The following is a 72,089-nucleotide window of genomic DNA, read 5'->3' as shown; positions in this document are numbered from 1 at the left end:
AGCCAGAATGAAAGGAAAGGTGTACAAGACAGTGGTGAGTCCAGCAATGCTGTATGGACTAGAAACAGTTACAATGACTAAAAGGCAGAAGGCAGAGCTAGAAGTCACAGACATGAAGATGTTGAGGTTCTCTTTAGGAGTGACCTGGATGGATAGAATCAGGAATTAGTCTATCAGAGGAACAGCACATGTTAGATGTTTTGGAGAAGGTCAGAGAAGCCAGACTTAGATGTTTTGGTCATGTACAGAGGAGGGATAATGCATACACACAAAACTTATATGTGATTAAAGAAAGAAGGATGCAAAACTGAAGTTGCTGCTGTCTGGTCCATTCTCAACAAAGACCATTCTCAACATTACAGCAGCACTGGATGGAAACCCGACATCTGGTTTGAAAAATCAAGTATGTCACTTTAAATGTTCTTCATTGGCTGATTTTAATGTCAGCCAATGAACATTTCGCCCTGTTACGTACCCACGTAAGCCCAACCTAGCTGTCTTCACTATGGTGGGGAGCTGCTAGTAGTGGAATGAAGTGCATGACCAGTGCAGATCAGTGAGGAAGGGCTGTTTTTGGGCCATTAGTTTGAGCTGCACCGACCAGCTGCTTCGATTGGAGGAATCATGGCCAACGATCTCTAGTGACAGTTAATGTATGAGAAGGAAAAATATTTAGGCACCATTTGAAGTAGCTGCTTCGCTGATAGAGTTGCATGTCCAGACGCCCTGCATCTTCCTCCAAAATTACCTTCATGTCTGACCACATGATCTCATCACATCAGAAGGTTTATTGATTTTGAAGACCGGATTGTGGCAACATTCTTTGTAGATAAAGTTTAAGTTCTTTCAGCAAAATGACCCCGTGGATTTTATTGACCGAATATCTTTCTCAATTAATTAATATTTCAGTTTCTGCATCAAAAGTATTTCATCACAGAATCTTGTTGCAGGATCTAACAACATCAGGAAGAAATTAGACCATTGCCTCTCAAAAAGTGGGTGGGTTGCTAGGGGTGGCATGTGTAACCCTGGGGAACATGTTTATGGTGTAGTATTAGCTTTATGGTGTAAGATTTTTTTGCACTGAGCATGCGCACACACAGCACAGAGCAAGAAATATGTGCAGTGAACAAAGAGACACCATGGTAAAATATATAACAGGGATGATAAGCAATGCTGTGAGAAACGGAGATAATGAGACAAACGAAGTCACCCGAAGGCCAGGAAATATGACGAAGCATATGTAACGCTTGGCTTCACTGACTATGGTGGGAGATGAGGAAAGACAGGTGTGTTTACTCTGTCTAAAAATGTTGGCAGAGAACAGCATAAAGCCAAATTAATTAAGGTATTACCTAAAGACATCCCAGTTATGCTGATAAGCCGCTTGGGTTTTTTCAGCAAAAACATGCAGAATATTGCCAACTTCAGTAAACCAGCAAGCACTGTAATGTCAATAGATGTTAAAGTTATTCTTTGTTGCAAGTTGATCTATATTTATTTCTTTTTTCTTTTCTTTAATGTTAATAAGGATACAATGATGTGCAGACATGTACATATAACAATTTTATAGACAAATAATACGATGTATAGTTGCAGTGGAGAATATGGGGAGGCATGAAATGTTTTCTTCTTCCAAGGGGGTGTATGGCAGAAAATAATTGAGAACCCCTGCATTAGACAGATGTTACACTTCAGCTGAAAATAAAAATTAGATTTGAACATTTGAATGATGCAATTATAACTAGGAAAATCACAAGGTTGCACTATGCAAGACTTGATAACAAGCTTTCCTTTGTGTTTTTTGCAAACTTTACCAAACTGCTTTGATATGACTAACATTTATTCTTTTCTTGCCTTCTAGTAATGAAGGATTTAATCTGAAAAGCAACAGTGAGCCAATCGACATAGAGCAGTGTTGATTGGCTCTCTCATGAGGTAGTTGACACTGTCATGATGAGGTTGCGAACCAAAGTCTGGCCTTCTGCTGCCCTTAGGGATTCAGTAAATACAATCCTACAATATATTTACATTTGTAGGATTCATCTTTTTCTGTCCTGCTGTACTAAAATCAGTGCGACCTGATAGAGCACTTCACCTACATCTACCCTTCTCTAATGTCTCTAAAACCCCTGTCATATGCGCCCCCTACCTCAAAAAGATTAAAATGAAATAAATGGCAGAAAATCAAAGCAAATCTCGGGCTTTCAACAAAGATTGGACTATGTCTAGGTCAAAACTGTGTGTCTTACTAAATAAGCAACAAATCACAAGTGGTCCTTTGTACAGTTTCCCACGCAAGTGAAGGTGAAAGAAGCCTGTCAGCATGAGAATCCAGTAACATGGCAGGAGCAGCAGCATCTGGGATTCTCCGGTCAATTCTGTGATAGCTAAGGGTACTGTCAGGGATTAATTCGCAATCGGCGCCAGCTGCTGCTAATCAAGAGCCCTATAAAGGGCAGCGGCACGCTCTGCCTGGGGCCGGGGGATTGTGGATGTCCCAGACCACTGCGGATCCCTGTCACAACCGGACCCCTACCCTGCCTGAGATCCAGCCTTGACACCCTGCCCAGGGGCCCGTCCTGCCTTCACCCCGCCTGGGGCCCGTCCTGTTGAGACCCAGCCCTGTGCAACTCTGTCTCGGTGCCTGGGGCTTACCAGCGACACCCTACCTGCCGTTCTACACAATAAAGCGTTTCAACCCAGATTCCTCCTCCGAGGTGTGGTTCCCTGCCCGAGTCCGCCCCCGCGTACCGTGACAACCACTCTGAGCATCCATACAAGGTCGCAGCCCTCACTCTTTCCTCTCCCCTGGTGTATGCAAGAGCCTCTCGCCTAGCAGCCCATGACCCAACTGGACCACTCTCGTAAGTGTATGCCAGCATTGTGCATCGTTTTTTAACTTATCTCTCTGTTCTCATGCAGAGTCTTGTGTTGGCACACATATCCAGTCGAGAACCCTAACAGATGAGCAGATGAGCTTCTTTGCCAGCGATGTTCCATTAACAGTAAGTTAGTTGTTTCTGTTTTTTTTTTGTAATTACTGAATATATATATATATATATATATATATAGCAATAATGCTGAGTTTACACCTTAAGACTGCAAAGACTTGTGTAAAACTAATCTCACGTCTAAAGACAAGTTTTTAGATTTTTAGGTCGATCTTACATCAAAAGACTTTGCAAAAAAGAAGAAAAGACTCATTGGAAAACTATAACCACTCACTTAGAAAAACTGAAGTTGTCAGCATTCAAAATGTTTGCCCACACCTGGTGTAAGGTGTGGATGTCATCATGAATGCGACCAGATCATATCTTAATGTTGACTTCATGTACAAATGTAAAAAAAAAGATACACAAAAGCTCTTTACTGCCTGAATCACCAGTAAGGATGACCAGGGAGGATATTATCAGGTAATGTTTTACTAACACCGAGTAAACATTTTGGCTGAAAAAGCCTGGCAGTGTCCCAAGGAGGCTGTTCAGTGAAGTGTCTACTTTCCAATTCCACAAATTATGTTTCTCATCAGATGATTCATCTTAAGGTTAGTTTGATCTGAGTTTTTTTCCAAGACTTAATATTTTTTGATGAATACTTTTATTTTTCATGATTAAATTGAGTTTAAATGGATTTGTCACAGCATATGCAAACTAATTTCTATTTTTTTATTGATGTCTTTTATCAAAGACATCAGAAAAATGACCACCCAACAACATCCATTAACTCCATGTGTTTCCAATGTTACATCTGAGTCTTTCTAAAATCAAATGTCAATCTAGTGTCAAAATATTTTTTTTCTAAATTAAAAACTTTTCTAACACCAGAAATACCTTGATTTAACAGCAGGGTAAGGCCATTATTTATTACCATAAGATGCAGGCACCCTGGAGGTATCATCATGAGTTCCCCTGCTTGGAGTTAATGAGAAATATGTGCTGTCCATCTTTAAGACGAACACTAAACACAGGAGGGTCAAAGGTTAGCTCCAAGCCTGATGATAGACATGAAGGACCAGGACTTACCAGCAGGCAGCTGGTCCTATATGATCTTTGAAGTGGCACTTTATAAATTAGCAGACGTCAAGCTGTATCCTTTGTGTCCCATTGTCCCCTAGCATGGCTGTCAGCCAATGAATATAAAAATTCCACCTCAAATTTTATGACCTGGAGCAAAATGTTGAGACTGAAATAAAGGACAAAAAGAAGGAAGTTGACTGTGACGTCACATCATAAATTGAGATCATTACTCATGCTGATAAACCAGTGGCTTGCCATTTTTAAATCTATTCCAAGACCCAACCGAAACCCTCTCACCCTACTGTACAACCAATAACCAAACTGTGTAAGCACACCGCAGTAACATCACTGACAACACATGGTGAATTATATCTATAACTTCCCTTCATCATTACATGGTAGTAACTTCATGTGTTCTCCTGTGTTCCTTGTCGCTCTCCTTTCACGGATTTCCAGGGGGCATGACTTGATCTACTGCAGCAAATCCCATTAAAGCCAGGCGCCCATGTATTTTGAAGTCATTATTGTATTACACCATCAGAGCCTTGTAGCTGTTGTTACTGGTAAAAGATCACTTGTGCCTAACCCAACCAAACCCTCATACCACCTTTGACTCTATCATATCTTTGCTTTCTAGCACTCTCTCGCTGTCTTGCTCTCTTGTGGCAGCATGGCTCTGGGAGTTAGAGCAGTCATCCATGGAACCTGGTTTGATTTCCACACACCTCCTAGCCTGTTGAAGTGCTGTTGAGCCTGACACTAAACCCCAAACTGTTCTTCTGACACTGATCAGTAGCTGCCTTCTACTCATGGTTCATCCATGATGGGTTAAATGCAGTGGTCGAGCTGTGCTGTATGTATAACTGAATGTTACAATGAAGATCTTTCTTCTTTCTACCCCAACTGGTCGAGACAGAAGGTCACCAGCAATGCATTCGGATTTGTCCAAAGTATCTGCCTGGTAAAGGGCAGTTTTCCTTGCTATTGTCGCAAATTAGTTGCTCATGAGGGAATGTTGGTTTTCTGTAAATCATTTCGAGGAGTGTGGTCCAGTCCTCCTTTTTATGAAAAGTGTCATGAGACAACTTTGGCACGATGTAAATATAATTTGGCTTGACTGGACTTGACTTCACAAGAAAGAAATTTAAAAAAGTCAAAGTTAAGTTAAAGATTGGATTAAAAAATGTAATATAACTGAACATTACTTTAAAACAAGATAAAACATAACATTTTCCTGATAACTGTTATAGTTAAAGACCCTTGGAAAATACAAAGTACAGTTTTTGTATCCATCAAGCTGGTTGTGGGTTATCGATTTAACTTACTTTGTACTTGTTTCACAGAAAAAAGAAGAGGACAACTGGAAAGATGAATGTTTCCAAATGGTTTGGAGAGTGACAGGAAAATTTAATTAACTGAACCTGATCTACTAATTTTACAGATGACCAAAAACATAACAAATAAGGCTAAATATGATCATTATGTGAGTTTTATGCATCCAATTTCTTGACCAAAACAAAAAGGGTAATTGAAAATCTTCAAACTGAAATTAAGAATTTTGAAGAAGTGCTGGGCAGGGGACACAGGTATCACAGCTGAGTCCTTGCTGAAGGAATGGAGACTCGAACTCTGCACGCTCTTCCAGGAGAGGGTAAGGAGAGCTCTGGTCAGATCCTGTTTTCTCTAACTTAAGGATATGGATGCCCTACGCTCCTTTTTTTTTTACCTAAAAAGATCCTCCATTCAGAGAAAGCAAATCATTTGTTTAAAGCTGCCTGAAGGCGCAGTCACCATCGACCCAACAGAAATGAAGGCTCATGCATTAAGTTTCTACATTTATTGGGACCTATTTGGGATCGTGAACAATGGGAGCAGCAAGGATACTAAAGGACCTCCCTAGACTCAGTCTGGAGAGGAAAGAATTACTCTGAACGAGGAACTTGCCATTTAAGAACTCCCCACTGCCATAAACCAAATACCTTTAAGCCGAACACCAGGACTCAATGGGCTCCCGATGGACTTTTTTTAAACATTGTTGGAGCACCACTGGCAACTACCTTCATATGGTACAAACGTCGACTACAGGTTCCCTTGTTGACCATCCTGCCCTCGATCAGGGTGTGGGAGGACAAAGATTGCCTGTTACTGACCCTTAATACCCCAAGCTAAAAGAAGTTTCAAGCTCGAGATAAAAAAACCTCTACTTAACATGTGTGAAGGTTCTTAACTTTCAACTCCTATTGCAAGTGACGGTATCTAAGCGCTTAAGTTTCTTTGGAGCAGACACCTCTCCAAAGGGGAGATGGCCACCACTAGAAAAAAAAAGTCAAGTAACCTCCAGTGAAGGACTGTGCATGGCACCATAGCCACAAATAAATACAGAGCACATTTTGAATCTGGGGTGACAGGAGACTGCTTTGTGCACACCATGAAATGTTGCCTCACTTGTTACTTGAATGCCCCAGGTTGCTGCCACTGTTTAGTTTTATGAAGGGTTTGGTTCTTGGTCTGAGGATTACCATTACTTCCATTCATTTATTTTCGACTGAAGTATTCAAAGGACAACAAGAGGATATCGGTTATGTTAAGCATTTTGTTTGGCTCTGGCAAATTTGGCTGAAATAAGGCTTGGTCACAGTTTTAAAAGCAAGAATTAAGACTTGCTTAAAATTTAATTCTCTTTTCATAAATGGACAACCTGGGGCACTCCATTTCTACTTGGGCAGTATTTTGTGAATTGTTAATAAAAAAGTGAATTGATGTTCTTTTTTTAAGTTGATCGCCCTGCCACTGCCATTAAGTCAAACTGAGTATCTTTACGTTTCCCCCTTTAATGTATTGTCGTTAAATCCCAGCGTTTGAATTAATTATTCTTTTAAACTCAAAACCCCTTTTTTTTTCTTAAAGGAAAAGATCTGCTCCATTAGACAGAAATTTACTGGACAACAAATACAGATAAATATTCGTTTGTGCATGCATAGACACAGAGAGACAACAATGCAGGATCACCAAAGTGAGAGCAGGTGAGGCATATGGCAACCATCCTGTTCTCTCTCTCTCTCTCTCACACACATGCATTCAGTAGTTTTCTTCGGTGTTGGGAAATATTATTGTTAACCTAAAGACCACCTGGTAAAGCTAAACCTAAACTGATGTTAACCTCTACTTTCCTCTAGTGAGGAAAGAAAACATTAAAACAAATGTTCAGTGACTGTCAGAGTGGATGGAACCAGTTTTACAGGTGTTACTGATTTTGAGTTGGCAGAACAAGCAATAAATATGTTTTGTGACTTGCAGAGTGGACAGGATTAAAGAACAAGTGTTTTTTGACTGCTGAATGGACATGGCGTCCCTGCACAGACCCAAAAAAATGATTTCTGACTCTGGGAAAACAAGGTTGAGTAGAAAATTTGATGTCGTGGAGACAGACCAGTAGAACATGTGTTTCATGGTGGGTGCATAGGATGCGACCAACAAAATGTGTTCTTTGACAGGGGGAACTGACTACTTGGAGAATATGTAGTCTGATTAGTGGAGTAGACAGAACCAGCAAAGCAAGTTTCCTTCAACGTAGGGAATGAACAGGACTTGAAGAATACGTGCTCTCTGATTGATGGATTAGACAGAATCATTTGAACCAGAACCATTCTATTTCATACTGTTGAGGTCAACAACATCTTGAGAATGTTCAGTAGTATATGTCCTCTTTGACTCAGGGGATGGAGGGGTAGAACTGTGTTCCCTGAATTTTGGAGTGGAGCGACCAACAGTGGCTGCTGAGGCTTTGGGTGTCATTCAGAAAAAACTCCCAATGACAAAAATTATGCTCTTGACATAGACTGTTCTGGGGATGTTTTTTTTGATAAACTTTGAGTTTGAACCTCACAGTTCTTGACACCATTAACTTAAATTCTGTGATGTGTGGTGAAAAATCAAGAAAACACAACCTGTCAGCCTGGAGTTTCCCAGCAGTGTGTATGAGTGTGGGGAAGAATTGCAGACTGAGCACAAGCAGCATCATGTGCTTTTTCAGACACCCTTTGGTCAATACAGCCCAGCACAAATGTTTGAAGTGTGTGTGTGTGTGTTTGTGTCAATGTGTGTGTTTGTGTCTGTGTGTGTGATAGAATCAGATAAAACTTTATTTGTCAATGGCAAGTGGGGGCTACATGGGGTAGTAGCATCAAATTGGGAACATCAATAAATGTATGGGTGAATATATTTATAATATAGGAGTAATGAATAACTGTACTTCTTTTTCTTCTTTCGGCTTTTCCCGTCAGGGGTCGCCACAGCGAGTCAACTTTCTCCATCTAACCCTATTCTCTGTATCCTCCTCTCTCACACCAACTACCTTCATATCCTCTCTCACTACGTCCATAAATCTTCTCTTTGGTCTTCCTCGAGACCTCTTGCCTGGCAGTTCCAATTCCAGCATCCGTCTACCAATATATTCTCTATCCCTCCTCTGTACATGACCGAACCATCTCAGTCTGGCTTCTCTGACCTTCTCTCCAAAACATCGAACATGTACTGTTCCTCTGATAGAATCAGTCTTGATCCTATCCATCCTGGTCACTCCCAAAGAGAACCTCAACATCCTCATCTCTGCAACCTCTAGTTCTGCCTGCTGTCTTTTGGTCATTGTAACAGTTTCTAGGCCATACATCATCACTGGTCTCACCACTGTCTTGTACACCTTTCCTTTTATTCTGGCTGATAGTCTTCTATCACATAATACCCCTGACACTTTTCTCCACCCATTGCAACCTGCTTGGACCTGTCTCTTCACCTCTTTTCCACACTCTCCGTTGCTCTGGACTGTTGACCCTAAGTACCTGAAATCCTCCAGCTTCCTGATCGCCACTCCCTGTAGCCTCACCGTTCCACCTGACTTCCTCTCATTCACACACATATATTCTGTCTTGCTGCGACTAACTTTAATTCCTCTCCTTTCCAGAGCATACCTCCACCTCTCTAGATTTTCCTCTCCCTGTTGTCTGCTCTCACTACAGATCTCAATGTCATCCGCAAACATCATGGTCCATGGGGATTCCTGTCTAACCTCATCTGTCAGCCTGTCCATCACCATTGCGAACAAGAAGGGGCTCCGAGCTGATCCCTGATGGAGTCCCGGCTCCACCATTGAACTTCTCTGTTACCCCTACAGCCCACCGTACCAGTGTCTCACAGCTAGCATACATGTCCTGCACCAGTCTAACATACTTCTCTGCCACTCCAGACTTCCTCATACAATGCCAGAGCTCCTCTCTTGGCACCCTGTCATATGCCTTTTCTAGGTCTACAAAAACACAATGTAGCTCCCTCTGGCCTTCTCTATACTTTTCTATTAGCATTCTCAACGCAAATACTGCATCTGTAGTACACTTCCTAGGCATGAAGCCATACTGCTGTTCACAAATGCTGACTTCTGCTCTCAGTTTCCACTACTCTTTCCCATAACTTCGTTGTACGGCTCATAGACTTTATCCCTCTGTAGTTGCCACAATTCTGCCCATCCCCTTTATTCTTAAAAATAGGCACCATCACACTTTGTCTCCATTCTTCAGGCATCTTCTCACTCTCTAAGATCCTGTTGAATAATCTAGTCAGAAAATCTACTGCTGCCTCTCCTAGACACTTCCACACCTCCACAGGTATATCATCAGGACCAACTGCTTTTCCACTCTTCATCCTCTTCAATGCCTTCCTTACTTCACTTTTACTAATTTGTGCAACTTTGTGGTCTACAATAGTCACCTCTTCTACCCTTGCCTCTCTTTCATTTTCCACATTCATCAGCTCTTCAAAGTACTCTTTCCATCTTCCCATCACTCTTCTAGCATCTGTCAGTACATTTCCCTCTCTGTCCTTAATCACTCGGACCTGTCCTTAATCACTCGGACCTGTTGTACACCCTAATCCTAAACCCTAACCATTTATCTCTCTGTTTCGCCAACCTCTATAGATCAGTCACACCCTCCTTACTATCCAACCGAGCATACAAGTCATCGTATGCCCTTTGTTTTGCCTTTGCTACCTCTATCTTTACCTTTCGCCGCATCTCCCTGAACTCCTGTCTGTTCTCTTTAGTCCTCTCAGTATCCCACTTCTTCTTCGCTAACCGCTTTCTCTGTATATACTCCTGCACTTCCTCATTTCACCACCAAGTCTCCTTATCTACTTTCCTTCCAGATGACACACCAAGTACTCTTCTACCTGTCTCCCTGATAACACTAGCTGTAGTTGTCCAATCATCTGGCAGCTCACCCTGACCACCCAGACCCTTTCTCAACTCCTCCCTGAAAACCATGCAACACTCCCCCCTTTTCAGTTTCCACCACTTTGTCCTCTCCTCTACCTTTGTCCTCTTCATCTTCCTTGTCACCAGAGTTATCCTACAAACCACCATCCTATGCTGTCTGGCTACACTCTCACCTACAACTACTTTGCAGTCACTGATCTCTTTCAGGTTACCTCGTCTCCACAAGATGTAGTCTACCTGCGTGCTCCTACCTCCACTCTTATAAGTTACCCTATGTTCCTGTTTTTTTCTGGAAAAAGGTGTTCATTACAGCCATTTCCATCCTTTTTGCAAAATTTACCACCGTATGTCCCGCTGCATTCCTATCCTGGATACCGAATCTCCCCATCACTTCTTCATTCCCCCCATTGCCTTCACCAACATGTCCATTGAAGTCTGCACCTATTACCACTTTCTCATTTCTGGGAATATTCTGCATCACTTCATCCAACTCATTCCAGAACTTCTCCTTCTCTTCAGATTCACATCCCACCTGCGGGGCATAGCCACTAACAACATTGAGCATCACACTTTCAATTTCCAGTTTCAGACTCATAAGTCTATCTGAAGTTCTTATCACGTCTAGGACATTCCTAACAAACTCCTCCTTCAAGATAACTCCTACTCCATTTCTCTTCTTGTCAGTACTATAATAGTACAACTTAAAGCCTGCTCCTAAGCTTCTAGCCTTACTACCTTTCCACTTGGTCTCCTGGACACACAGTATATCCACCTTCCTTCTCTGCATCATGTCGACCAACTCTCTACCTTTTCCTGTCATAGTCCCAATATTCAAAGTCCCTACTCTCAATCCCAGGCTCTTTCCTTTCCTCCTCTCTCGCTGCTTCCGAACATGCACTCCTCCTCTTCTTCTTGTTCTTGTTCTTTGACCTACAGTAGCCCAATTTCCATTAGTACCCTGGAGGTCATCAGTACCAATGGCGGTCGTTGATAGCCCCGGTCCGCGACCGATCCAGTATGGTATAGTTTTGGTTGACTCGCATGTTTGGTTTTGGCAAAAGTTTTAAGCCAGATGCCCTTCCTGACGCAACCCTCTGCATTTATCTGGGCTTGGGACCGGCACAGGGAGACACTGCTCCGTGCCCCCCCAAGGCAGGTTTGGAGAGACATGGGCCAGTGCTGCCCTGAGGCTGCATCAAATTGTTGTTAGTGTTTATTGTTTTTTATATTTGGGAAAATAAAGCACCCCGGCTTCAAATATTGGTACCATGAGGGAGGTTTCCTTTATAAAATTCGAAAAAAAAAACAAAAAAACGCAACACTCGGTGGTTGTAGCTTGTAGCTGAGGAACATACTGTGGTGGTGAAAACTGACTTTGCTGCCAATCTGGGGAAGAAGATTGACGGTGGTGGGTGGCACTGGAATCCAGGTGGCTCCCAGGGGGGCTGGTGTGGTGGGCGTCGGGAAACAGACCAGATGATGAGGAATCGGCGCTGGTTAATGGAGAGGACGTCAGTTGGATTTGGTGCCAGAGGAAAGGGACGTCAGGAAGGAGTCTACATCGCCGAGATACATCGGTTGAACAGATCCAGCAACAAATTTTTCCTTTGCTTGAATAATGAGACTGAACTGTGCTTTAAAAGTGTTGAAATATATATATTTTTGAAACATGTCAGTGGAAGATGAACTTAGTGTACTAGATGATGAGAAGGGATGAGAAAAGATCTTAACAGTTCATCTGGTGATGAAGTACCACAAGCAAATCATACAAGTGCAAATCAGCACGTCAGCTAAAAAGCAAGTTATGACCGCAATATTCTTGTTGATTGCTGTACCATCTAGGTCTTATGTTTATGTGCCAAGAGAGCGTCCATTTATTGGAAAGGCAGTGGATGAATTCATTGAAGAGCCAGAAATCAATCTCCCCTTGAACAGTTCGTCTGTTGTCAGATGCTTGTTCCCAATTGTTTGCGGAAACAGATAATGGAGAGTGTACATGACTCCTTGGGCCATCAAGACAATGAAAGGACACTTCAGTTGTTGAGGCAAAGAGCATTCTGGGTAGGAATGCACTATGATGTTGAACAGTGAGTTAAAAACTGGAAGCGCTGTATTTTCACCAAATGCCAAAATCTTAAGTTTCACCCACCTGTGAAGTCATTTCTGGCGTCTAGACCAGAAGAAGTGGTAGCAGTGGACTTTAGTGTCATCAAACCAGCTACAGATGGAAGAGAAAATATTTTTGGTGATCGCTGATGTGCTCACAAAGTTCACTCAAACTTTTCCCACTCAGAACTAAAGTAATAGTGCTGTGGAAGGGATGGTTAATGAAGTAGGGGGTACCTGAACGATTGCATTCTGATCAGGGCCATAACTTAGAATCAAAAGTCATTACTGAGCTCTGTAGATTGTATGAGATAAGAAAGACACACAGACGCACAATGTCGCATCATCCCACTGGCAATGTTCAGTGTGAGCATTTCAATCGCACAATACGAGTTGCTGTGCACACTCCCAGGTGAGAAAAAGAGGTGTTGGCCTGACCATTTACTAGAGCTCGTGTATACTTATGGTGTGACCCCACATGCAACTACTGCCATTCCCCGTATTATCTGATTAATGGGGTTGACGGGGCCAGAAACTTGACTGGCTTGCAGTTCATCAACAGAGGTTGAGAGATGCTAATGCTGAGGCTAGGGAATAGGCAGAGCAGTACTGAGCAACGGATTGCTTTTCAAAGTGACAAGGTGTACTGTGTATTTGAGGCAGAGACCTCCAGGTTGCAACAAGATACAAGATGCTTGGCGTGCAACAGTGTACCTGGTTGTAGACATACTTGGAACCCCTTATACTGTTCAGCCTGCAGAGGGAAGGCCTGTAAAAAGGGTAAACAGGGAGAACATCTGACCATACGGTAATCTGCCTATGCAAATACCCAGAAAGGAGGCAGAACCAGTAAACAGTGACAGTGATCAGGGACACAGAGACTGAGCCACTGACTGAGCCAGTTAGGTCGGATGAAGGGCCTGAAGAAGGCATAATAATAGAGTTGATAACCTTCAGGTTAAACCAGGGCTTCTCAATTACTTTCTGTTACGCCCCCCCTTGCAAGAAGAAAACCATTTGCGCCCCCCCACTCTCCACCACGACTATAAATAATATAATTTGTCCATAAAGCTGTTATAAGTACACCCCTGCATAGAATAATATCCTTATTAACATTAAAGAAAACAAAAAAGAAAGAAATATAATTCAACTTACAGCAAAGAATAACTTTATTAACATAGTTTTTACTCTGTAACAGACACAGTAAACGTCTCCCACTGTAGTCACAGTGAAGCCAAGTGCTACATATGTAGCCCGGTCTAAAATTTCATTACAGACCATACAGGCTAAAATGTGAATATTGTAGCCGAGTTATTGGGGGAAGTGTCCCGATTCACTGAGTCCACAAAACAATTAAAGCGAAGACTCCCGAGCTTTCTGGGGTAACAATCCCGTCTTTTTTATTCTTGTCCGTCCATTTTTTATTACCCACAGCATGCCACACTTCCGCCCTCTCTTAGGGCTTCACAATAAAAGCCCTAATCATCTATTGTGGTTACTGCTTACAATCGGAACAAGAAAAGAAAGATATGTTACATTTCTCCCCCCCATAAAGAGAAACGTCCCCGTCTCAAAATGCCAACTAAACCGAGTGCGAACAACAACAAACAATACCCTCAAACTAACTAAACATGACAAAGTCCTTCCAATGACTTGGGGGTCGCACAGTCCTTCCAGCACGAGAAACAGCGTGCTGTGGCTCACCCGTGTCCGGACCCCGAGTAGTCCTGGAACCTCCCATAGCCTCAAGGCCCCTGTCCGGCGACCCCCCGTCTGGCAGCAAGAGATCATGAATAGGGGAAGATGGGAGGCAGCCTGCTGAACTCACTGGCCCTGGTAGTGTGTAAGGTTTCAGCCTATCATGATGCACAACTTGCCCCTGCCCATCAAGGTCCAGTGGGCCGGCAATATGATAGGTGAGCCCCGGTTCCCCCTGGGACCCAAGCACAGACAGGACCCTGAAGGGTCCCTTCCAATGAGGAGCAAGTTTCATCCGGTCTTCCGTTGGGTTACGCATCCATACCAGGTCCCCCTCTATATATGGTCGGTGGTGGCCCACGCCATCATGATACAGTTTCTGTTTCTCGTGGGCCTCTGTAACACCCCACCTCGCGTCAGCAAAAGCAATCTTCAGTTTAGCTGCAAAGTCAGTTAGGCTGCAAAGTCAGCGTGAGTTAAAGGCAAGTCTGAACGCACCGCTGACGGTGGTAACAGCACATCCAGTGGAACACGGGCTTCCCGTCCGTGTGTCAGGAAGTATGGGGTGTAGTTGGTGGAGGCATGTACAGACGTATTATAGGCGAACGCCACCTGTTTTAGGTAACCGTCCCACTCACCACCACAGGCCAGCAACAATTTAGCTAGCTGGTCGATGAGGGTGCGGTTAAAGCGTTCCACCATTCCGTCAGATTTGGGATTATACGGCGCGGTATGTGTTTTCTTAATTCTCAAGAGCCGACACAGCCTTTGTACAAGTTCTGCTTCAAACTGTCGTCCCTGATCGCTGTGGATCACCTCAGGGACATCATGCACCAACACGTAGTCCTCAAACAGACATTGTGCTACTGATGGGGCGGTCTGGTTAGAGAGAGCATACAGATTTACAAACTTAGTAAAGTGATCTTCTACCACCAGTACATATCTGTTCCCCTTAGATGTTAGTGGGAGTTCAAGAATGTCAGTGGCCACTCTCTGAAACGGCCGGGTGGCCTGAACACTCCCCATCGGTGCGCGATGCTTCGGCACTGGGGCCCTGCGGGTCTGACATGGAATGCATTGTTCGCACCACTGTTGGATATCCTTGAACATGAAGGGCCAGTAGCAAATTTTTCGTGTACTTTCCCAGACTCGTTCCACTGAGAAATGAGCTGAAGCTGCACCCCCATGTAGGTGCTGCAGCACCTCAGGGATAAGCGAGGAGGGTAAGACAATTTGACACAGCACATCTCCTGTGAGGGGGGAGGCTACGGTCCTATGGAGGAGTCCATTGATAACTGAGAGGCGGGGATATTCTGTCCATAATTTACGCAGCCACCGGGCGCTACCTCTCATTAGCCCTTTAGGTGGTCGAGAGCCACTGCCCTCCAGCCAGTCCAATACCTGGGTAATATCTGGATCGACTTGTTGCAATGCTCTCATTTCTGTGTTATCCCGGGAGAGTGCCAGTACGAAGGATGAGTCCGGTGCCTCGCAATCCCCCGCCTCATGGTGTTCCCTGGGGGTGGAGTCCGAGGTAGTAGGGTGCACAGTGAGTGGCGGAATTAGTAGAGAGTCTCTTTGGGGAGTACAGGGTTCTCTGTCACAGTCAGTGGTATATACCGATGCAGCCACTGTGAGTGAGGTAGCCTTTACCACCTCGGTCTCAGGGTCGGATGGACGCCGCGAGAGTGCATCTGCGTTAGTGTGGTGCCGCCCGTCCTGGTGCACTAGAACCCAGTTGAACGGATCTAGCTCCAACACCCATCTTGCTCTGCGTCCTGTGGGGTCCTTGTCGATAGACATGCCACGCAGACCGAGCAGAGGCTTGTGGTCAGTGACAATGGTAAATGCCGCTGACCCAATATAATGCCGGAACTGACGGACAGCCCACACTATCGCCCACAGCTCCCTGTCAAATGTCGACCAACGCTTCTCTGTTGAAGAGAGCGCCTGGCTAGCGTACACCACCACTCTCTCTAGCCCGTCCCTGTCCTGGGCCAACACAGCCCCAACGGCGTCTGTGGAGGCGTCTGTGTCAGGATCTCCTCTTAGAAGCCAAGAGGAGACACCTGATCTCAATTGATAATCAGCGGCAGCGGCCAGCTGCCGCTCATCAAGATCTCTTTAAAGAGCAGTGGCACGCTCCATCTGGTGCCGGAGAATTGTTATTCTCCACCCGACCTTGTCAGACTACCCTGGACCTTGAACCCTGATCCTGTGAAAGCCCCCACTCTGGACCTTTGGACCCTGTGAGACCCCTCCCCCCTGGACCTTGAACCCTGAACCTGTGAAAGCCCCCACTCTGGACCTTTGGACCCCGACCCTGCAAAGTTCCGACCTATCAATAAAGAGACTTAATCAAATTCCAGTTCTGGTGGTGTGGTTCCCTGTCCGAGTCCTCCCGTGCCGTGACAGTCTGTGTATACCTTGAATGGAAGGCTGAAGTCTGGCATGGTGACGACTGGGGCTGACGAGAGCACCCCCTTCAAGTATTCAAAAGCCATGTTGCATTCAGCCGTCCACTTGAAAGGGGTGCCCTTACTGGTGAGGCGGTGTAGAGGAGCCGCACGCAGAGCAAAATCCTTTACAAAACGTCGGTAGTAAGAGCATAGGCCCACAAATGCTCTCACTTCGGTTGGATTCCGTGGTGTGGGCCAAGTTCTAACCTTGTCCGTGTTTCGTGGATCAGGCTGCAATCCGTGGCGTGAGTCCACATGCCCTAGGAAGACAACATGATCCCGCGCCAGGTGGCACTTTTTAGGATTCAGCCTGAGACCCGCTGCTTGAATTCTTGAGAAGACTTCACGCAAGCTGGAGAGATGGTCCTCAAAGGTGGGGCTATATATCAGGACATCATCGAGATATACCATGCACACCTGCCATGGAAGCCCTCTGAGCACGAGTTCCATCATGCGCTGGAACGTCGCCGGTGCATTTGTAAGGCCCATGGGCATCGATCACCACTGATAAAGGCCCCGGCCTGTCGTGAACACCATCTTCTCCCTATCGTCCTCAGCAACCTCAATCTGCCAGTAACCGTTTGAAAAGTCCAACGTGCTGAACCACCTGTAGCCCGCCAGGGCGTCCAAGGTCTCGTCCACCCTGGGGAGGGGGTGACAGTCCTTCACAGTAACGCTGTTCAGACGACGATAGTCCAGGCAGAACCTCCACTCACCATTCTTCTTCTTCACCAGGACAACAGGTGAGGCCCAGGGGCTGCAGCTTTCCTCAATTACCCCGTCCACCAGCAGAGCAGCCACCTTTCTGTCTATTTCCTCCCTCTTTTCAGGCGAGGTCCGGTAGGCACATTGCCGGAGGGGAGGATGTTTCCCAGTGTTGATATGGTGCTGGATAAGGTTATACTTGCCTGGTCTTCCTCCCTCTGTGCTGAATATCTACTGCTGCTCCACCAGCAGTGCAGTCAGTTGTGCTTTCTGCCGCTGACTCGCTGGGGATTCCTCCAGGGACACGACAGGCACAGGACTGGATGGGGAGGCAGAAGCAGAGGCCGTAACAGCAGTGTCTTGCGGGAGCAACACAATGTCAGATTCACCTACCGCAAACACCTCTCCCAGGTGCATGCCTTCTCTTATGATGAGATCTTGGTTGGTGGGGTTCAACACCCGGGCTATGGAAACCCCATCTTCCACTGACGTCACAGTGTGGGCTATAATACAATCCCTTTGGCTTTTGGGGTTCGGTGATAAGTAGCCCACAAAGTTAGGGAGCTGATCGACAAGTCCAGGTGGGGACACCTTCACAGGCACCAGCGCCTCACAGAGTGGACCCAGTTTGTTGAGTGGCAAAGACCTAATACTGGACTGTTGCAAAGCTTCTGTCGCTACAGACACCAGAGGGAGTACAGTGTCCCATAGGTGCAGCTTCCCACGAGCGTAATCTAGTAGGGCACAGTTGGCAACAGGAAATCCAGACCCAGCAAGACTGTTTGTGTGGATCCCCTAATGACGTGGAAGACCTGCTGTTGGGAAGTATCCCCTAGATGCAGTGTAGCTCTTATGGCGCCCAGGGTGTCAAGCATCTGTCCATTTACAGCTCGTGCAGCAATAAAGTCAGCACTAAGGGGTCGCTTGTGTAGTGCTGGAACAGACATGCAAAGATGATCACTAATGAATGACTCCGTTGCTCCAGAGTCGACCAATATGTTCACTTCTGTCCCTTCGATGCATCCCCTCACATACGAGGTTGGCTGTTCTGTCAGGTCCAGAGTCAATGTCTTAGATCCAAGTATCGTTCTCTCCCGGGGGCCCATAGGCTCTCCAGCTGGTGTTTGGGCCGCAACATCAGCTACAGATCTTTTCCCGACTGGTACGCTTAGTCTTCCCTCGTGGGAGAAAGGAAACGCACCCCTCGCCGTCTCTGGGGCTCATCATTGGAAGGTCCGGGACTTTGCCACTTTGGGGAGTGGGCTCGGTGATGGTAAGGGGGACCGCAGTCCTGTTTCTCCCTGGCCCCTCCTTCTGCTCTCCGCTCACACCAGCCACGACCAGGTGAACGTCCTCTCTGCTCACTCCACGGCCAAGACGGACAGCCCTGCTCCCCACAATTACACTGGCACTGACCCCCTCGTACCAGGTGAGAGGGTTTCCGTTCCTCTTTCCAGTGGTTGGCTCTCAGGTGGTGGTTTTCCTCGGCTAATTGTCTAAGGTCCATTTTCATTACCTGCATATCCGCCGCCAGCTGGTCCATAGCTCTGTACAACCTGCTTCCATCGGATATGGTGTGCACCATTGCCGCCGTACCACTTGCCATGGGAGGCTGGCAGCCCTGGGCGCTGACGTAGTCTGTTCTCAAGGTCTCTCGGGCCATCTCACACCGTCCGGCAATGGTCAGAGCCTCCTCCAGATCCGTAGCTCCCTGTTCTTGGCATTTGGCTTTCGGTGCAGGATCTAGTCCAGCCAGGAATCTACGAAATTTCTCCTCACTCTGTGCTAAATCGCCATAGTTCGGGAATGCCTCATGAACTAGCCGGCTTATGTCAGCTGCATAGACCTCGAGGCTCTCCCCTGGAGCACGGGTACGGGCGGAGAGGTTTGTTTTGAATCTCTCATGGAACTGCTTCTGTCCAAAGGCCTCTACCAATTTCTCCTTCACTTGTGCTTAATCTGCCTGGACAAATGCTGGTAAGCTGTCCCAAAAAAGAAAAGCTGCCTCTGTCAGGCGTGTTGGCAAAATCCTTGATAACTCACGGTCAAGGTTATCACCAGTGCCTCCGATCAATGCCTTCACCGCTACCTCATACTGTCGGGCCCAGCAGCGGAAACTTTGTCCCCCCCCCCCCAGAGAATGGCGGCGGGAGTTCAATTCTCACGCCGCTGTAGACTGGCGGCCCTCCTCGTCGCTCCTGAAGTTATAATCCAGTGGGTCCTCGTCGAATTGGTACATGTTGATCCCCGTTGGACAGTAATAGGTCACCTTTTAATCCAACAACAACACGTCCGCGCTGGTTTCCAGCGCTAACCCCGCTAGCCGGTGCGAGCGTTAGCTGGTGTTAACGAGTACGCTAGCTGCCTCGCTAACTTTTCTGTGCGGTCAATAACCGCCTCTCTCTGTCTCTCTGACTGCGGTAAGCATCCCACCGCTGCCACCAATGTAGCCGAGTTATTGGGGGAAGTGTCCTGATTCACTGAGTCCACAAAACAATTAAAGCGAAGACTCCTGAGCTTTCTGGCGTAACGATCCCGTCTTTTTTATTCTTGTCCGTCCATTTTTTATTACCCACAGCATGCCACACTTCCGCCCTCTCTTAGGGCTTCACAATAAAAGCCCTAATCATCTATTGTGGTTACTGCTTACAATCGGAACAAGAAAAGAAAGATATGTTACAATATGTTTTAACATTTAAGTAAAATTAAACAAGACTGAAATGGCAGTAAAACATTTAATATTTTATGTTTAAAATGTGTTCATAAATGGTTAAAAACAAGGTTTAATCTTATCTAAGGTTTTTGTCATTTATTTGGGAATCGTGCTTTTAATCGCCGCAAGCTTGTGTGAAACGTACAGCTCGACATGTGCTTTTGTTTGCATCCAACTGTTAAGTGTCAATATGGTATTTTCTTTAATTGTATTGGTTGATGTACACTTAGTGTCCAATCCCATGCGTGAGGGCGGGATCTGAATGAGGAAGCGCAATAGAACATCGAGGAACGAGGGATTCGACTGCTACGTTTGCCCAAGGGAAGTTTGTGAAGCTAAGCTGAAAGGAGAATGGTCATAAAACATTGTGGATGCAGAGTCTACGTTGTTGTTTTCGACTATTTAACCCTGTAATGAGTGAGTACTCGATGTATATGATTTTTATGCTTAGACGATATGTTTAAGTGCACATATGCGATGCTAATCGATCGTTAGCATTGTTAGCATTTTACCGCGAGTTAATTTCATACTCTGCATGTAAAGTACATGAGCTTGGAATTGGAGACTTTTAATGCTCAGTGGACCGAGAGGAATTCTCTGGACGCTTCTGCTGAGGCTTAACCGATGAATTTCACCGAGTACACTTCATAATGCCACGATGCCAAGTCATTGCCAACCCGTTTGCCGAGAGGGAATCGCATGGTGATGGACAACGTTTTACTATCCATTGCTTCGACACCAAAAGGATTTGTGAGTACATCAAAGCACGTGCATTTTATTTTGGGGCTTGTGAACAAGTGAAATGGCCATTTTCTGTTTTTTCTGTCCAACGAACCGGAGCATCGAATCAGGCCTGCCACGATTGAGCTTTCTGAAAAAAAACAAAAAGGACTTTAAGGTTATGGTTTTTGAACTGAACTGAACTTGAAGGGATTTACATGGTTTTTGAATATGTTTATGTAGTTGCAAAGCGACCAAATCTCAAATGAACGCACTACCAATTTTATTTCATTTTTCTTTCTTTTAATTTTGTGAAACTAAACTTTTACTTTGTACTTCAAGAGGTCTGTGTTTTGTCTTAATTCATATTTTCTCCTTAGAAGATGGAGGCACCGCTATAATTTAAAAGCATAAATAAGTTTAAGTTAAAAAAAAAAAACTATTATTGTTTCTCCTGTTTACCACTAAAAAATTCACCTAAGTGACGTTCCCAGGGCCCCACCCATTGTACTATCGCTGCATTAACTAAGAGGTTAATACCTAGCTACTTGGGTTGGGTGCTCCACATACACCTGTCATATTTCCTCGTCTTAGCTTTCGCGTGACTTTCTTTTGTCGCATTACCTTCGTCTCTCTCTGCCTTTCTTTTCATCCCTGTCAAAAATTTTTTCATGTTGTTTCTAAGGGTTTGTTATCTGCAGTTCATATCACCTGCTCGGTGCCAAAAAAACCCTCTACCATAGTGCTAATACTCCCTGCGCACACTCTGACACTGAGAGCACCACTGCCAACTACTGTAGTGGATGTGCAATTACACTTTATTCTAGTATGGCTTCTTCTTCTTCTTTCGGCTTTTCCCGTTAGGGGTCGCCACAGCGAGTCAACTTTCTCCATCTAACCCCATTCTCTGTATCTTCCTCTCTCACACCAGCTATCTTCATATCCTCTCTCACTACGTCCATAAATCTTCTCTTTGGTCTTCCTCGAGACCTCTTGCCTGGCAGCTCCAATTCCAGCATCCGTCTACCAATATATTCACTATCTCTTCTCTGTACATGACCAAACCATCTCAGTCTGGCTTCTCTGACCTTCTCTCCAAAACATCGAACATGTGCCGTCCCTCTGATTGATTCATTCCTGATCCTATCCATCCTGGTCACTCCCAAAGAGAACCTCAACATCTTCATCTCTGCAACCTCTAGTTCTGCCTGCTGTCTTTTGGTCATTGTAACAGTTTCTAGTCCATTCTAGTATGGCAAAAAAAAAAAAAAACATGTTCCCGAGGGTCAGGGTTGCATCGCAAGGACTGAGAAGGACTATTTGAGAAGGACTGTCACGGATCGGGCGGACTCGGGCAGGGAACCACACCACCAGAACTGGATTTAGATTGAGTCTCTTTATTTCTGACCGGTACTCTGGGTTTCGCAGGGTTGGGGTCCGAAGGTCCAGAGGGGGCTCTCGCGGGATCGGGGTCCGAAGGTCCAGAGGGGGCCCTCGCAGGGTCAGGTGGAGGATCGCAATTCTCCGGCGCCATTGCGAAGCGTGCCACCGCTCTTTATAGAGATCTTGATGAGCGGTAGCTGGCCGCTGCTGCAGCTGGCCACTCATCAAGATCTCTATAATTGTTGCAAATACAGAGGGATAAAGTTGATGAACCATAAAATGAAGTTATGGGAAAGAGTAGTGGAAACTAGACTGAGAGCAGAGGTCAGCATTTGTGAACAGCAGTATGGCTTCATGCCTAGGGAGAGTACTACAGATGCAGTATTTGCGTTGAGAATGCTAATAGAAAAGTACAGAGAAGGTCAGAGGGAGTTGCATTGTGTTTTTGTAGACCTAGAAAAAGCACATGACAGGGTGCCAAGAGAGGAGCTCTGGTATTGTATGAGGAAGTCTGGAGTGGCAGAGAAGTATGTTAGACTGGTGCAGGACATGTATGCTAGCTGTGAGACACTGGTACGGTGCGCTGTAGGGTAACACAGAAGTTCAAGGTGGAGCTGGGACTCCATCAGGGATCAGCTCTGAGCCCCTTCTTGTTCGCAATGGTGATGGACAGGCTGACAGATGAGGTTAGACAGGAATCCCCATGGACCATGATGTTTGCAGATGACATTGTGATCTGTAGTGAGAGCAGACAACAGGTAGAGGAAAATCTAGAGAGGTGGAGGTATGCTCTGGAAAGGAGTGGAATGAAAGTTAGTCGCAGCAAGACAGAATATATGTGTGTGAATGAGAGGAACTCGGGTGGAACGGTGAGGCTACAGGGAGTGGAGATCAAGAAGCTGGAGGATTTCAGGTACTTAGGGTCAACAGTCCAGAGCGGCATAGAGTTTAAAAAGAGGTAAAGAGACGGGTCCAAGCAGGTTGGAATGGGTGGAGAAAAGTGTCAGGGGTACTATGTGATAGAAGACTATCAGCCAGAATAAAAGGAAAGGTGTACAAGACTGGTGAGACCAGCGATGATGTATGGACTAGAAACTGTTACAATGACCAAAAGACAGCTGGCAGAACTAGAGGTTGCAGAGATGAGGATGTTGAGGTTCTCTTTGGGAGTGACCAGGATGGATAGGATCAGGAATGAGTCTATCAGAGGAACAACACATGTAAGATGTTTTGGAGAGAAGGTCAGAGAAGCCAGACTGGGATGGTTCAGTCATGTATAGAGGAGGGATAGTGAATATATTGGTAGACGGATGCTGGAATTGGAGCTGCCAGGCCATAGGTCTCGAGGAAGACCAAAGAGAAGATTTATGGACGTAGTTAGAGAGGATATGAAGGTAGTTGTTGTGAGAGAGGAGGATACAGAGAATAGTGTTAGATGGAGAAAGTTGATTCGCTGTTGCGACCCCTGACGGGAAAAGCCGAAAGAAGAAGAAGAAGAAGAAACACTAACAACAATTTACGATATATGTACAAAGGAAATAAGGAGGAAACAAAAAAGAGAAAAAAAAACATCGAGCGTACGGCGGGGCACTTGACACGAGGACACTTACATTAAAAAACATTCCAATAAAGTTCAAAATGCAGCAGCTGCAACAAATAGGATTTCAAAGACAGTTCAGTGGGCTCTTATGCTAATTTCAACAGCCATCATTTACCACTTAGTTATAAAAGAAAACTTAATAAATAAAAATCATTGAAATTAATTGGCTGAAAATGAAATTGGCGTAGACATTATTTTAAAAATGACATCCAAAGTCAAAAGAAATCAAGACAGTTGATTCTTGATTAATTAAGAAAAATTCAGATATATTAGAGGGAAATGCTTGAACCTTGGCTCAAATGATCTGAAAAGAAGCAGAACATCTTCAAAATCAAGATGAAATATAAGTCACTTGAAAAAGATCTTGTGTTTTATTCAAAGTGGCAGAAATTAGCATGAACATTTCTATCAAAATTACATGTAACTTTTTTGTTTTTCATGTCATTTTAACAGACTATGTTTTCAATGGATCATTCAAGTATTCTCCTCATGGATTTCAAAGTTTTCTAGTTTTTGACTTTTGTGCCTATTTTGGGGGAATCGTTATTTTTGTCCACTTTATCACACTTTTTGTATTTATCATAATAAATACAGAAAATGAAACCAAATGTCAGCCAGTTGTTGACTTTATTAATGACTCAATTAATGTAGCATTTAGTGGCCGCTTATGCCTCAAACCTTGACAGACTTAATTCAATTCTACTCTCACCAAATTTGACTGCTGCTGCAGATTAATAGAGAAATAAAAGTTATCCTTATCTAGTGTTCTTGAACATTTTGTAAAATTCCCTCCAGTAATTCTTGCCTTCTTCCAATGTTCATATTTTCTGGTTGTTACTCCCTCTCAAATTACCTGGCCAACCACTATTAGTTATACATTTTTAGATTTATTCTTTTAAAAATGAAATTTAGAAAATATTCTTGTTGATTTGATTGCTATTCTCTTCATTTGAGTATTTTTCCTTTTGATTTAATTCCTAATTTTCTGAGTTGAATTTCAGATAACCTCTTGGATATATTTTGAAGTTGCTCCAGTTTAGGGATTTATTTATTTGTTGTTGTTTTTTTAATTTTCCAGGTAATTTCTATTCAACTTTGTGGTTGTTTTGAAATTTCCATTTTTCCTTCTTCAAAATTTTAACAGTAAATTCTTGTTAATTTTCATCTTATTCCTTGATGATTTTCAGGCAAAACTCTTGATCATTCTCATGTTATCTGAACACATTTTTAGGTGACGGAGTCAAAATTAAAACCAGTTTTACCCCTGGAGTTCAGATGCAGGGAGGATGTGAATATCTGGGGAACAACTTCTGCTGCATGTTGATCAGAGTGACAAGGCCTGATGGGAATGTAAGAAGGGCACACACTCACTCAATGAGTTCGCCGCTTAATTTATGGAGTTTTCTCTTTTTTTTTTTCCTTCTTGTTCTGAGGGGTGAGGAAATTGGCACAAGGCCCAGAAAGATAAAGTGTGAGAAATAGATACAAAGCCAGCAACGGCAGAGGAAGAACTGAAAAATTAGAGAGGGAAAGTAATTTAGCACAAACTTCAGATTCTTTCATTGTTGTAAGATTTGTTCCCAACATGAAAACCAAAAGACCTTATTACTTGAAAAAATGGAAAAAAAAAAAAAAAAAAAAAGATAATTATCAGTTTAGGAGACAAATCATGACCAAAACCTTTCATTAGCCACTGAATGCATCCATTTATTTTTCTTTTTTTATACATTTTGGTTCCTAATTGTCAGATGTTGGTAATTTTTATGGGTTGTACCTTTTTTCGATGTATCGTCTTATTTTTGCAATGTTAAAGTTTAAAAATAAAACAAGACGGATGTGAATGTATTCTTTATAAACAGAGGGATTTCTGTTTTTTTTAAGTCAGAATGATCCATCAGTCTATTCATATCTGTCTACCTTTTTTAGTCTCATTTCTGCCTGAGAAGATAGATGTCCATCTCTCTAGCCCCATTTATACCTCTTCCTGGGAGCTAAAGCTAAAGCCAGATCCTATATTTAATCTACGTGTGGATGTTAGTGCCTCCTGGTGATGGTATTGGAGGCTCAGTATGTGACATGGAGGAGGTTCCTTACCAGATGATCGATCTACCTGGGCTGAATCATTTTAAAGTTGCATGGAGGAAACGAATCACTAAGACCTAAATCAGACTTTACATTGGTTTCAACCATCACCACACCCCTACCCCTCCAAGCGAGCTTGAGCTCATGGACAGACAGGTCATTGGGAATGCAGGGAATGCATTGTCCCCATTCAGGAACATTTTTCCCCATTTTTCACACACACCACCAAAAAAAAAAAACAAAAAAAAAAAAAAACAACCAGGAACCAGAAAACAGGTCAATTTTAAGACAAGCAGGTAATCGGTTTAACTGGGATGTGATTCCTATCTGGATATTCTATTCATTCACTGTAGAATTTCTTCTACAACATGTGATGAGGCCCCCAACGCTGCCCCAAACAGCATCTGGGGCAGCGGTGTACTCTAACATACCTCACCAATGACAATGATGAAAAAAGTGATTATAGTGATAAATACATTTTACAATTTTAGATTGCCCTTGTTTAAATCCCTTCCAAATATTAGGAGGGATTATCTGCTGGTTTTAGGTTTTTTCTTATTGTATGGCCATATAAAGCAGTCTGAACAAATGTAAATGTATCACCCGTCAGAGTCGATAACCTATAGTGTTACATATCCTTCAGACATGGACAAGTTGGTAACCCCCGTAACCAATGTAGTTCTCTGAGGGCAACCATTGTGTGACTCATAAATATTTCCATATGAGATACACATTCTTCATACTTACCGGAATTTAAGTGCCAATTCGGCACATTCTTGCAGCCGCTGCCACAAAACTGAATGTGAAAACAGATTAGTGGTATTGTTGCAATAGCTGCATCCCACCCACGGCTACTCAGGATTTTCATTTTCTAACCTTGATGATTTTAAGGTTGTATCTGGATTATCTGGAATTTGTGTATTGCTAACTTAATTTTTTAACATTCCCATGATGATTTTTATGTTTTTCTGTCTGATATCCTCTGACTTTGTCCCATCAAAGATTACACACGTTTAACTTGGGTTCATCACACTCTAAAGACTCACATAAGAAGAAGAAATGCCTTTATTGTCACATACAGTTATACACTGAGCACAACGTCAGCCAAATTTGACCACTACATTTAACCCATCATGGATGAACCATGAGCAGAAGGCTGCTAAGGAACAGTGCCAGGGGAACAGTTAGGGGTTCAGTGTCTTCCTCAACAACACTTCGACAGGCTAAGAGGGACCGGGACTCGAACCAGGAATGTTCAGTTCCAAGGATGGCCACTCTAACGCTTCCCCGTAAATATGAAGTGTGACCCATAAATATAAAGGGTCAACAACTCACAGCCAACCATAATGAATCCTGCACAAGCTCCAAATCAGGTGCTCAACCTGCTCCTCAAGGTGTGAGTAACTGCTTTACTCTGAGTGCCGGATCCAAGAAGGTCCAAGTGTCTTCAATACCTTCGACTTTATGCAGTTAGAAAGAACTGAAAAAGCCTCTTGAGTAAGACCCTAAATGTATTCAAGACCTTAAGTATGTCCAGTTTAACAATGACTTTTTTTTCAGGGAGTACCATGTCTTAGATGATTGAGAATCATCGCTCGCACATTGCTATGTGGATAAGAAATGAACAGCCTTCAACTGATGCAGGATTTGAAGCAAACAATCAGGAAAAAGTGTGGACCTCAGAGCCCATCTACATTTAAACCTGACAGAAGGACAGCATGAGATAACTCTGGACAGCCTGGGGAAAGAATTCTGCATAATGTTCAGAGCCAGCTTCTCCATGAAGGAGGACTGATGAGTGGAAAGCCAAAACCACACAGATAGGAGAAGAAATGACCACACATCTTCTCCGTATGGTCCTGGAGGAAGAAAACATGGTTTCAGCAAAGGCATAAACATCAGGAAAAAGAAAAGTAAAGTAAGACAGAGATGTGAATTGCAATTTTTGGTTAGAGCATAGCAGGAACAAAAGACAGGTGGCGGAGGTAGAGGTTGCGGAGATGAAGATGTTGAGGTTCTCTTTGGGAGTGACCAGGATGGATAGGATCAGGATTGAGTCTGTCAGAGGAAGCAGGTTTTGATGTTAGATGTTTTGGCGAAAAGGTCAGACAAGCCAGACTGAGATGGTTCGGTCATGTACAGAGGAGGGATAGTGAATATATTGGTAGACGGATGCTCGAATTGGAGTTGCCAGGCAGGAGGTCTCGAGGAAGACCAAAGAGAAGATTTATAGTCGTATTGAGAGAAGATATGAAGGGAGTTGGTGTGATAGAGGACGATCCAGCACATTTCCAGCACATACCTGCACCTCTCTAGATTTTCATCAACCTATTCTTTGCTCTCACTGCAGATCACAATGTCATCTGCAAACATCATGGTCCATAGACAGGCTGACGGATGAGGTTAGGCAGGAATCTCTATCACCACTTCAAACAAGAAGGGGCTCAGAGCTGATCCCAGATAGAGTCCCACTTCAACCTTGAACTTTTCTGTTACTCCTATAGCACACGCACCAATGTCACACAGCTAGCATACATGTCCTGCACCAGTCTAACATACTTCTCTGCCACTCCAGATTTCCTCATACAATACCAGAACTCCTCTCTTTGCACCCTGTCATATACTTTTTCTAGGTCTACAAAAACACAAAGCAGTTCCTACTGGCTTTTCTCTGTACTTTTCTATTAGCATTCTCAAATCAAATACTGCATCTGTAGTACTCTTCCAAGGCATGAAGCCATACTGCTGTTCACAAATGCTGACTTCTGCCTCCAGTCTAGTTTCCACTACATTCCTACAACTTCATTGTATGGTTTATCAACTTAATCCTTCTATAGTTGCTGCAATTCTGCACATCCCCCTTATTCTTAAAAATGTGCACCATCACACTTTGTCTCCATTCCTTAGGCTTCCTCTCACTCTCTAAGATCCTTTTTAATAATAGTCAGAAACTCTACTGCTGCCTCTCCTGGACACTTCCACATCTCCACAGTCAAATCATCAGGACCAACTGCCTTTTCACTCTTCATCCTCTTCAATCCCCTCCTCACTTCACTTTTACTAAACTCTGCTACACGCCCTCCTCCTCCTCTTCTTCTTCGATCCAATTGCAATCGTTGTTAACCCAGTCCTATTATTATGATTGGTTTGATGTTTGGGTTTGGCAAAAGTTTTACGTTGGATGCCCTTCCTGATGCAACCCGCTGTAATTATCTGGGCCTCGGACTGGCTCATGGAGAAACTGCTGCCATTTGTACTGATGACCTACAGGCTACCAGTGGAAATTGGGCTACTGTGGGTCGAAGAACAAGAAAAAGAGGAGGAGGAAGGTGGATATACTGTGTGTCCAGGTGACCAGGTGGAAAGGTAGTAAGGCTGGAAGCTTAGGAGCAGGCTTTAAGTTGTACTATCATGGTACTGACAAGAAGAGAAATGGAATAGGAGGTTTCTTGAAGCAGGAGTTAGTTAGGAAGGTAAAAGAATGCCGGATAGACTTATCAGTTTGAAACTGGAAACTAAAGTTGTGACGCTCAATGTTGTAAGTGGCTATGCCCCACAGGTGGGATGTGAATTTGAAGAGAAGGAGATTAAATAATTTCTGGCAGATTTTTAGACACAGTCATGCAATTTCCCATTTTTTGAAGTTTCTGTTCAATGCTTAGAAGCATCTCTGATTTTGCTGCAAAAAAACACAAAAATAAGGGCTTGTTGAAGAACTGGTGGACATTATGAAGAAACAGCCCTCTTGAGACATTTAGCTGCTGCTGGAAGTCTCTCTGCCAACTGATTTCAGTGTAATTTCAAAGACTTATGTCACATTTATTTGCTTTCTGTGAACTCCAGCTCTGTTTTAAATAAACCCCACTCCCCTGGGTGTCCAGCTGAGCTTTTCCTCTGGGGTTTGTCCGTCCTTTATAGTCAGAGGACAACAATGAGTTTTGTCTCACTTCCACTAGGCTATGTCTCAGGGAGGACACTGACTCTCCTCCCCAGCGCTGCCTGAGTAGGATGACAATTAATTAGTCAGAAGCTGCTATACGAGGACTGACGCCTGGGCACATCAGCTGATCCAGCCTCAGCTGATGCTTGGTGCACTCAGCATGCAGATAAAGACAGCTACATGTTCTATTAATAATTCCTACAATAGGACTGTTCTGAACTTTTTGTCGTCACGTCTCTCAATCAAATGCTAATATATATATATATATATATATATATATATATATATATATATATATATATATATATATATATATATATACACCTTTGTTTCTCTGCACCAGTTCTATCAAGGCCATTTCTACTGACATGTTTTCATGCAATGTATTCATATTAAAAATTGTGTATGTGTACTGAAGCCCTCATCTTCCTCCAGGATCTGATGAAGCTATGTTTGCTTGATGAAGCAGCAGCATGGGCCTGCAGCGATGAGTCTAAGGACGCTAATCAAGATCCATGTATAGATAGGTGTTCTGCAGGGCCGCTCTGACCTTATGAAGTCTTGGTATGACCTGCTTCATCCCAAACCGTTGCAGATGGTTTTAGACTCAGGCGCTCCTTGTGTCTTTAGCCCTGTTATTCCACCCAGAACCATGTTTGCTTTGTTTCTTCAGCAGTGGCAGGGAAATGTTACTCTTCTCTGAGTGTTATCAGTGATTAACAAGCAAATTTAATAAATATCAATGATTTGTACTGCCTGTCCTGTCTCCAGCCAGGGATCTGGGGAGGAGAGGGCGAATACTGGGAAGGGTCTTCTGTTGTCCCCGGAAACCCTGAGAAGGGGCCCACCTCTGTAGGGAACCGGTCTGTCTCTGTGCAGGGCCACCTTTCTTCTTCTGCCAGACAAAAGCATCCTGTCCACTACCTTCCCCAGCCGTTCGAGTACTCTACAAGGCACCACACGAGGGCACCTGAGGGAACTGGCCCTTCTTGTACCAAGGACTGTACACCCAGACCACCTCTCCTGCCTGAAAGTGTCTTCCCTGTCCCCTACATCATAGCTCCATTTCTGCCTCACATCATGGCTCTGCTGCTGCTCTCGAACGAAACGGTGAGCTTCCTAGCAAACTCAAGACCCATGGGTGCGTCCACAGTATCTGAGGGCCGACAGAACATCACTGCTGCTGGAGTCCGGAGCTCTCTCTCCATCATGAGGACAGCCGGGTGCAGGCCAGCATGCCATGAGCACCAGAGACAGATAGTCATACCAGTCCCACTGGTGTTGTGCTGTGAGAATGGCCAGATGCTGCGCCAAGGTGCGGTGAAATCTCCACTAACCAGTTGCTTTTAGGATGCAAAGAAATGGTGCAGGTCTTGTGTGCTTTCATGCACTAACACATGGTGGAAAACACCCGAGACTCAAAATTCCTCCCCTCTTCCAAGTGTATGGTCTCTGGCACCCCCCAACCGGCTGAACATGCCCTCCCCAGGACATCCACCACGGTCCTCTTGATTCAGCAGTGTAGGCCTCTGCCATAGACTATTTCACGAAATGGCCAGAGAGGACGAGGACAGGAAACTGCTAGAGTAGTGCATGTGAATGGCCAAGGGGGCCCTTGTGGGCCGTGCAAGGGTCACAACGACAACAGAAATCCTCCACGTCCCTCCTGCTCTGAGCCCAGTAGAACCCCTGATGGAGGTGGGGGAAAGTCTTTGCAACCCCAAAGTGCCCTGACCCTGCAGCTCCATGCATGGCCTTGAGCACCCCCTCCTGAAGGTCCTCAGGAACTACCACCTGCCACCTCTCCTTCCCCTGATACAGGCTCTTTCCACGCCAGTCAGCCACCTGTCCACCTGCCACCTGTCCACCTGCCCCTCCAGCTCCTTGAACATCATTGTAGGGCAGAATTGCAAGGGTAGAATGATGCATTCACACTGTGAACCTTGAAACACAGGGGTAATCGGTTTTACAAAATCACTGCTAAGAGCTCCCCGCGAGTGAACAGTACCACCTTTCATACTTATTAAACGCGTGGCTAAAGTACAAAAAAACCCGCTCCTTCCCTTTGTTTTTGTTTTTTTTTTGTTTTGTTTGATTTTGTTTGGTTTTGAAGAGATAGTACAGTAACTGAGACATAAGTAAGAAGAGAGGGATCCAGTGGTTTTCAGTAAAAGTGTTGACAGCTGGAGAGATTGAGAACTCAGTGTGCTTGCAAGTCTATGAGCCATTAAGAATCTTGATCCTCTTGCTTCCCCTTGAACCTTATTGGCAGTTGGTCACGGTCAGCTCAGCGGCTGCCGCCTGTCCCCCCATGAGCAAGATAGTGCTCAATGTAACAAATACCAACTGGTTTGTGCTGGCTGGAAAAATTACCCCAGAGGGGCTGAGAAAAATGGCTCATCGACAAATGTCTGTGTTGTGTGGAGGCTCTGAATGCTTGTGTCAGACAAGGTGCTACTTAAATAAACATCAAAGTGAAGCTTTACTTTGTCCTTCTGAAAACGACCAGACCTGTTTATTACCAATAGTGGGGGCATTTTCAGTTGATTCTCTGCCTGTCCTTTTTTCGTCTTTTATATACATGTACAGTTGTGTGTTCAAAATAATAGCAGTCTGACATGACTAACCAGATCAATCACCATTTTTGGTATAAATCATATTATTACATGGCAAATAATTTACCAGTAGGTGTAGTAGAGTCAAAGAAACCAACAGACCCAACATTCATGATGAATGCTCTTGAGTCTGTGTAATTGGATAATTAAATGAAAGGGGTATGTTCAAAATAATAGCAATGTGGAGTTAGTCAGTAAGGTCATTCATTACGTGAAAAAACAGGTGTCATTCAGTGCAATTCTCTCTGAAAACCTGAGAAAGATGGGTCATGCCAGACATTGTTCAGATGAACGGTGTGCTTTAATAAAGTCATTGATTGAAGAGGGAAAACTGTATAAAGAAGTACAGGAAATTATTAGATTTTGTTCCGAAAATTTGCTGCTCAGCTAAAACAGTCTCCAATCCAATCCATTAAAATGGAAAGCTAAAATAGAGAGACATGGAAGAAAATGGAAGACTACCATTTGAATGGATTGCACAATAACCAGAATGACAAAGACTCAGCCAATGTTCAGCTCCAGGGACAGCAGAGACAGTCTTAAGTTACCTGTGAGTACTGTGACGATTAAAACACGCCTGTGTGAGACTAATCTATTGGCAAGAATCCCCAGCAAAGTCCCACTGTTAAAAAAAAGACGTGCTGAGGAGGATATAATTAGGCAAAGAACATATCGACTGACCTGAAGAAAAATGGAGAAACATTTTGTGGACCGATGAAAGTAAGATTGTTCTTTCTGGATCCAAGGGCCGTAGACAGTTTGTCAGACGACCCCTAAACACTGTACACAGTACACTCTGAAGACCATGAAGCATAGTGGTAAAAGCATCATGATATGGGTCTGTTTCCCTTACTATGGTGTCTGGCATATTTATCACATACCAGGGATCATGGATCAATTTGCTTACATCAAAATACTTGAAGAGGTCATGCAGCCTTATGCTGAAGAGGATATGCCTTTGAAATGGATGTTTCAAAAAGACAACCCCAAACACACCAGTAAGCAAGCAGCATCTTGGTTCCAGACCAACAAAATTAAGGTTAAGGGGGGGCCTGCCCAATCCCTGGACCTGAATCCAAAAGAAAACTTGCGGTGTGACATCAAAAATACTGTTTCTGCAGCAAAACCAAGAATTGTAAAGGAAGCGTAGAAGGTTCTCAAATCATCTGGGGCTAGAATATTTCTTTACTGGTGCCAGAAGATGGTTGACTCCATGCAGCATAGATGTGAAGCAGTTCTCAAAAACTGATTATATGACAAAATATTAGTATAGCTATTCACAGGAATGCTAAATCTTAATTTTTTTTCAGTTTGAGTAAATATTTGCGTTTGTAATGAAAAATGCAGACACTGCTATTTTTTTGAACAGTCCAATATATTTTTTTCCTTAATTTTCCTTAAACTAATTAAAGTATTGATACTTTTTCTCCATGTTTTGATGTGAAATATAATGTGCAGTGTTCCCAATGAATGGAAATAAAAGATGGAAATATTTCGATCTTCACTCACATTTTAAAAAACACTGCTGTTATTTTGAACACAACTGTAGATAAATTAATATGAAATGAATGTAAATATATACATATGTAAGATTTTTTTTCTTCTCTTTTTTTAGTCTTATTCTGAGATCCTTGTGAGAAATCTGTAAAAAATGTCCAGTATTTCTTGTTATTTTAAGTTTGAGTTTATTTTACTTTCATTTAATCACTGGGGAGGTGATAAGTGGCAGATGATCGCAGAATCCTTCTTATGGTGAAGAAAAACCCCTTCACAACATCCACTCAAGTGAAGAACACTGTTCAGAAAGTAGGTGTATCAGTATCTAACTTTCTTTATGTCTACCACAAAGAGAAAACTTCATGAGAGTAAATACAAAGTATTCACTACAAGGTGCGAACCATTAATCAGCCTCAAAAATAGAAAGGCCACAATTGACTTTGCCAAAACACACCTGAAGAAGCCAGCCCAGTTCTGGAGCAGCATTTTTTAGACAGATGAAATGAAGATCAACCTGTACCTGAATGATGGGAAGAATAAAGTTTAGAGAAGAATTGGAACATCTCATGATCCAAAGCACACCACATCTTCTGTAAAACATGTTGGAGGCAGTGTGATGGTATAGGCATGCATGGCTTCCAATGGCACCGGGTCATTTTTGTTTTTATTAATGATGTGACAAAAGACAGAAGCAGCCGGATTAATTCCAAAGTGTATGGGGATATACTTTCTACTCAGATTCAGCCAAATGCAGCAAAGTTTATCAGATGGCGCTTCACAGTACAGATGGACAATGATCCAAAACATACTGCAAAAGTAACCCAAGAGTTTTTTAAAGAAAAGAAGTGGAATAGCCGAGTCAATCACCAGATCTCAAACCAATCGAGCATGCATGTCACTTGCTTATGACAAAACTTAAGCCAGAAAGACCCACAAACAAGCAACGACTGAAGACAGCTGCAGTATAGGCCTGGCAAAACATCACAAAGGAGGAAACACAGCATTTGGTTAAGTCCATGGATCTAGACTTCAGGCAGTCATTGCCTGCAAAGGATTTTCAACAAAATACTTAAAAATAACATTTTAGGTTAGGTTATGTTTATTTGTTCAATTACTTTTGAGCCCCTGAAATGAGGAGTGTTTGTATAGCAATAGCTACAATTCCTATGTTTTATCATATATTCTTGTTCAACCCATTGAATTAAACCTTAAAGACTGCACTTCAATTCTGTTTTAGTTGTTTCATTTCAAATCCAGTGTGGTGGCATGCAGAGCCCAAACCTTGAAGATTGTGTCACTGACCAAATATTTCTGGTCCGAACTGTATGCTAATCTTATTGCAACTTTTTATATATTTTCTGGTAGTTTCCATTGAGTTTTTTTTTTTTTTTATCATTCATTTCCTTGTTCTGTATTGTTTACCTTGTTGCTCACTCTTTGAAATTTAAATGAAGAGGAAAGAGTCTGATACAAAGTTTGTGACTGCTATTATCTAATCACAGGTTAACATTCTCCTCCATGACTCTGAGCATTTCCATGGGTAATATGATTTGCACATATCATACTGATTATTTTCAAATTATTTCTTGTTTATTTTCCATTTGGACAGTATTTATGGGTAATATACTGCTGTTCTAAAGTTAAGTCCCTGTTTCTTTTGGGGGATTCTTTCTAATTGAGTTTAATATTTCAAGATGAAAACTGTCCAAATTCTCAGAGAAATTAAAGGAAAGATTCACATAAACCTTTCCAATAACGCAGCGCCATGATTAAACTGAGAAGCTGAAAGGTCAGAGTCATTGTGCCAAGACCATTAGAATGCTGGGACAATTGGACAGCCAGGTCGTCAATCACTCCTGATACCTTGTACATTTTTTCACTCTATGATGTCAGAGATGGATGACCCATAGGCCTGCAGGATCAGGGTCGTGATCTGTGGAGAAAGTCACGTACCTATTTCACATGATATAATTTGTCTGGGAGACCCCTGACATCAAACCTCATACAGTGTGTAGATATCAATGTTTGGACATTTGGATGCTGCTTTATTTTGATATGTCAAGAACTTTAAACAAAACTAGTCAGCTGTTGTCTCAATTCAACTAGATGTCAAAGTCTATAAGTCAAAGTGTCTAGCTTACAGTATATATATATATATATATATATATATATATATATATGTCCATATTCTATATATTGATCTGTTCTTAAGGATGGGACAAAAACCACTTCGATAGGTGACCTGACCATTGCCACATAGGTTTTACTATCTATCTGGTATCTACATAACAGTCTATGATTGATTTTGCTTGACATTCAAAATATCAAATCTAATCTCAATGTGAAATATTCCTGAGATTTGTGTTCTTTAGAACCTAACAAAAAGATTTTGTCTCTTTTTATATCTACTTTGTGACTATTTATACCCTTATTCACTAAATATTTGCTAAATGAATTTGCTGTCAGGAGCAAACCATTGTTGGTCCTGAGTGAGACTCATCAGGACAAAACAAAACTCGACACGAACAGAATCCTAGACCCGTGTGACATCTTCCAATGAGGAAGGTTTTATTACTCCATAACTGTTTTTTTTTTTTTTTTTTTTTTTTCGAGTTTAAGCAAACAAAAAAAATCCAAAAATGTTATAGTCCACACAAAGACATTTTAAAATAAGACCTTAAGATCTATAACATCAATCACCCAAGATGTAAGTCTTTCATCAATTCTTGGTTTAGATCGTTTTTTTATATTTATGCTACTTTTGTGGCTTCGTAGACCGAGAAAAAACATATGATAGGGTGCCAAGAAATTAACTTTTTTATTGTACCAGTATGTGGAAATCTGGAGTGGCAGAGAAGTATGTCAGACTGGTGCAGCACATGTATGCGAGATGTGAGACAGTGGTGAGGTGTGCCGCAGGTGTGACAGAGAAGTTTTATGTGGAGGTGGGACTGCATCAAGGATCATCTCTGAGCCTCTTGTTTGCAGTGGTGATGGACAGGCTGACAGATGAGGTTAGAAAGGAATCTCCATGGACTGAGGATTGTGATGACGTCAACATTGGAGAGACAAAGAACCTCTGCATAACTGGATGGCCCAAAACAGGTGAGCCACAACTTCATGGCAGGACTCCGCTGTCCACCTACACCTGAAGGACAAGGGCCACTCCTTTGAAGACAGCAACATCTGCATTCTGGCCAGAGAAGACAGGTGGTTCAACATAGGAGTCAAAGCAGCCATCTTTGTCAAAACGGAAAAACAATCTCTGGACAGAGGAGGGGGCCTTTGGCAGAACCTCTTGCCTACGTACAACACCGTATTGGGATAGATTATCTTACACAGACCGGGCCTATTGGCACCCTTCAAACCACCTGGAAAGATCCAACTATCAACTAAGCATCAGTCTATGTGATCCAACAAGTTTCTCTCCATTGCCCACATTCTGAGAATTTTGGCTACACCTGATCAAATTTTAATCAGATATGTCTCCAGAAGATCTACCTTTGTTCTCACCTAATGACATCTCCATTAGCCAAACAACCCGCTTCATCCTAGTTTCTACACCAAAACTCATCCAGCTGCATAACAACCCATGCTACTTGGACCCTAACCCTGGTGGTTATACTCAGAAACTCCTCACAGTCCATTAGAACTGAAGAAGCCTTTCGGATGAGAGGTGAAACATCCTCAAGGGAAGAACGCATGAAATTCCTCTTTCAAGACCCGCCCATCAGATGAGACACTTGACTGTTTTAATATTTAAATCCACATGTACTAGGCAATAATGACAGCAGAGGGTGGAGTTTGTCTTGTAAAAGTGCATCTCATTGGGATTATAGTCTGACTCGTGGGGCTTCCAGCTAACTCTCCAGTTCTGCTGAATACCAAGTTAGCATGAAGATCATCTGTCCACATGATGAGGACAGACCTTCAAGCCTCACAAAAGCCTGAGAAAATAGCTTGAATAGGCTGAAATCGGGAAATTACATCTTCATTGCTGAAAGATCCGACTTCCAGTCCCTGCAAAATCACAAATTCTTCTTGTATTAAAAAACCTGTCAGAGGAATTAACTCACTCATTTACATAAATATATAGATGGGCTTTTTAAGGCAGTCAACAATTGAAAGGAAACAATTGGTTTCAACATTTTGATGTTCTTTTTAAGGCCGTTTACTTGAAGATATTACATAAATATTATTATATGTACAAAACAAATGTTAATTTTGAACGTTATCTCTCTCTCTCTCTTCTTTTTAAATCAAAGTCTCTTACCCCTTACCATTGTATTCAACACCAACCAGGATAAAACAGATGCTTTCCATCCAATAAATAATGTAGGTGATCATTGCAAATGATCTGAGTGCGACCTTCAAAGGGGAATGATCCTGCCTTTTTAGGAGCCTGAAACTATCAAACTGAGAATAGCAGACTGATCTTTTTGTTCTTGATCCACTGTTTCTGCTCAAAAGTTCAACAATATCGGAACTTGTACATTGACATTTACTCATAGAGTGTGGATGGAATTTTAAAGTTAAAGTTGTGTTTTTTTCATCTTCTTTTGGGTTATAAAAATTCTAATTCATCAAATAAGTTTCGACAAGTTACGCAAAGGTAAAACAAAGAAGAAATGTGAAACTGGCCAAAAAAGTTGAGACCTTACAGGAGGAAAAATTAAAGGTTAAAACATGACAGGAAATAATATTTGATAATGCAGCCTCAGGGCGACACTGACCAGTGTCTCCCCAAGCCAGCCCTGGAGGGGGGGCCCGGGGTACTGTAGGTCAAAGAGGTCAAAGAGGAGGAGGGCGTGTTCGGAAGCAGAGACAGAAGTGGGAAGGCATGAGTCTGGGACTGAGAGTAGGGACTTTGAATATTGGGACTATGACAGGAAAAGGTAGAGAGTTGGTCGACATGATGCAGAGAAGGAAGGTGGATATACTGTGTGTCCAGGAGACCAGGTGAGCTTAGAAGCTTGGGAGCAGGCTTTAAGTTGTACTACCATGGTACTGACAGGAAGAGAAATGGAGTCGGAGTTATCTTGAAGGAGGAGTTAGGAATGTTCTGGAGGTGAAAAGAATGTCGGATAGACTTATGAGTCTGAAACTGGTAATTGAAGTTGTGATGCTCAATGTTGTTCGTGGCTATGCCCCGCAGGTGGTATTTGTATTTGAAGAGAAGTTCTGGAATAAGTAAGATGAAGTGATGCAGAACATCCCCAGAAATGAGAGTGGTAATTGGTGCAGACTTCAATGGACATGTTGGTGAAGGCAATAGAGGGGATGAAGAAGTGATGGGCAGATTTGGTATACAGGATAGGAATGCAGAGGGACAGATGGTGGTAGATTTTGCAAAAAGGATGGAAACGGGTGTAGTGAACACTTTTTTCCAGAAAAAACAGGTACACAGGGTAACTTATAAGAGCAGAGGTAGGAGCATGCAGGTAGACTATATCTTGTACAGACAAGGTAACATGAAAGAGATCAGTGACTGCAAAGTAGTTGTTGGTGAGAGTGTAGTCAGACAGCATAGGATTGTGGTGTAGGATTACCCTGGTGACAAGCAAGCGGAAAGGCAGAGCAGAGGACAAAGTGGTGGAAGCTGAAAAGGGAGGAGTGTTGCATGGTTTTCAGGGAGGAGTTGAGGGTCTGGGTGGTCAGGGAGAGCTTCCAGATGATTGGACAAAAATAACCTACCATTATCAGGGAGACAAGAAGGAGAGTGCTTGGTGTATCATCTGAAAGGTAAGTAGATAGGAGACTTGGTGGTGGAATGAAGCAGTGCAGGAGTATATACAGAGAAAGTGGTTAGCAAAGAAGAAGCTGGACTGAAGAGAAAGACTGAAGAGAACATACAGGAGTACGGGGAGATACAACGTAAGGTAAAGATAGAGGTAGCAAAGGCAAAACAAAGGGCATATGATGACCTGTATGCTAGGTTGGACAGTAAGGAGGGAGAGAATGATCTATACATGGTGAAACACAGAAATAAAGATGGAAAGGATGTACAACAGGTTTGGGTGATTAAGGATAGAAAGGGAAATTGACAGATGCTAGAAGAGTGATGGGAAGATGGAAAGAGTACTTTGAAGAGCTGATGAATGTGGAAAATGAAAGAGAGGCAAGGGTAGATGAAGTGACTATTGCGGACCACAAAGTTGCACAAATTAATAAAAGTGAAGTGAGGAGGGGATTGAAGAGGATGAAGAGTGGAAAGGCAGTTTGTCCTGATGATATACCTGTGAGGTGTGGAAGTGTCTAGGAGAGGCAGAGCTTCTGACTCCATTATTAAACAGGATCTTAGAGAGTGAGAAGATGCCTGAGGAATGGAGAAGTGTGATGGTGCCTATTTTTAAGACTAAAGGGGATGTGAAGAATTGCAGCAACTATTGAGGGATTAAGTTAAATAAGTAATAAAATAATGTATTTAAATGTTTCTTTTTTAGTGTTCTTGTTTCAGCTACAGAATATAAAATTTACATGCAGTATAAAAATCAGTTAGAAAACAATTTCATTATAGGTCTAAAACAGCCAACCAGTGAATAGTAAAACATTTTGGTGTGTGATACTGAAAAAAACAAGGAGGATTGGTATATTTTTGTGCCAGTTGGTTTTATTATGACAATGCACACACTAAGCGAGAAAAAAAAAGAAAGAAAAAAAAAACCCGCAAAACACCAATGTGTTATGAGCTGGCGTGGCCTCATCGCTGGGCGGTAGCTCACATCTTTATTGCAAAGGGTCACTTTTAGTCGAAACTCATCGGCAAACATAAAGAGGTAAGGATAAAATCTGTGAGTACATAAGATCTTTGTATAACGAGATACACTTCTCCAATATGCAAACACACACACTAAACTAAAACAAAATGTGACCCGTGATGAAATAAATGACAAAAAAATGTACATAACTGAATCATAAGTGACTTCCTAGGCTAAATCCCAGACTAATTAGATCTGTTCTTTTTGCTAAAGCAATCTATTTGAGACTGTATCAAAAACTCTTAAAAAATTAGCAGATATTACCATTTTTTTTCCATCATCAAGCTTATTAAAATCTGATTATGCTTCTCAGTCATGTCAGCCCGGGCTTTGACCTTTGACTTGTACAATCCATCTCCATGGCACGCAATTTTCTCCACTGCCTTGTTAAATAGAAAATAATTAATACTCCTTTGTTAAAATAAACGGGATGCTCATATTTCCTACTCATCTCAGATAATTCAGTTCCAGATAATTCAAACTAAACGAACCCCTATCCAAATACAAACAGAAACTCGGTTTTCCTGTCCAGACAGGATGAAGGCACTTTACAATAACGGCATTAATTAACATGGGTAAAGCTGTAGAAAGCATTAATTTATGTGTTTAGCGAGAAAGACTATCAAGGACACTGTAGGTTAAAAGTCCAGTAAAGTAAAACATTTGAAAAAATATTGTAAAGGAAGAAAAAAATGCCAATGTAGGAAATTCAGGTGGCAAATTTGAAACAATCAAAGAGGGAGGAAAACCTTGATAAATTTGACTGAATTTCCTCTAAAATGTTGTACCTTTGAGGATTTTCCCAAATTATTTTGTCACACAGGATTAATAATTCTTTTTGCCCTAGAATTGTTCAACTTATCAACTAAAAATGGCATTTGTTGCAGCAATTTAATGCCACGATTATTGGTTATATGTATTTTTTGATAATATAGTCAGTCCTTATCAAACATCTAAAAACCTCAAGTTAATTAATGGACATTTATTGTAAAGTGTGACTAAGTTTTAAGCTTGTGGACATCAAAAGAAGATTTAATGCAAGTTCTACCAAAACAGGAAGTGAAGAGCTCCTGTAGTTTATTTTAGCAAGGCAAACCTTTCACCCCCAACAAAAACCAAACAAAGACATAATAGATATGTCCAGATATGAAGTGAATTTCAAAACCAAAGACCAAAATATTATTAATCTCTAAATCTATTTTTAGGCTACTTTTGTTATTCTTTAACTAGCCTTTGTGAATAATAGGAACAGACAGTGAATGTTAAAAGGCAAGTTGTATCAAATCTGAATAAATGCTCATTCATGCATACCCATGCACAAGCGCCCACACGCACACGTACAGACGCACACGCACACACAAACACACACAGACACACACAGAAGAAGGGCTGAATCTCAAAAATCAGTTCACGCCTTACAAAAAAAGTTACTGCTTCAATAATTCAAGGGCGGTTAATTTTTCCAAATTTTGTGTTTTAGAAATGATAAAATTGTCTGGCAAATGATTGTGTTGAGAAAAACAAGGGCACAAATCAAAAAAGATGAAGAAGAACCAACAGAAAAAGAATATCCACATCAAACGAGACAAAAAAAGGCTAAAATGACCGGACAGACCAGAGGCACCCTTCCAAATGTCCCATCAGACCAAACAGTTGATACAAAAGCCAATGAGTCTATGGGTCCCTTCGTCGTTGCTCGGTGCCCACTGAAACTAGTCTTTCCCACCTGATCCAACCTGCCCTATTTCCCCTTCCCAAAAATCCCTGTCACTGTATTTGTAGTTTAGCACCTCTTGTAATCCCTCTTTGTAGAAGTCCAGACACCAGAATAGAAACCATCAAAGTTCCTCAGGTGTTCGCATCCTCCACTCAACCAGTGGAGGATTTATGAGTCTTAGGGTGGTACATAGGGGGGTGGAGATCTGTAGGGGGTCATGTTTTTGGGACGGGAACCTTTACCCTCTAAGGGAGTAGTGAAGGGAGGTGGTGGCTGGTACGGGGGCGCATTGGGATCCTCATCCCGTAGGGCAGTGTACTCCCCTAGTATCTCCTGGTTCAGAGGTGTGGTCTCCGGAATAGCCATATTGGGGTACTCCGGTGGTGGCAAGGGAGGTTTCTCCTCTTGGAGAATGAGAGGCATGCTAGAGGAGGGCGGCGGCTTGGAATCGTCCAGTTCGTCTGCAAAGATTATCGGCACTCCTTTCTTGATGAAGGTGGCCTGATCCTCAATTGTTAACTTGCCTTTACGCTTTTTGCGGTAACAGATCATAGCGATGATACCTGCGATCAACAAAATGGCTGCTACCGCAACAGCAGGGATGACCGTATGGAGGTAAACATCATCCGTACTGTGCCGACTAGTGCCCAGAGCGGGTGTGATAGCGGGAGGTTCTGTTTCTTCAAATTCCCTTGGGGGAATGAAGGAGTAGGTCCGACAGCTAGCCCGACCCTTCACCAACACATTCAATGGCCTGAACTCTGGCTCCATGGAGTAGAGGAGGGTCTGTGAAGGGGTTCCATCAGGAGAACCAAGCATCTTGCTCATGGCAGCGATCTGTTCCTTGGGACACGGGTGCTGGGGAAGGCTGGTGTTGGTCCACTCCACCATGATTGAGCCCTTGCTGATGTTCCTGAGACTCACCATGCTGCTATTACGATCCCCAAGGGCGGATGCCAGCTTTTTGACAAGAAGAATCTTCTTGTGGACATCGTGGGTCACAGTTCGTGGCTCTCCGTCTAATTGCACAATGAAGATGACAGGGGTTTTATCTTTGACAGGCCAGCGATTCACACGGACCTCAATTGCATCGATTGCGTTCAGACCACCTTTGTCAGTTGCCTGCATGAAGTACTCATGTTTTCCCACATGCTGAACATCTGGGATGCCATACAGAAGCTGGCTGGTGGTATTAAACTTGATCCAGGATCCATCCCCTACCACTTCATTGTGGTTTTTTCGCAGCGTCAGACGCAGTTTGTCAGTAGATCCATCCTCTTTATCATAAAACATGTCAGATGGAATCTTGACCTCGAAATAGGTTCCGACCAGAGCGTTTACCTGGTCAATGGGATTTCGCAGCATAGGCTTTTCATTGAAGGGAACAGGGATGGCAGGGGCAGGTGTGGTGCGCTTTGATGGTTTTGCAGTGGAGGTCTTTGGCTCTCTAGGAACAGGAGTAGTTTTAGGCCTCTTTGGTTTCTTGGTGGCTTTCCTGGTGGGGGTGGGTGGTGTGGCGGTGGCTTCTACATATGTAGGCCTTGTCATGGTTGGCTGGATTGGCAGGGTGCTGGTGGTCTCCTTCAACCTCGTAGGTAAGATAGGACCCAGAGTTGGAGTGTGGGCAATTGAGTCTCGGACTCTGATTGTAGGCTTGCCAGGTAAAGGGATAGGGCCTCGCACCGGGGGAGCAGAGCTTTCAGTTGGCATCGTTATTGAGGGGGAGGATAAAGTGGGGACAATCCTGACTGGAGGCTCCACCATGGTGCTTGGGGGAAGCACCGCCATGACGGGAGTTGGGGTGTTGCTCAACTGGCGCCGGACTCGTTTGGGGAGATGGGGCTTCTTATTGGCAATGTGCCAGCCTACCACAGGGAAGCCCAGCTTGGATGACATGGTGCCCTCCTTGGCTGGACCCTGGATTTGGTTTATGTCTGGGACAGATGTCTGGTCTAATGCACAGCCCAGTTTCCAAGACAGAAGGGCACCGTTCTCCACCACCTGGGGGCGGAAGAGAGCAAGGTGTTGTCTCATACATTACATACTTCCTACAGAACTCTTTGAAAACTCTATTGAATCCTTGACCACATAGGTAGATTCTGACATTGTAGAGTTTGTTAATTTCGGATACATAATTTTTTATTCTAAATTTCAGATCAAAATTATAAATTATGACAAGAAAAAAAAGAAGACGTCAAGTTTGACTCATGTAGCTGCGCTGTGCCATATTCATTTCCTAATATTGTATTTTAAAACGTCCTTTGAATCATGAAAAACTACCACTTAGGAAAAAAGGATAGACACAACATTGTCCCCAGAGAAATCAAAATTTCTCACAACACCGAATTATTGCTGGGCGTCAGATCAATGATATGGAGCTACTCAGAGGTGAGTATATCAAAGGATCTTTTTGCCTTGTCAACCTGAAATTAATAAAATGCATGGTGGTAAAGTTCCCCTTACCTTTTTGGCATTCCCCGGTCCAGCCATGAAGGCAGACATATCAAACAGTCGATTGTTGACGACTGGCAGCATCCTCATGTGCTGTGTCTCGACGCCTGAGAATGTCCTCATGGCCCCCAGCAGTCTTACCCTCCGCATGGGGCTCATCTTTGTGAGGTCAGCATCCAAGATCACGGTCAAAAGCGTCACTGGCTCCTCGTCAGTACACCAGAACATCTGTGCCTCTTCCTCACCTGTGGTCTGGCTGGACGCAGGCGAGGATGCAACGTCTGAGTCTACATGGTCCTCTGGGTGGACCTCAATGGAGAAGACCTCAGGTGATAAAGTGGAGTCGAAAGGATTGGACAACGACACGGATATGTAATAGACGCCCTTGTCCTCATCCAAAGGGAGACCCTGCAGGGTCCTGGTAGTGGAGTTCCAGTGCAGCCAGGAGGGTAAAGAGTCTCTGCCAAGCTCTGACACCTACGAGGGGAAAATAAATCTATTACCAATAAATACAAAAACAAATCTCACCTCTTTCAATAAGGTAACTCCATTGGGAAAAACAGAATTTCAACCCTTTAATCAAGTCACTATCTTGCACTGAGGAGATTGCATAATCTGCCAGATTACAAATGAGTTTAATAAAAAGGTAAAAAGGAGGAAGAGAAAACAAACAAAAAGATGAGATTATGTAGTAATTCACTGACAAAGATTGTGCGAACAGATGTGGGAAGGTTCTTGTAGGAAGGACATTCAACATCAAAACTTAATAAATCAGTTGATAAATTTCAGAATCATTCAAGTTTAAACAGTTATCGAAATATTGGGCAATACCAATGATAATAAATAACAGTCAAAAACCCTTAATGTCCCCCATATGCTCCATGTTAAATGTGAACTTCTTACAAAAATCACAATGACATTACTAATGACTCTAATGGAAATATAAATTTGAACTAAATTTAAATTCAATTTTATTCAAAAATGGAGGAGAGTCTAAAGCACTCTCAAAAAGAAAAAAGAGAAGAGAGTTCAACAAACAGACTTGATCATAACATCAACAATTAGCTAATTAAGGACCAAAGAAAATCCTCCAAAACCATAACGCTGTTTGATGACATCAAAGACATTTAGAATTAAAAAAAATAATTAATAACAAATAATAGCCAAATTTAAAATACACAGAAATGCAGATAAACCTTAAGCAAACTAATTGCTGATAAATTATCATCCATCCATCTTCTGCCATTTATCCTGCACTCAGCATCACAGGGGATGCTGGAGCCAATCCCAGCTGTCATCGGGCAAGAAGCCAGGAACACTCTGGACTGGTTACCAATCAAACAACCGTTCACTCACTATCAGGGCAATTTTCCCATTTATTTCCAAATTAACCTGCTGAATGCTTTAGGACTGTGGGAGGAAACAAGAAAACCCTCACAGACAAGGGGAGAACATACAAACTCCATACAGAAAGGTCCCCTTGTCCCCCATTGTCAGAATCGTGCTAACATGATAAATCGTCTCACATTTAAAAATAAAGAAGGACACGTGAATAAATAGAAGTGATTAGCAATTTTTTACCCATAATTGTCCTATTCTACGGATAATTATCTAGTATTCAGTAGGGCATGATTTACAATTGATTTTTAAAAAAGATCAATTTTCAGTTTGTAGCAGAAATCTAACACTAAAACTCACAAGTCACTGTGAAAATTTTGATTTTTGCAGATAATGACTTATGGGCTGATGAGATGATGAAGAAAAAAAACACTGATGGGAGATTTATGGCTCTGTGGCTCCCCAAATTTCATACAGAACTTTCAGCATTTTTCAAAAGAATATATTTTCATAAAGCCTGTGATGTTTACACCAAAAGAAGGGAAAAAATTACATCTTCTGACTTTGATGTTTGTAAAAAGCAGAAAAGTCACCTTTGTAAGTTAAGTTAAATGATAACAAAAAGTTATTGAAGGGATGTTCTGGTCAAGTTCAGGAATGGAGGACTTTAATCGTCAATACGAAGGAATGATAAAGTGCCTCAAATAATTTAATTATCGTGCCTATGTTACACTTAAAACATCCTTAATTAAACACAATAAAGATAATCTCATCAAAGACCCTGCTCATGGCATCCTCCTCCTCCTGCTTCTGCTGCTGACTTGTTCCGTCCCGTGATGACCAGCACCGGGAGCCACAGAAAGAAACTTCACTGCTGTTTGAAATTAGACGTCCAGAGAAGGAAGCACTGTTGATTAAAATTAATTAAAATATCTCCAGGCGGTGTATTTAGTCTTATAAGGTTTGTAATACTTTTAGATTATCTCTCTTGTTTTTGTTTTCTTCATGATTTAAAAGTACTACCTTAATGGGCCAAATAGGATGGACTGGCCAGGACAGTTAATTCTTGACAGACTTGACCCCAGATAAAGAGCAGAAATGGATGGACGGATGGATTTTCTTAATTCAAAGACAATAAGATTTTTCCTTTCACTAATTATTATTTGCTTTTGTGATATTAGGATATTTTGAGTGTTGAGGATTTCTTTGTAATTTCATGGAAATTCATTATCATTTTAGATAACTATTAGCTGTAGGGGATTTTATGAATCATTTTAAGGTTCTTTTGTCTCGTTTTTGTTTATTTTGCAATTTACATTTTTCAAATAATAATAAGTTTTAGGTAACAATTCTCACATAATTCATTATACATTCGAAAGTAATTTCTCGCTGTTTTAAGTAAATAATATTTACACATCTGAGTGTCTCCCGTGCCCTTTCTGCAGACGCACACACACACACACACACACACACACACACACACACACACACACACACACACACACACACACACACACACACACACACACACACACACACACACACACACACACAGAGTCTGCATATTTTTTTGTTTATTTCTGGGCCACATTCACATTATTTTCTTGTCCTGTTTAATATTAATATAAAATATATGGATATTCATCATTAAGTTTTAGAACAATTATGACTCAGTTATGTTCATGTAGATTAATTTCTTCATAAGTTCTTGATATCTTGCATGTTTCTAAGTTTTGTTTTGGGAGAAATTAATACTTTTTTAATTAATAGTTTATTTTTAGTCCTTTTAGATTTTGCTCTTGTTAACTATTGTGGCCCCACACCTTTTTGTGTTCCATGCTGCTCAGCATCTGTGTGTTTCTAACTCACAACACACACACACACACACACACACACACACACACACACACACACACACACACACACACACACACACACACACACACACACACACACACACACACACACACACACACACACACACACACACACACGTCCCAGGGATGTCCAATCAGTGTGGAGAGGTAGTGAATTGTTGGAGCGAGCGAGGGACGTCAAGAAGAAACTTAAGGAGTAAAGTGATGAGGAGGAAAGCAGCTCAGTTGTGGAAAAAAGAGAGGCCATTGCTCAAGACCCTTCGATACACCTCATTTTGGAGGGGGGAGGGAACGGGGCCCATGGAAAATGCTAGTAGGGGATGGCATGAAGCGGAGGTTCACAGGGGAATTCCTTCCACCTCCTTTCCTACTGTTAATGTTCCCATGGAAGGAAAGCCAGGGCCACTTTAAGTGGAAATGTCAGAAAAAATAATTTTCAATTAAGTTTCACTCTAATACAGTGACAGCGGTAGAAACCCACAGGGACACACCTGATCAGCAAGAAATGACTCACCGTTGTCACAAAAGCATACCTCAACATGAAATTCCACTCAAAATTGCCAGAACATTAACATAAATGACGAGAGAATTATATAAAAATCTACACGCAGCAAACGAAAATGCTACCTCAGATTGATGTTTTAAATGAAATTAGTGAGTAACTTTTACTGAGGTTTGAATTCATAAAATTCAAATGCTTAAGAATAATGTACAACATCAAAAAACAGTCACAAATATATATTCCCTTAAAATGAATGCATTGCCACACCAATCTGAAAAGTATAAAGCAGGGGTGCTCAATACGTCGATTGCTATCTACCAGTCGATCACAGAGGTGATACTTGTAGATCGCATGACATTAAAAAAAACAGACGTCAGCCTATCGTCAATCCCATCACTTGATTGATATACAGGACAGCCAGTCAAAGGACATCTGATTTTTTCTGACACTGAGAACACAACAGACGTACAAACATCGGCGCAAAGTATAGAAAGCTAGTTAGCGAGTTACCTCCGATTTTAAGCTCTCTGATTTTTCTCTTAAACTTAAGAGAAGGTATGAAATGAGTGGGGGAGCTGGACCAAGTAAGAAGACAAAAACTTATCACTTTCATACAGAATGGGAGGAGGACTTTTTTTTTTTTTACAATGACATTTTCGAAGTGCGTTCGCCTCATCTGCCGGTCTAACATTGCAATACCAAAGAAGGGTAATGTGGAGCAGCATTTTCAGACCGTTCATGGAAAATACGACACAAACATCCCGCCAAAAAGTGAGCCAAGAAAGAAAAAGGTGAAGGAACTAAAATCCCAGTTGTCCGGACAGCAGTCACTTGTCACACAACATGGGTGAGTCACGTCATCGTTACTAAGGCTGGCTGTCAGCAGCTACTGTCCGGACAATGATTTAATTCAGTGCAAGTCATCAGAATGAACGTCAGTCATGACAAAAATGTATATATTTATTTTGTGCTGTGCAATATTGGCTCATGCGGTTATGCAAGGTACATCAACATACAGTGTACATATAAATAAAGTTTTGCATTTTTGTTGTGGGTAGATTATTTTTGACTTGGTCATTTTATAAGTAGCTCGCATGCTGAAAAAGTGTGAGCACCCTTGGTATAGACACTGGGTAAGACCAGTCTCTGAATAAAACCAGTTACTCCCAATGATCAGGTAAGCGGATGATGCCATGAATACAAATGTCAATGCGTTCCTTTCACTGATACATAGTTTTGAAGTGTATCATTTGAACTCTACTACAGAAAGCATGTGCGTGTGTGTATATATATATGTGTGTGTGTGTGTGTGTGTGTGTGTGTGTGTGTGTGTGTGTGTGTGTGTGTGTGCATGTGAACTGCTTATTCTCACTACACAGGTGTGACTGACTGATGGGACAGTGTGTGTGTGTGGCTGCACTACTGTGACAAGGAAGTGAACAAAAGATGAGCCAGAGCTAAGCTACAGAAATATCTCCACACTGTATGCTGGGACAACAACAAAGTCAACTAAACCCGCAGACATACAAAAGGTGTGCATAACTCCATGAGTCTACCTCCAAAGGTAGACACCATGAGTCTACCTTTGCGTCCAGCCTATATATATATATATATATATATATATACATATACATATATATATATATATATATATATATATATATATATACATACATATATTTGTATATTTATGTTATCCAATTTTCTGGAGTTTTGACTAACACTATAGCCCCATTAGGGTTACTCACTGTCAATGCATGGGTACACACGCATGCTTGCTTGTGCGCACAGTCACACACACACGCATGCCCTTCATCTTGAGTCTGGAGAGTAAGCAATACAGAAAAAGAACACACCTACACTTGCTGTATAAACAGTACACAAAGTAGCTTGTGGGAACCGACACACACCTCTCCCAACTTTGCCAAACCTCATATTACATCTAACAGGTCAACATGGATTGACCTTTGACCTAAAAAAAAAGTAATTACTTCTCTTCTGAATGACAAGAAATATTCTTCTGCCCTCAGATTCAAACAATTGACATTTTTTGTGAAAACCCTTTGAATCCTAGTGTTACCAACAGTAATATTGCTGTTGGTCTAACTGTGTTCTTTGACCTCAACAAAGCCTTTCCTTCTTTTGGTAAAAAAAGAGAAGAGGCCAACTTTCAGGGAAAATCCTGACAAAAGTTCCCATGACATCACTCTTAACAATGTCAAATACATATCGAAGCACAGACATTGCACAGAGAAACACATTTCAATATATCTCCATGTTTCAACAACCTTCTGCAGTGACACACTGACATGCTTAAATAGGCAGATCTGTACTGTCTTCCATCTAAATATAGTCTCCTCGCTCCAAACATGGCCAGCCTTCTGTTTTTTCCTGGAACAAGCTCTGGATGATGACCAAACATGCCAGGGGATCCTGACTGATCTGAAGCCTGCAGTTGCTAGGTAACAGCAGGTCACATCACAACATTATCACTTTTATCAATGTGGTGTCTTTTTAAGGAGATCACTGGGTCAAGCCCAGTCCTGTTTATTTCTGACGAAGGTCTGTATTGATAAATAAATACATAAAAAAAAATCTACAAAGTATATTTAATAAAAAGAAGTGTTGATGTTGATTTGAGTATGATATTACTTTTTTCAGCTAATCATCCTCTATTTTCTAGTCATTCAATGGTTGTTTATTAATGAAATTGTATATCATGTAAAACACAAAACTGCATTTTGAAATTACTTAACTGATTCATTAATTTGACTTCCAAATCTTAATGACAGCTAAATATCACATAAACTACGACAGAATAATTTCTTACTAATTTGTGTGCTTTCTTATCAATTTTTTCAATTTGGATAGCAATGTTAAAAGTTAATTTTGTTAACTAAATGCGTATTTTTAATGTCATTCGAACTGTTCTATTGCCTAGTGATACCATAGGGATTCCAAATAATGATTTGCACTCTACTACTGTAAGCCTGGTGCCCCTTTCCTCTTGCCACCAGGGGGACAAATGAGCCTCCTGATCTGGAAGGCCAGTGGTGATGAATTCTATCAGCAACACTAATAGTGAGGTAGGAGGAGGAGTAGATGTCCCAATCGCAGAAATGAAGGCTATGAATGAATGTGGGAGCGTATAATTTGGACCAGATGAGTCAGAAGCTCGCTAGATGTTTAATTATATAGCAACACTGCTGCTGTCTCCTCTGCCAACAAACAGAAGGGAGCGTGCTAGCTTTTAGCAGCTGACTCATATGTTCTGCTGTGTCTTTATCTTTGGCAGGAAGGCGGTGGAAAAATGCTATTAAAGAGCTGAAGAGAGGAGGAGGAACTGCTCTCGGCTCCGGGAGAACCACGGTGAGCAGCTGTGCCAGGAGGACTGGGCCAGGAGAACTGAGTCTCTTGTCCAGCACCCAGTCATTTGCCCTTTGATCTTTTCAATGAGATGAGGCAGTGAAGATTTTGAGTATATCTTGTGCAATGTGAGGACAATCCGCTGATGTGGAGGAGAAAACACAGAGGAAGGACATTCTTTATCATGGAGGTGGGGGAAGAGAAGTGTGATCAACCGAGAGAAACAGAATGGTCATTTCTTATTAAATGGTTTTCTAACAGTTGCTACTAAGTCATATTCTGTTAGATTCTAACACAAAGTCCAACAAACGTGAGTATATGTGTGGGATTGAAACCGTCCAGTGACTCAGGAATCACTTCGATTCTCTCTCATTATATTAAACTGCAGCCAGCAATTTAAGAATGCATTTCTACTCGACTCTTGTACTTGAAATGTTTAAGTATAGTGTCTTCATATAATTTAAACTGTCTTATCTATTTTCATCAAATGTCTCTCAGATTATCATGTTATTCCAATCATCAACTTCAACAAAAGCGTTGTCCTCTTCAACACCAGTCATCTCCTCTACCCCTACTTGCCCCCCTCAGGTGTTGTAGAGGGTCTTAAGGTCTCAGAGTAAAGGCCAGATCGCTTTCTGAACATGTCATTGAACTATTGGCCTTTTCAAACAAAATACAAAAACACTCAAACAACTTCAACTGACTTTACCTGGGTGGCCTGGACTTTCATAGATTGGCATTTGATGGTGAGTTGGCACAAATAATCTTAATTTTTCATACTCGAATATTTACATTTAATTTGCATCAGAAAAAAGCAGCTGATTGGAATTCAGTCAAGGTGAGTCGAACATGTGACTCACCTTGATGATATCGCCCAGATAAACATCCTCCATCATCTCTGGCAGTTTTATCTGGAAGATCCGTCCCACCACTGCCATTGAGTCAGGGAAGACTGAGGGTGTTGCCACCTCAGACATCCGTATGCTGTCTCGGAGGTCCCTCAGCAGTGAAGAGCTCATGGAGGCCTCTGGGTCAACACGAAGGCCTGCCTCCACCAAGCTATCAACTTCCTGCTGGGCAAAGGTAGCCAAGGGGAGCAAAACTGCAGCTAGCAGCAGTAGCATAGCTCTAGTCCTGGGGGGGCAGTACAGTTCTCTACCCATCTCTCAGGATGCAGGGATACAGAAGGTAAGAAATAAAAAGGATGTCTGAGTGGTAAGAATGGGGCTGGAGGGGGTTGTGCACCCCCCCAAAAGACCTGATAAATCCCTCCTTTCAAAGCTTTCTCTTCAGCTTGCTGCCTCCTTTTCTTCCTTAATCGTGTTCTCCCCCCTAGCTTTATCCTTGGTCTCTCTTCCCTGGTTGTGGCGTCTCTCCCTCTCAGTGGGCGGAGCTTCCCATGGTGGCGCAACAACCTGTCAGGAGGCACAAAGCAGCGGGTTAGAGAGCCAAACTTGCAGAGTCAAAAAAACTCAGAACACATCACCACTACATAGAAATCCTCAAGGGGGAAGGGAGGATGGTAGTAATCTGATTACTCTTCAAGTAGTCTGGAAACTGAGACAGAGGGGGTGAGCAAAGGATGAAAAGACGGGTGGAGACAGAGGTGATATACGGTGGGACCTCGGATTAACTAACAAAACCTCCTCAGAAGAGCAAATGAAAGCAGACCTTTGCCATTGTGACAAGGGTCACAGAGTGTGTGTGTGTGTGTGTGTGTGTGTGTGTGTGTGTGTGTGTGTGTGTGTGTGTGTGTGTGTGTGTGTGTTTATGTCATTTGTCAGCGTTTTGTGATTCCTCCAGCACGGAGGAATACAAACTTTGAGAGGAAAACCCTTTCGCAAATGATCGAGCAACCCCGTTTGGATGTAATTTTATGTAGATTCATAGCTATTTGTGAGACCCAAACATTTGTGAGGCGTTCTGTATTTCTACCAATTTCCTCATCAGAAAAACAGTGAAGAAAAACAAAATAGCAAACAATTAGAAAACAATTAGAGCCCCAACTGTGAATTTGTGCCCAGAGGCACTGTGAGACTGTGTGTGCGTGTGCGTGTGTGTGTGTGTCCTCTGTGTTTTGTAAGTCATCCAACCGAGAGGATTTCCCCTGTGCGTTAAATAACTTCCCCCGAAGTTACAAACCCTGGGAAAATTGAAGCTGTTTACCATATACCATATAGTCATTTTTCTTAAGGTCTTTTTTTTCTGGATAGGTTTTTACTTGCCTGTTAGTGGTTTTATTCTGTCCTGATTTAAGGGACATTTGCAAAATGTTATGTCATTTAAAGCCATTATTTATTTATTTTTTTGCTGAACAATGAGATAACTAATATCCTTATGATTAAGATGACAATATTTTGATTCAACATCAGGTGATGTTTTTTGGTTTTGTTTATTTTTCCATCCTGCCATCAGGTTTGCGGATGCTGGAACCTATCCCAGCTGTCATTGGGCATGAGGCAGGGTACACTCTGGACTGGTCAATTGCAGGGCTACATATACAGATTGACAATCCCCATTTTTCCAAATTAACCTGCTGACAGTGTTGGGACTCTGAGAGGAAACCCACACAGACACAGGGAGACAATGCAAAGTCCACGCAGAAAGGTCCTCTTGTCAGAATCAAACCAAGGTCCTTTGAGGTTGAAGCGCTGACCACTGAGCCACCATGCTGCCCTGTTTCAATTCTTATTTAATTTTATTTCTTCCTGTAGGTTCTTTATTCTTCCTATAGGTCTATTCTGAGTCATGTTTTATTCTTGCAGCTCAAAAGGTTCCCTTCTGTTTGTCAAGCCATTTATTTCACTTGGAGACAAATGGAAGGCTTTACCACTTCTGCCACATTCTGTCCAGCCACAATGTGAAATTGCCACCCCTAAGACCCCTATGCCTTCCCAGCCCTTTGTTACCACTGTCTTTATCATGCCAGTGCCCTCTGCTGTATGACTTCCATCTTGTAGAAGCCATTTTTGCGTTTTAAGTTTAACCCTGAATCTAGTTCAAAATGGCAACTGGGCGTCGCTGTGGCCCTTCATGTCGGCAAGCTTTGACTTCACCGCCGAGGGCAACAGTTCCCCCATTGCTTCCCTGCCATCTGGTCCTTCTTCTTTTACCATGAAAAACTCCTGCTTCCTTCCTCTTTGCTGTTATACTTATGATACTGCCTACTACCACCACTGGCACAACTACCTCACCATGATGCCAGTTGAGGAACAAGGGGTTCTCAAAATGGAAAGATTAGCAATGAATAATGAAAGCATTGACAAGATTCCCAGGTTTTTTTATTATTATTATTATTATTATTTCTTAATTATTTTTATGCAAAATTTTAGTTCATTTCACAAGCTTATATGAAAAATCTCTTTACTTTTTTGAAATAGTGATTCACTGCTGGTGAGTTGAAGCAAATGTGACAAATTCTTGGATCAAATTTGGGATTTTTTTCATTTTCATTTCTCTTTTCATTGCTTCTGATTTTCTGTAATTCAAACAAAATGGTGAAAAATAATGTCTCCCTACAGTCTGGTTTTAGCTTCCCAATGGACAAGTGTCACATGACTGGTTATTTATAAAGACGTCCTTGAAAGCTGAGCACCGACAAGCGGCTTCAGACATGACTAAACAGCTGCTTTCATCTTTAAATAAACTCCAGGTCACTTCCTTTTTGGAACTTACTCTGACAGAACGCAACTCCTCTGCAGATTTGTTCCTTTCCTTAAGAAAAAAAAAAAAGAGTAAAACACATCTTAGTAACAGTTGTATAATGCCACAAGCAATGACATTTCCAGAATCAGTTTAAATTTCAATGCTGCTGTATTTATCAGGGGATTCACTGCTGAAAAGTTATTATGAAATGTCAGCTATTTTTTTTTTGTCACTTTTAATTTTTTTTTAAATTCTTTTTAAGATACTATTAGGTAATTGTTTCGTATCCTTACTTCATTCAGAGTTATTTGTTGTTTTTCCACTCTTCCACTTTTTTGTGAACTCTTTCTTCAATGTTTAAGCCTGTCATACACAATTGGGGATATTTTGTTATACCTATTCTTGAAGACATAGTTGAATGAAAGTCTATCCTGAAGGACGCTTCTTTCCTCTCAGCCGAATGAAAGTAATAACAGAACCATTATGGTTTTGGACGATGGATGTTCTGAGGTCTGGACTTCCTCCCAGACAGAGACAAGATGTTTGTCGGGCACGTTCCTCCCATGTTTGTTAAATTGCTGAGGCAGAAACCTCCTCTCTTCTCATTGCTCTCTTTCTGTATGAGATGGTGAGATGGAAGAAGGAAGCACATTCAAACACAAGAAATGAAAAAGGTGATGCTCTTCTGTCTCATAGACAATCCTTCAGCCAGCGTTTGGGGGCGCCCAGAGGGGGTTAAGGGAAACATGCAAAGAAATTACTAGAAAATTAAGAGAATAATGATCTCATCCTAACCAAATGAACAAGAAATCACCTCAAAATGACCTCAAAATAGAAAGAAAGCAACCAGGGAAAAGAGGCTAGATGAGGAGCATGACAAAGAGTAACAGCATGAGTCTTGTGATCAGGAGTCAAACAAACAACAGCGCAAAAAAAAAACACAGACTTCTAGCAAACAAGCTCAGAGTGCGAAGATCCTTCTGGACCTCTGATTTATCTACGTCCCCTGCCCAATACCATCCTGGAGCATTTTTAAACTGGCTATGAATCACCAGGTGCCACAAAAAATAGTGTAAATGTACTGAAGATCTGCAAGAAAATTATATTAAAATGATAGAAGAAAAAAAACTAAACAGCAAGAAATGCATAAAGTCCGATATATAAAGAAAATCTTGATGGAAGTTTCTCTCCATCTCTCTCACATACATACATACACACATACATAGATACATACATAATAGACCTATTGAGGCCTACTCCTTCTCATAGCGTAGTCCCTCAACAAAGGACTACGCTTTTGTTGAAGCTGATGCTTAATCTGCTCTACTCCTTGCAAGTTGCGACACCCCATCCTCCGGTAGAGTACTCCCACTCACATCTGGACCCCAACCTGTTTGGCCACACACGCACGCACGCACGCACGCACGCACGCACGCACACACACACACACACACACACACACACACACACACACGCACACACACACACACACACACACACACACACACACACACACACACACACACACACACACACACACACACACACACACACACACACACACACAATGCCCCCCTACTGACAACCACTCTATCCTCAGACCCCCCACAGAGACAATACCTTGCACTAAACTGCACTTTAAACTCGGTCATACTCATATCACCCTTACTGCCATACATACAGGAGCTCTCATTGCAAAACTTCACTGTGCCTGCACAATAATTGAAAATCTTGATTCGTCTTGACACACATGCACACACACACACACACACACACACACACACACTATATGTATGTGTGTGCATGTGTGCTTTTTTTTTTGGGGGGGGGGGGGGCTTTTTTTTTTTTAAAACATTGACTGGTTGCTGTTCTGTGAAACAATCTACTCCGGCTGAAAAACAAAGTCAAGGTGAAAAGATTGAACCAGCCAGCTGAATGTTCCGGAAGGTCTGATGATCCACAAACATACTGTCCTTCATCAAACACCACCCGATGGAACCCCGGACAAAACAGGCATCCATCTTTTCCATCGGATAGTGTTTGGCTGTTGATCCAATGGGGAAGAATCAGACATGAAAGGATGGAGTTCCTGATGAAAATATTCTTGACTCAGTGGGATGCAGCCCAAGTGACCTTAGACCCCACCCCAGGAGCCCCATGTTGTTTTTAAAGTTAAAATGTTTAAATTTCACATACACTGGGGCAAAAAAGTATTTAGTCAGCAACCTATTGTGCAAGTTCTCCCACTTAAAAAGATGATAAGATTACTGTAATTTTCATCATAGATAAACTTCAACTACAAGTGACATAATGCCAAAAAAAAAAAAGAAAAATCAAGAAAATCCCATTATCTGAATTTTAAAGAATTTATTTGCAAATGATGGTGGAAAATAAGTATTTGGTCACCAACAAACAAGCATGATTTCTGGCTCCTACAGATCAGTACCTTCTTTTGTAAGAGGCGCCTTAGTCCTGCATATGTTGCCTGTATTAATGGAACCTGCTGCCAAGATGGGCCAAAATACCATCAACAGTGTGTGAAAACCTTGTGAAGACTTAGAGAAAATGATGGACCTCTGTCATTGCCAACAAAGGGCATATAAGAAAGTATTGACCAAAAACTTATTTTCCACCATAATTTGCTAATAACTTCTTTAAAAATCAGACAATGTGATTTTCAGGATTTTTTTTGGCATTCCGCCATAGTTGAAGTGTATCTATGATGAAAATTACAGGCCTCTATCATCTTTTTAAGTTACAGAACTTGCGCAATTGGTGGCTGACTAAATACTATTTTACTCTACTGTAGCCAAATAATTGAAGACAGTCTCCTGGGCTGTCAGCTATAACAAAATATATTTTTCTTTTTTTAGAAAAAAAGATTTTTATTTTTGTACTTTCCAATCTTGTAGCTTTCTAACTTTTGCGTTGTTTTTTTCTCCATGTTTTTTTCCTCTTAGATGTCTCCAGATCTTTTGGGTTAACTATATGGTCACTATTTACATGTTTGATTATTTTCAGGCTAATACACAGTATCACAATTTTTTTAAATGATTTGAAATGATTTTCTTGTTGATTTTTATGGAAGTTACTAATAATTTACTCAAAACTTCAAAAAAGAAAAAAGGATGAGCAGAGTTAAAATGCGAAGAAAAACAGAAAAACAATACTAAATTCAGACACAATTATAAAGACAAACAGAGAAGGCTCTTATTTGACTCACACATAAGCGAGCATGCTGACCAATTCACACAGACACACACACCTGATGGTTATTTCTTTCTGACTCTTGTGTTTTAGATGAAAGTTTTGGACAAAATTTTGACAAATTGCTACATCTTTGTTTTACAGCTTGAACTCGAACATCGAACACACATATACAGACACACACAATGTCGCCAACTTGACTGGGACCACCAGTGAAGACCTGACACTGCTGACAGCAGCTGCTATGTGTGTGCATGTCTGTGTATGTTTGACAACTGGGACATTCATGTGTGTGACAGAAAATGACAGCTGGACAACTTTCGCACTCTCACACTCAAACAAACCCTCCTGGGTGGGCTGCCTGAAAAATATTGTGCAATTGAGGTATTAAGGGGAGAAATAAAACAGACACGCATTTAGCAAGATCTTCATCTTTGACAGATAATAAAAAAATACGAATCAGCAATTTGAAATATAAAGTAATTTAAAGACAGATTATTGACAATATTGACATAATCTTTTCTGTGTTTTATCTAATAACCTCACTGATGAAGGAGGCAAGACCGAGTACATGAAGTCAAAGTCAGCTTTAATGTCAATTTCTCTGCATGTACTGGACATACAGAGGAATAGAGAAGATCTTTCTCACAATCCCACGGTGACATCAAATTGACAAAATAATATAATAATAGTAATAATAATAGAGTGCAAATTAGCAGCAAAGTGCACTGTTACATTAAACAGTAAACACTGAACTATGAGGTATGACGTAAAAAGTGCACACATATAAAGATTGATATTTGACCGCATGACAAAGTAGCATCAGAGTTTTTTTGGTGTTTTTTTTTGTGTACGGTTTAGCGCAAGGGTCAGTAGGTAGTACAGTGATGGTATATGATGCAAAAGCAGCATATAGGGGGGCAGTTTTGGGGGGAGTGAAGAATGAGGCAGGATAGAGGGGAATGGGATACTGGGTAGAGTTCAGCATCCTAACAGCCTGGTGTATAAAGCTGTTAGTGAGTCTGGTGGAGCAAGCCTGGCACCTTCACCCTGAAGGCAGGAGGCTGAACAGGCTGTGTGTGGGGTGACTGGTGTCGTTCATACTTGAGAACGCTTTACGGGTGAGGCAGGTGGTGTGTATGTCTTTCAGGGAGGGGAGCGGGGCACCGATGGCTCTTTGGGCTCTGTTCACAATGCACTGCAGAACTTTTCTGTTGTAGCCGTGCAGCTCCTGGCCCACACGGTGATGCAGCTGGTCAGGATGCTCTCAATGGTGCCCCTGTAGAAGGTGTGCATGATGGGTGTGGGGGGTTTTCCTTGCTTGAGTTTGTGAAGGAGGTAGAGGCACCGCTGTGCCTTCTTCATCAGTGATGTGGTGTTGGTGGTCCAGGAGAGGTCCTCATTGATGTTCACCCCTAGGAATTTGGTGCTGCTCACTCTTTCCATGGCAGCACCAATGATGGTCAGTAGGGCATGCTTGGTGTGGCCTCTCCACATACCAAGTTGACAACAATCTCCTTGGTCTTGCTGATGTTCAGTAGGAGGTTGTTGTCTCTGTACCACATGGTTAGAAGGTCGACCTCATTCCTGTAGTTATGTAGTTATTCCAAAGTTATGACGTCTGGAAACTTCACCATGTGATTGGTGTTGTAGGTAGGTTTTCAGTCATAAGTCAAAAGGGTGAAGAGCAGGGGACGAGCATTCAGCCCTGGGGGGCCCGTGTGATGCTGCTCTAGATGTTTTTGGAGACTCGTGCTGCTTGTGGCCTCTCAAAGAGGATGTCCAGCAGCCACTTGCAGGGGGAGGTGTTGAGCCCCAGCTGTCGTAGTTTGGTGATCAGCTGTTGCAGGATTATAATGTTGAACGCTGAGCTGAGGTCCAGGAACAACATACTCACATAATGGTGTCCAGGTGGTTGAGGCCTGTATGGAGAGCTGAGCAGATTGCATCCTCTGTGGAGCGTTTGGCCCGATATGCAAACTGGCAGGGGTAGCTGGGAGGATGGATTTGATGTGCACCATATCAGCAGTCCTGAAGAGCAGAGGTGGCCCCATCTGGCAACACCCGTATCTGCTTTCAAATGGGTTTGTAAGCCGGCATTAGCATAACAGTGCTGTGGTCAGAGTCCAAGGTGGGGGAGAGGGGAGGACTTGTATGCTTCTTTGTGGGTGGTGTAGACCAAGTCCAAGTTGTTGTCTCCTCTTGTTGGGAAATCAATATTCTGGGGAAGTTTTGGGAGGAAAGCTCTGAGGTCAGCGTGATTAAAATCTCCAGCAAGATGATGAATCCATCTGGGTGTGCTGTCTGTTGCTCATTGACGGCCTGGTACAGTTCAGTAGGTGCTACATTCCTGTTACTGCTGTTGGAGGTGGCAGGAATGTAAACTGCAACTAGCAGAATCTCTGAATTCCCTTGGAAGGTAGAAAGGCACTTAATGATCAGAAAACTCTCCCAGTGGTGAACAGTGTTTGCATAACCACCACAGCATCCTGGCACCACGCGTCACAGCTTTAAAAACAGACTCCACCACCATTAGTCTCTCCTCCATTTACAAGGGAGTCATCTACCAAGACCCATCACAATGAGCTTTCATAGCTGCCATGGAAAGGAAAGAGAGAAAGTAGCAAAGTAGCACAATGTCATTATTTCCTGGTAAAATCAAGGTGGTAGGGGAGAATTTGTTATGAACCCTGGGAGTAAATTGCAAGAGAGTCAATACCATCATCAAAGCAACATGGATATGAAAGTGCAAAAAAGCAGTTGAAAATAAAAACTTTGCTTTGGATAGCAGACACCTGGTGACCATAGAGCTGTCCAACTAGCAGTACTGTGACTAGACATACATCAGTGGACATTGTTGTTGAAAATATATATATATACTGAATACGGTATGGTGCCTCTTCATGCCCCTTTGACACCTGCCTGTTGTCTTGAAACTTCAAAGTTGTCTATACTGGATGCAAAACCAGGAACTGATTGGTATTTTTAGATAACAGGGAGCTAAGACTTAGCTGTTGATTCAAAGGCAACCAGGTTAGACAAGTTACAGTTGCACACGAGAACCTTTATCGTGTCTGAATCCTGCAATTTCTGCTCTGCTTGTAAACAATGGAAGGGTATAAACAAAATGCTTCCGCTCAGTCACACACACCTTTGCTTTTGATTCACATATGCGTTGTGCACTGTATCATCTACAACTGACTATAGCCCTCTGTGAGTAATAAATGTATTACAAATCTTCTGTTGAATCATTTCATTACACATCTTACAGCAGGAAGAATATTTTTCTCGACATCATATATCTGACACAAAACATGTGCAGAACCACTGCTTATAATTTTGATGCAATCACATTTATGAAGGTTTTTTTTTTTTATTATTTATCTGATTTGACATTTTAGATATATGCAATCTATCATAGAATGACCAAAAAATTTAACAGGGCCGGTCATCCTTTGTTTAATTTGTGTTTGAGAACTCTTAGACATTTTGATCTGACTACCAGTTATTACTTACAAATTACAGATAAAGGTAATATTGGAACAACACAGTGCTTGAAAGTTTAAACTTTGACATTTTGTACAAATGTAGGATTTGAGTAGAGACTTAAATGACAGTGTTATGTATATCACATGCAACAAATATCAGGTGGGGCACTTCCTAATAGACACTGAAAAGCAAGATAAGGACAAGAAAAAAGTTCCTTTTTTGTCATTTTTTTTTTCTTGTGTCTTCTCATTGTCCCATAGTTGGTTCATTAAACACTAGATCTGAAAGGTTTATATGGAGAGAACTGGGGAAAGGTTTTGGTTTGACACAACATCTTCATTACAGGAACTGATTTTCTTGTTTTCCACTATTTAAGGGTCAAATGCAAGACGTGGCTTATAGTTATCCACAGACACTATCCAGTAATCTAATCGGCCAAAAGATCCAGCAAACAGAGAAATATTTAAGATACCTAAAATCTCACCAGCTGAGGTAGCATTTCTCCAGAAGACTCATCTTGCTGAATTAGAGGCAGTTAATTTTCATAGATTAGGTTGGGTCAGTATTCTATAGCTGACTTAACAAGAAGTGTAGGGGAGCAGTTTTGTTTTACAGAGTGGATTTCATATTTTTAATGCAACAAAAAGATGAGAAAGGAAGACTTTTGGTGTGAAGACTGTACTAAATTATATACATTTTGTGTAGCTTGTGTAACATATGCTCCACCCAACAAAGGACTTCATTGTGTTTTGAATAGAAGATCCTATGAATGTAAACCTATAAATCCTATAAATGTAAACCTGTGTGCCTCAGAATGGAATGGATGTATGTCTACTCATGAACAATCTAAGACTTGAGGGAATTTGGAGATTAAGAAACTCAACTTAATGTCATAACAGATTAAAATTCCATAAACAAGTACAACTCACCAAAACAACAGATCCTGATATCTAAAAGGATAAATCAAATAATGGCAGGTCACACAATTTGTGTTATTGTGCTGTCAGGATGTAAGGGGATAGTTGATATACCACTTTTCAAGGTCCAAAACTTGCTTGTTTACTGAATCAGGGCCTTTATAGGCTCCTTAAAGTAAAAGTTGGTTTCACAGAAAGAATAGGTACAGTTGAAGAACTTAAAGCCCTTACAAGGGGCAACTTAATAGTACACAATACCAAAAGAAAATGAGAAACAAGGAATAAGTGGATGATATTAGAACAGCAGCTAAAAGAAAGTTAATTTGCATGACTTTTTGATGACTCAATAAGGAAGCAACTTTGTGCAGTACATTAAAATTTGACTTGAACAAGGTCCAAACCAGGAAGGCCGGATATGCACTCTGCAGACAAAAAATAGATTTTTTTTTTTTTTTTTTAATGAAGCAGGGGGGAGGGGGGAGAAACAATTCCAATAATAAAAGCTTCATAGTCCCTGATATTGGATATGATAAAGGATAAACAGCCACTAAAATTAAGTTAGCAATTGGGAATTTGACTTTGGGGACCAATCCAGATACTAATAAGCTGGAGAATTTTTTTCACCAAGTTTAAACAGGCTGTCTTGAGATCAAGTGGACAAATTTGAGGAGCCAAAAGAGTAACAGAAGTTAGACCCTTAATTAAATGAACTAAATCTTTGGGATTCTGCAGTTAACCACTGGAGACCTACGACAAAATTAAACAGAACTACAGGCACTTGTTTTAATGTATATGTATTCAAAATTTTTCCTGGGTTGACAGGTCTTTTTCAATAAGACTAATATCAGTGGTCCTCCAAATAAAGATGAATCCAGTAAGTTTAGTCATTGTGGATTGTTAAAAAAAAAACTGACTAAAATCCGGGCAACTAGACTTTGAAATAATATTTACAGGTTATGTTGGTTGGGTCATCTTCTGACTAACCAAAGACTTCAGCTAACCCTAGTTTGGATGAACTTCTAAGAAAGCACCACAGTGGCAGCCTTTCCATTTATGCTGTATTGTCTTTTGATAGGGTATTTCTATTTTTGAATAAACGTTTTACAGGCCTTTGGCTTTGCATTTTGTATCAGGTTTTATTAGCTGGGTCAAAATGATCTACATCTCAGGTTGGAAGCATTAGTCCTCACCAGCAGAAAAATGATTCCCTTTTTGTCAACCATGTCAAGTAAGAAAAGGACATCTGCTCTTGCTTTTATTGTCCATTTTTACAACAGCAAAGGCACAGATAGGAATAAAACAAACACGCATAAAATATTCCTCAGCCCCTACTCTTGAGGATGTAACTGAGTTATCACACTAGAACAAGTACTGCCATAAGTTGAAGATTGTGCAAATGTCCATGGGTTGTAATCAAGCAGTTGTAAGCTTGTCCAGATTCAAATGAAAAATATCTAAGATAAAAACTGTCTGGAGGTGAGTTCAAATGTATTATACAGTGATTTTTTTTCCCCAATACACCAATACTTTGCAATGGTAGGATGGGTGGATAGAATGAATATCTTGGATAAATGGAAATCAATAAATCATACCATCTAGCAAAGAGTTATTACAATTGAATTCATCGTAGCAAACCCAAAGTAAAATTATATACCAGTGATACTCTCCACATGCATTTTGAAGCACAACAATCAAATAATTGAGGACTATTTGTAGAAAGGAAAACAAAAAACTAGAATTACTGCAAAAAAGCTCCAGGATCAAAGAATATACGGTAGCTCAATTTTTCCTGACATAGAATTTGAAATCACAAAGCGAGCCAAACTTTGGGTCAGTGATGGTTCACATCTCAAAAAAAGTATAGGATATCACAGCCCCATTTGGGTCACTTGAAACCTTGTCAAAGAACAAAATAAATAGCCCAGACACTGGAGAGGGCAACCTTGTCTTATAGCACTCCATATGTGTGCTCCAAACAACACAAGATACTTAGAATACAAATAATAATAATAATAATAATAATAACAATAATAATTTAAATAGATTAGAATCTCCGTTGGTGGAAAATCATACAGGGCAGCATTTGAATCAGAATGGAGACCTATTTAAAGATGGTTTTAATTGTTTCAAGCAATCGCTGATGATTTTATGTCTAAGAGAGAAGGGGCTGTTCTTATGTTTGCTTGTTAAGCAGCAGAATACGTGCCTCAAGCATGTTTAAATCATTCTTTGAGTTACCCCAAACCGCTCACTTAGTGTCAACCTCTTTATTACAAACAAAATGCTGGTCACAGTCAATTATGACTGTGAAATATCTAATCCAGGATATCAGAGATGACATGGGGGGGATATATACGGTGTTTCATTGGGAACGCCTGAGGAAAATTAAATGACTCAGACACTTTCTCACACAGTTATTCTTGTACTGCGATTACTTTTTCAAATTGCGGACGTCTTTGAGCTGATTATAGCTATGATAAATTGAGAGAAAAGAAAATATTATCAGGGTTTAGACAACTATTTGAATTACACATCGAATGGTATGTAATTCAGGGAGAGGGAAATTAACTTCTGCTTGATCCATTCAACATCTCACTGTCCTTCAGCATGATCATCTGATTAGACTGTTGATCCTCTATACAAACAATGTAAAAATGCCCCACCCATGTGCATACACATGCACTGGCACCAAGCAGCAGACAAAGGTCAAGGTAAAGTAGTGAAGGACACATCTTCTCTTCTGTCACTCAAGCCCCTCCCACACCCTGGGGTGAATCATCAAAGCTGAATTGTCAATAGAATGAGGGGGTAGATGAATAGATGAAGGGCCACGGACAAAAAGGATTGGCTACAGCATTGCCATTTGAACTCTACCCTTACTTAAAAAGATTGTAACCCCACTTTTTCTCTAACTTCTTCATCATCTTCTTCAAATTCAAAACAAAACATGATTCATCATGCTTTTAGGGGAGTTTGTAATGAGTTTTAAGTTAAAAAAAAACAAACAATCTATTCATTTATTATATTGTGATTCTTGTGTTTTTCATGTCTTTTGGCATTCAAAAAAATGGTGATTATTATAGGTAATTTTGCTATCTTATTTGATTTCTTGTAGATTTTAAGACATTTTCCTAGCAGATTTTTTTGTTTGATAATGGATGAAAGGACATCAAGAAATTCACCAAACAATTAAAAAAAATATAGACAGACATATTTCTGCTATGAAGCTGCAGCTCAAACAACTGAGCTGTAACTTTCCACCATGTCTGCATTCAAGCTCCGGAAACCACATGTTGAGGCTTGTCATCCCGCCGCTCCGTGTGGGAGCGCTGCCGCCGTCGCCATGGTGACTGGCTGCTCCTGGCACAATGGGGGAGGGGGAGGTCTTTTCGGTGGATGAGTGAAGGAGTTTAATGGTTTTGGACAGAAATTGGCATCTTTTTACTCAAAGGGCAGCTCTCCACTGCCTCTAGGAGACGCCAAAATTATCCCAATTTACCTCATTGAAGTTGAACTTGGGTTAGTTAGGACCAAAGAAGTTTGCTTATTTTTTTCTGATGATGTTTCAATAATGTCTCAACATCTTTCGGAGAATTTGGACGTTACTGTGATCTTTACTATCAGGTCGTTTATTGAATAAGGTTTCCTGCTCTTTTGGTTACCTCTGTTTTTGCTTCATTTAAAATATGTAAGTCATTTTTCAGAAATAAGCCTGGTAAATTACAGCTGACCGTCAGTTAATATTGAATTTTGGTGAAATTATCTTCAAATGTAATATTTTTGCTGTCTTTAACTTTTTTTTTTTTAAACACCTGAAAGTAAGCTCTTCATTTAGGATTTGGTGTTCATGTCTCATGATTCTAGGCGAGCGTTTGCATGAGTGTGTGTGCCCACACATTACTTGCTAAGACAAATGCAAGGAAATGAGAACTGAGGGACGTTGAATCTAACAGTCAAACGCAACAGAGGATGATCTTGTGAGTGTTTGTACGTGTGTGTGCTTGTGCACATATGTCAACACTCTCAAACAAGTGGAAAGACTTCAAATTTTACACTTTCAACAAGTTCTGACATGACTGTCTCACTAGAAAATTCCTGCAATGGGTCTCCCACACACGCACGCACACCTTTAAGACATTGATTTTGGGGGGGGAGACAATCAAAACTAAACGTAATAAGTTGGAAAACGAAACAAATAACAGGACTAACTAAGTAATAGCTTATATTAAAAATGAAATTTCTACCCCATAAGCAATATTTTAAAAAAATACCATTTGTTACATTATACTTTTGTTTTCATTTGTAATTTATTTTTATGGGAGAGGGGTCCATGCTCTCAATTCTTCCAGCAATCAAGGTTTTAAAAAAATTCCTTAACCTAAGCGTAAAAAGGTCTAAGACATCCAAAGGAGGAGGTTGATCTTCCATTTTCAAGAGGAAAATTCCATCTAACCAAAATCCTCCAGAAAAAAATCCATCCAAAAACTCAGATTAACAATGGACAGATGTTACACTGTTTAGAATATGTTTGACTGTAAAATCCCATGTTGGACCAAAAACCCAAAAAACTCAAATAAAACAGTTCAGTAAGAAATTGTAAATTGTAAAAAAAAAAAAAAAAAAAAAAAAAAAAAAAATCGGATCTGAGCAGTAAGTAGGAAATTATCTGAAAAACTAATTTGAAATGTCACACAGAAACAGACTGAAAAATGTAAAGAAACTAATTGGGTAGAAATCAAGCAAAAGTAGTGAGGAATTACCATAAAGCTTAAAGAACAATAATAACATAAGTGTTTGTGAGTGTACGCGCACACACACACACACACACACACACACACACACACACACACACACACACACACACACACACACACACACACACACACACACACACACACACACACACACACACACAACGTACTGTGCTGTATTGAAATAAATTAAAAGCATTTTACTTCCATGGTAGCTCCTCCATAATTTCAGGCCCAAGAAATGTCATAAGCAACAGTTACTTATATCTACCAGGAATTTGGAGTTCCATCCAAGGACTGAGACTTCTTTCAGAGGCCAATATACACAGGATTTACAGGAGTTGGAGGTCGAAGTTATGCTGGAAAGAAGTGACGCCTGTTCAGACAAACAGAAAAGTTTTACACCTCAGTGTTCAGGCTGCTTTGCAACCAGGTGTGTTTGTGTCCGTGTTCTACACTCCGTATCCATATATATTCTAATGCAGACACTTTGAAGCAATCAGCCTTCAAATTGGCTCAAAAATATATCAAATATAGAGAAACTAACCCAAAGTGTTTGAGGGGCTTCTTTTGAACACCATTCCAAGGTAAGTTTCTAGTACAAATACCTGATAACAAGGATCTTAAACATTTGATGTGACAGTTTTCAGATCCTGGTGAATTTTCATACAACTAATAGCTTTTCCAGTGTCTTCTTCTGAACCAAATATGGACCTACAACACACACACACATATCATTGAGTGTAAAAACAGTCAGGGATTTAAAACGTCATTTCGACAAAACAGCAGCTCCATCAACATGACACCTGTTTCCACTTGCACATTAACTTACACTAGTGTGCGTGTCCACACGCACGCACGAATACATACAAACACACCCACTCACACTGTTCAGTATGCTCAGCTGCAGTCTCACTTATTTGCGTCACAAAGCAACAGAATGAAAGTTGTAGATCTCAGTAGAACCCAACACTACAATAAGACACTAAAAATGAAACACATTATGTTTTTGAACTTAAAATAGAACTGTGGCAAGACAGTGACAACTACTCAGCCACATTCCCCCGGGAGAGAGTCAGGTTCCCCCATGAGGCAAATATTGAGCTGCTCTGTCTGATGCATAAAGGGTCAGACATGGGAGAGAAAGTTTGATTTTTAACCTTTATTTCATTGCAAATCAAGATTAATATCTAATGTCCGTCTATGTCAGGTTTCTGACGATTTCCACTCAAGGACAAGATTGTTTTTTATAACCGTAAGTATGGTTCTTTTCCACACTTGCTAATGCTGGCTGACCTTTATATCATCGCATCAGCTTTTGGTTTTTTTTTGAAAGGCTCAGATTTCCTTCAGAGTGAAATATATTTAAAGACCTCCAAGCAAGACGTTTAGGACCAGTATGGATACCAGAGGTCATGCCTGAGAGACCAAAAGTCCAAATGAAAGTATCATGTTACTTCAGCCTTTACAGGTTCATCACCATGTTCATCGTAACTGTGTGAAGACCTTGGCCATCCGACATCTACAATGAACAGAGTCACAAGGAAGAAAAGACTGGTGGACCCCAAGAGTGGGAGCATTGACCATCCATTAGGGGCCATTCCTCAAACTGGACACCCTCCACCCCCGAAGCCAAAATAGATCATGAACACTAAAATACCCTCCACCCAATCAGGCCAGATGATCCTCACTGAAATCAAGCTCCATATTTCGTATTAGCATAGACTTGTCTCTTTATTATAAAAAGCAGTCAGGGACGTAAGTTTTTTTTCTAAATTACTTTGCAATTTTGGTGTAAATCTTCATGGGCCAAAATTTAGGGCTTGTAAGTTAAAAAGATATATTATCCTGATGATCTGTTTTTGTTTTATTTTTTTTCATTTTTATTTTTATTTTTTTGTTGTAGCTCTTATTTAACGACCCAGTTTCCAGGGATCATGCTAATTACTGTTTTACTTTCAGAATATGTTGTAATTTCATTTATGACATTACAAGGGCCTTCAGCTCAAGAATATATTTCCATTTTATTGAAAAATGATAAGCTGGTAGGTCCCCAGCTCGCATCCGTTAATATGTATTCATACAGATCTATATCTATACATACGTAGTCTATACAATCATATATATTATTGATTTCAAAGTGACCAATTGCTCAATATAAATGAGAAACATGCCAGAGAATGCGCGACCCCCAAATTGTTACCCCCCACGACCCCGGTCTCTCACCCGCAGCCATACAATGTAGCCCCGCCGCGGCCTCCCGGACCGCAACTAGAGGCTTCGTTGCACCTGTTCCAGGAGTGGCGGGGTCCCAGCTGTCCGGCCGTCGGTCAGACAATACCGACAGACACACACCCGGTACGGTTGGGAAGGGTGGCGAGGAAACCGGGGAAAAGGGCAAAAGCGATAGGGAGAAAGAGGGGGAGCAAACCAAGAAGGCAGCAGCAGCTAATGACTGCTCCAAAACCTCTACAGGCTCCTCAGATGCACCGTTCAAATGAGATTGGAACCGGAGAGTTAGATTCCCTGCGTCTCCTTAAAAGCGACTGATCAGCAGTACAGAATGGAAACCGCGGCAGATAAAAGCGAAGTAAATAACACATGGACACACAGGCGCGCGCGCGCGCGCGAGAGAGAGAGAGAGAGAGAGAGAGAGAGAGAGAGAGAGAGAGAGAGAGAGAGAGAGAGAGAGAGAGAGAGAGAGAGAGAGAGAGAGAGAGAGAGAGAGAGAGAGAGAGAGAGAGAAAGAAAGAAAGACTGACCGTTAAATCTCCTTGGTTTTACGTTCGTGCCGACATTCCCGGTTAAATCCTCACGACTCGCGTTGAAGGCGCGGCGGCGGTGGTAGAGGATTTCCTCTATTGGACAAATAGAAGATATACGGCGTTGGTGTCGGATCTCCGCAGCCGTCAGAGCGAGGACTTCTAAACTTAGTAGACGGCGGTGGAGCCTCTGCGAACTGGGAGGAACCCTGGTGGCTGAGACGGAAGGAAATCCTCGTTTTTTGCGGAGATGTTCGGATCGGAATAATTGCGCGGGGCGGAAAACACATCACCCGAATACAGGCTGGACTAGCTGCTCGGTCCACGCCGGTATTGTCTGATTCACGCGACGTCCGCGACTCAAATGTCCGTTGTACCGTGAAGCTATAGGAAGAGATTCTGCCGGAGAAGGAGAAGGAGGGGGTGACGGACAGGCTCCTCCCCCTTCACATATTTACTCTCCTTTTCATTTCTTCTGTCTTCATTTACTTAGTCCTTCATCATTCATCTCTGCGCGTATGCGCGTGCGTATCGAAATGAATGCGGGACCCCTCGAGTCCAGAGGCGCTTCTGATCGCGACGTCACACAACTTGATTTCACGTCATGTGACGCGAAGGTGGTGTGAACTCTGAAAAATGAGACGAAGACGATTTATTTATCCTGGTTACATATCAACAGTAGTGTTTATCATTCATTTCACATAAATATCCAATTCCCATTAATATAAAGTATATTTTGTGTGGTTATTAATATTATTCTCATATTTTTGTTCCAGTAACTTTTTAAGATATCAAACCGCTTACCTCCATCATCTATGATGTTTTTTTTCTGAAAATGTCGATATTGTCTGTTGACAAGAAACACACTCCACAAACCTAAAGACGCTGAACGTTATCTGTTTTTCATTTTTTCTCATTTTTTTCAACATGTCTGACATTCAAACATATGAAAGCACTGTTTGCTTCCAAGCTGCCCTCATACAAATATGAATTATATTTAAATTGTAATTTTCTCTAATGCAGCAAAGGCAATTTATTGATGCAAATTTTTAATTGGACCTCAGAAACACAAGACCTTTGGCATTTTTAAGGCAAAACTAAGAAGGAAAGTACCAGAGAGGACTATTGAAGATCAAAAGAAAGAACCTAAAAATTGTCTAAAAATCTGTTTAAACCATTACAAAATCCTATTAAAATGAGCAGGTAATCCTATATTATCTATCAACTGAGTGCAGAGGTTAACAGCTATGTATAAACAGTCTAATTGTAGCTGATAGGCACCAAACCTAAGAGCACAATGACAAGTCAGATATCACTTCAGTGGTCAAAAGAGAAGGAAATAATCTGAAGCTCTGATGAAGATAACAGGCTGGCAGATTGCCTTATGACCTCACTGTTTAGTTTCAACATCAAGATCCTGTCCATCACCGCTAAATTTTTACTCAGAACTAAATTCTCCACTCCCCTCAACAACTGAACCTTCTGGTGAAATCAGGGAAGAATCTAT

The 72,089-nt window shown here is 41.8% G+C and overlaps 1 protein-coding gene across 4 annotated transcripts; it reads right to left on the bottom strand.

Moving 5' to 3' along the window:
- Positions 1-40,394: 40,394 nt before the first annotated feature.
- On the bottom strand, positions 40,395-71,093 carry dag1 (dystroglycan 1). Of its 4 annotated transcripts, none has more exons than XM_086150280.1 (5): positions 70,047-70,405; positions 55,487-55,525; positions 52,672-53,226; positions 44,741-45,205; positions 40,395-44,278 (listed from the first exon to the last, which is right to left on the bottom strand). In XM_086150280.1, the coding sequence occupies exons 3-5, from the start codon at positions 52,972-52,974 to the stop codon at positions 42,455-42,457; spliced, it is 2,592 nt and encodes an 863-aa protein (XP_086006406.1). In that variant the 5' UTR covers positions 52,975-53,226; positions 55,487-55,525; positions 70,047-70,405; the 3' UTR covers positions 40,395-42,454. The 4 variants fall into 4 exon arrangements, with proteins under 4 accessions (XP_086006406.1, XP_086006408.1, XP_086006404.1 ...); XM_086150282.1 differs by lacking the exon at positions 70,047-70,405 and adding an exon at positions 55,750-56,385; XM_086150278.1 differs by lacking the exons at positions 55,487-55,525; positions 70,047-70,405 and adding an exon at positions 70,583-71,093.
- Positions 71,094-72,089: the final 996 nt, after the last annotated feature.

Source organism: Fistularia commersonii, chromosome 7 (genome assembly GCF_037954325.1).
Source record: "Fistularia commersonii isolate RoL2024-O1a breed Wild chromosome 7, RoL_Fcom_v1.0, whole genome shotgun sequence".
In the NCBI taxonomy this organism is placed as follows: domain Eukaryota; kingdom Metazoa; phylum Chordata; class Actinopteri; order Syngnathiformes; family Fistulariidae; genus Fistularia; species Fistularia commersonii.
This window is presented reverse-complemented; position numbering and strand designations above follow the sequence as displayed.

What these genes read in the sequence shown, in the direction of transcription:
- dag1 (XM_086150278.1), bottom strand. Translation starts at nt 52,974, where the DNA reads ATGGGTAGAGAACTGTACTGCCCCCCCAGGACTAGAGCTATGCTACTG. An exon ending in ATCTGGGCGATATCATCAAG is followed by an intron (nt 45,206 to 52,671) that starts GTGAGTCACATG and finishes TTCCCCTCGTAG; the next exon opens with GTGTCAGAGCTTGGCAGAGA. An exon ending in GACCGGGGAATGCCAAAAAG is followed by an intron (nt 44,279 to 44,740) that starts GTAAGGGGAACT and finishes TTCCGCCCCCAG; the next exon opens with GTGGTGGAGAACGGTGCCCT.